Below are 72,089 nucleotides of genomic sequence, written 5' to 3'. Positions count from 1 at the left end.
ATGCAAACGTCAGAAATATCTTGTTTTCTTCTGCTCAGAAAGGAGAGGTTTGCTTTGTCCACAGTGAGGTTCATCCTCTCTCCCTGCCACTCTCTTATATCCCCTGCTCATTTCAGGCTGACTGTGGGCTATAGACTCTTTTTTGTTGTGGCAGCCTGACTTACTTTGCCACAAGCTCAACAAACTACCCAGCAAACCAAATGGGGTAGATTTAATTTGGTTAATGCCTTCAACTGGCTCAAAGTGGGTCTGAGGACCACCAGAGCTAGCACAGGAGATCACCACAGACCTCAGTGGTTTCTACCCAGAAAACTACACACTGTATTTCCCACTTTTCCCTGTGTTGAGCTGGCTGGGGAAGGAAAATCCAATTTTATTTCCATTTCCAGGTTTCTGTCCTTTTGAAGGCACAGCTGTGACTCACCTGCCCAAGCTGTCCTCACTCACTCTGTGCCACTGCCACAAAGCTGCCAAGCCCAGCTCTGTCCCTTCAGCCACTCCCAAAGCTCACAGAGCTCTCTCTGTGCCTTCACAGGCTGGGTTTGTTTTTTCCCATGCCTTCACCAAGATGATGAATAAAACTGCAGTGGGTGCTGCCCCTCTGGTTGGGCATGCAGAGCTCAGTCACAGCCTGTGCTCTGACTGTAGATCACACTGAACACGTGCTGTGGAAGTGATAAGCATCAAAGAAATTATTTTTCAAAATGCTGTTTATTGGCATACCCTTTCAGGACAAAGGGGTTTTTTTCTTCCTCCACATTATCGCAGATATCACTAGAGGAACAGAGCAATTAGGGCCATTCCCTGAGCCATTCCCCCAAGGGTTTTGTGCAGGGCAATGTATTACAGGAAAGCAGCACCCTTTGTACTCTAAATAATTTGTACCTGTGTTGAAATGTTTCTGAATTAATTCCTTGTGCTGGGAACAGTCCCTACATGATCCATCTGGGATACAGGGGCATGTGGATGGATCCTGAGTATCAGGCTCCTGGTCCTTGCCATGGCCTGATGTTTCTCTCCTGCCATCACAACATCCTCTCTGCAGCATCATGATAAAACAAACACATTATTCTGATCACATTCCTCCACCAAAGACACCTGGGGGAATTTGTCTGTGGCAATCAGAGAGGGACACCATGATTTTACTGTAAAACAGAGCCAAAATAGCTACAGAAAGTAGAATCCATTGGGGCAGAAAGAAGGGGGAGTGCTCAGGTATGTTATTAGGAAAGACTGGTTTTGCTCATCCCTAAAAAGCCAGCTGCATGTGATGCTTCACCCAGGTGGCCATGAGGTCCCTCTGGGGTTTGCCCAATGCTGAGGGGTTTCATTTGGGGTGTGCTGGGCCATGGCCAGGTCTCTGGACCAAGAGAAGATGAGTTCAAAATGTTGCATCCTAAAGCAGGGCTTGGTCCATGCAGGGCTCAGCAGTTCCTTGAGGAACCTCCTCTGCTCCAGCAGGCAAACACCATCAGCTAATGTCTTGGGTTGCACTACAGGATGTGCCCAGCAATGTGTGTTCACTACAGGATGTGCCCAGCAATGTGTGTTCTGTCCCATCTGTTGCACTGGGTGGGGCAGTGCCCCTGATCTCCTGGCACATATTCTCTGCTAATGGGCCATCTTTAAACCAGCTGGGCAATCATCTTTATCTTCCCACAGCCCATCCTCCCTCCAGGAGATATCTCCTGTTCATGGCTACTGAGTCCCAGTGCATGACTGATAAAATTCCATCATCCCACTGGGAGATGCTCCAGCCAGGGCAGGAGCCAAGCCTTTCCTACCCAGAAAAAACCTGAGATTTTTGGACACCAAGGCACCTTCTTTCCACTGCATTCCAGAGGAAAGCCAGACCTTTCCACATCATCCCTGCACCTTCAGAGGAAACTGCACCTTCTCCAGGAGCACTGCTCCAGCTGAACCACATCTGCCCCTGCAGGAGGATGCAGCCACCATGGAATGGGACTGTGCCACCACCCTGACTGACTGACGGGTGTCAGCTTGGATTCTGACTCTGGCAGGGTTGGGATTGTTCTTTGTAATACTGCATTTCTATTTTAATTTTCCTAGTAAAGAACTGTTATTCCTAATTCTCATATCTTTGCTTGGGAGATCATTGATTTCAAAATTATAACAATAATTTGGAGGGAGGGAGTTTACATTCTGCATTTCAAAGAGAATCTCCTGCCTTTATTGGCAGACACCTGCCCTTCAAACACCAACAGCTGAACTGTGCATGGAACCCCTGAGCCTGTCCTGGAGGGCAACTCCAACCTCAACAGCACAAGAATTGCACGAGGAACTTATCTGCAGGGCACAAAAGGGCAGGATTAGGGTATTTATGGTTCTTCAGGGCTAATTTCACAAGAGAGCCAGCCAGGAAGAGCCTTTAGAGCATCACATAGCCCCAATAGCCCAGAGCAATTACAAGGCAGATGGAGGGCACACAGTTATTGTTTGGGTGGGGAAAGGAGACTGCCAGGTGTAAACAGAGTGCAGAGGAGCCAGGCCAGGCTGGAGGTGTCCCTCAGCCCAGCTCAGGGTGGCGTTGGGGATCTTGCTGGGTCCCTGCACAGACACAGGGTTGAGCAGGGAAATACACCAGGCATCACACCCCACTTATGTACCTCAGCAGGGCCAGAGGCACATTGGCCACACCACCTCCTCATCTCTTTGCACAAATAATTGCTCAGTTTGGGATGGTGCCACTGATCTCTGTCCTGCTCACCAGGCACCCACTCCATGGGGTCCCCCCAGCACTGGCCCCATTTCCCTTCCACAGGGACCAGGCTCTTGCAGGGGTTTGTGCTGTGTTTTTAATTACATCCTTTGATTTGAAATGCTCCTGAATATGTGCTAGAGCAGCTCTTTGCTCCCACTCCCTTCCAGCCTTTCTTGGTATCAGAGGCCAAACCACAATGAGGGAAATTTTTTGTTCCATATCTTTACGGTGCTTCTTCCAGTAGCACATAAAACAAATTAGCCACTTAGGCCATTATTAGGCACTTATGGCCTTTTGATGTTTATGATTTATAACAGCAATTTGCACTTATGTAGCACATTTCAGTGGAGGCTAATACAGCAATGATAGTGCTTTGCATTGCAGTCGTGTCCTCCCTCTCTGAGCTCTCTGGGCTCTGTCAGACCCTGCTGGGCACAGCAGCAGGGAGCTCCTCTGGGCATCTCTTCATCTCAGCCCCCAGACTGGGATCCAGCTCCTGGCTGGCCACTGTGGCCCTGGTAGAGGGAAATGCTGAATTAGGAGTTCTGCAGTCCATAAGAGCTGGTTCAGCTCTGTGGTAGGCACAGGAGAGTCTGGTTTTCCCTTAGCTGCTGTTTTTAGTTGCTCTTCCAGCAGCAATAACAAGCTTATTTCTGAGTGTGAGGCACCCTGGGCTGGGATGCAGAGCTCAGAGCAGGGACAGCAGGTCTGGGGCTCTGCTCTTCCCCTGCATGTGGCACCAGGGTCTGCTCCTGGTGCTTGGGCCCCCAGCCCCAGCACTGCTCAGCCCACACTCAAAGGGAGTCAAACTCTCCTGGCCTCTTCAGAGACAGAAACCCCAATCCTAGTGAAATATGGCAGGAATTCTTGGCTCTAGGCATGGTTTATATCCTCCAGCAGGCTGACTGCTCCCACACAGAACCCCAGCCCTCTGTCACCTACAGCTTTTCCTCTCTGTGGATTTACAGGTGACTTGGAAAGAGTTATCTGCCTGTCCTAGGATCTTATTTTCTCCCTCAGTTTTGGCACTTTGCTGCAGCTTAATTTAGCTCAGTGAGGAGACCCAGGAATGCTTGTTCCCAGCTGGGGCACAGGGAGGTGGGTCTGGGCTGTCTGCTCCAGCCTTGGATGCTTTCCCCTGCACAGGGAGTGATTTATCTGGGTCTTGGTTCCCCCAGCTGAGACATGAGAACATCCTTGTTCCTTCACAGGGATGCTCTCACAGGTCTTGTTACTTCTTGGTGAGGTGAGAACCTCACAAGGCTCTGTCTGAAGGGTAAAGCCAGCTGGGATTTGCTGCAGAGGATGGGAGGGTGGTGGAGGGTGGTGGAGCTGGGGCTGTTTCTGGCACTGCCTCCATGTGGTTTGGGAGTCACAGGTTCTCTCACAATCCATGGATAAATGTCTCAGTACTCTTCCCAGCTCCCAGCTGACCCTCTGATAGCTCCTGGGCACCCCATGGACTGCTTTCCCTCCTTGCACAGTCATGGGAAGATGCTCAGAGGCATCAGAAACAAAGATGTTCTGAGCCAGTTCACCAGGATACAGGTCTGACAAAAACTGCTAATGATGCAAACTCATTATCTATAAACATGCATTATATCTTGGAGATGTTTTAGAAAATTAAATATGCTGTTGACTCAAAACTTTACCTTTATGTAAATCAAAATGTCAACATCTGGCAGAAAGACTCATGGATTTTTTTTTTTTCAGCCTGTCTGTAGCAAGGGGCTGCCTTCTCTATTTTGCTTTTGCCCAGACACTCCTCATCATAATCATGCTAAGCACATCCTGAAGTGATTTTCCTGGTAAAGACAAGTGTAGAGAGCTGAGCATTAAATGCTCTTTCAAAGCCACCAGGAATATCAGTGTTTGCTTGTTTTCCAGGCCATAACAGATGCTGGCATTCAGCATTTGGAGTGCCTCTGGAAAAAAGGGAGAAACAAAGATTGCCATGACAAGGTTAGCAAATGACAGTTATTTGTCAGTAAATCTCTTCCTTTGCAGTGAGCTGCTGTTTGTGGCTGGGAGCTCCTGGCTCCCCGTGTGCCTGCCCTCAGAGGGGCTGTGGTGGCACAGGGTGACAGGCAGAGCTCACTCACAGCCACCAAACAGCTCCAGAGCACCTGGTGGGTGCCCAGCCTGATCCACACTGCCAGCCTTCCTCTGGCACACCTTGAGAGGTGCCTGGGAGGAATCAGGAGTGGCAGCTACTGCCTGCAGCAGGCCCTCTGCTCACTGGCACTGAAAAACCACTCAGGCAAAACAATTCTAAGATCAGCATAACTCTGATGAGTTTAAGGGAGCCTTAGGAGATATTTAAAAGTAAAGATATTTACCCACACTCACCTGTACATTCACATATGTAATGGTTTTGAAGTCAAAACCAGTGAGAGGCTCCAAGTCAGAAGTACAACTTAATAGGAAAAAAAGAGAAAATAGATGCAATAGTACAAAAAAACCACTGACAGAGTCAGAATACAACCTGACACCTCGTTGGTTAGGGTGGTGGTAGCAGTCCAGATGGTCTTGTTGAAGCAGTGCTCTGGTAGCTCTTGTCCTCTGGAATCCAGTGGAAAGAAGGTGTCTTGGTGTCCAAATCTCAGTTTTTATCTGGGTAGGAAAGGCTTGGCCCCTCCCCTGGCTGGAGCATCTCCCAGTGGGATGATGGAATTTTATCAGTCATGCACTGGGACTCAGTGGCCATGAACAGGAGATATCTGCTGGAGGGAGGATGGGCTGTGGGAAGATAAAGATGATTGCCCAGCTGGTTTAAAGATGGCCCATTAGCAGAGGATATCTCCACAGAGATCAGGGGCACTGCCCCACCTGGTTTCAGCAGATGGTGATAGAATACAGACTTTTGGGCACATCCTGACATTGTACCCTAGGACATCACAGAGGATCCAGTGCCAAGCCCTGCCTGTGTAAGGCCCTTCTGTCTGTGCCCAGCACAACCCTCTGGTGACCCATCCTGCACAGGAGTGATGCAGAAGTGCCCAAACATTCCCCACTGGCCTCACTTGCCCACTGTGGCCATTCTCCTTCCACCCCAGTCCTGTGCCATTCTCTCCTTTCATGCCCTCCTGGATTTCCTTCTCTCCCTCCTTTGCAGCCTGGGAATTAAAAATGCCAGCTTGTCATCAGCTTCCTTCCCCAAAGTGGGTCTCAACCATGGTAAAACTGCTTCCCTATTCCTTACTAAACACCAAACAGCTCTTGTCTCTGGATTCCCTCTTGGGACAGACCTGCTGCTGGCACACTGGGCTCAGTCTTGCCATGAGAACCAAGCCCTTCCCACAGGCTGTGCTCCACTCATATCCCAACCTATGGGAAATGCAGGAGAAAGCAGCTCTTCTGTGCTGCTTGGCAATGTGCAATTAGCTTGAAGCACTGACATATAAATAAAAAACAGTGGATGTGCACATAAACAAAATCTATTGCATCTTCTGCTTTCTGGAGTCAAGTGCTGTGCTGGGAAAACATTGCCTCTTCATCAGGTTTTATCTCTGGCAATCAATTCATTGGGCCAACTAGGAAGCTTTAGAGGAAAGACACAGATTTTCCTAGCTTTGTTTTCAGAGCTGGCCAGTCCTCTCCATCACTCTGAAAATGGGGCTCTGAGAAGATTGAGAAAATGCAAACCCAGTGGGGCCCAGCAGAGCTTTGGTGCTCCCTCCTTCCCCCAGCCCATCCCAAGCCTTAGCATGGAGTTCCAGTCACATTCCTGCCACCACTGCCAGGAGAGGACATTGCCAGCCCCAGCAGTGTCCCCAGGCTGTTTGCCAGCAGAGGGTTTACTGCAGAAGCACTGCAACTCCTGCAGAAGGAAAAATTGCTGTAAAGAGTTCACAGGCTGATGTTTAGGTAGTAAGAGTGTTATTATTTCCCCTCATGGCTATAAATCTATAGGTCACATTCCTCTCAGTGCCACAGGGAAAATGCTCTTTTATGAGAAAGGCAGAGTGGAGTTGAGCTGATGAGGGATTTTACCCTGGAAGGAGGCTGGGACACACTGGCACAGCCTTTGGGCCAGTTGCAGAATTGATTTTGCTTTTCTCAGACACAAAACATGCTCCAAACACTGGCTGGCTGCTGGCTGGGCACACACTGGTCTCACCAGGACAAGGGGGAGTTTGCACAGAGCAGAGGATGCAGAGATGTGCTGCAGCCTGGCCATGAGCCTCCTTCCCCTGGACTCCTCCAGGGGCTGGGTGTCAGCCCCAGGCATCACTGGCCTGAACAACCCCTCTGGGGACCTCTAACAGGGCCCTTGGGGTTGGTTTGGGCCAGAAAAAGGCTGAAATTGCCAAACATTCCTGTTGGCTTCACCAGAGTTTCTGTGGCTTTGACAGATCTGATTATTACTGATACTCAAAAGATCCAGGCAGGTGCTGGGCTGAGTTGTGCAGAGGGTTTCCCACCCACACAGCCACACCACACCTGCCAGTGTCCCCTGGGCTTGACTGAAATAGGAAATGACTCCCTAGTTTGGAGATCACCAAGTTGTGTCCCCAGCAGCTGGTGGCTTCCTCAACATCACAAATCACTTCCTCATCCTTTTCTTCCTTAAGCACCAAGGTTTGGGTGAGGCTGGTGAGATTTGGTCTTTTCCCCAAACCCTGAGGATGCAGTCCAGTGACAGGTTAAAACTTCTCTGCAATACAAGAGCTGGCAAAGAGCAACACCTCTCTGCATCTCTGCAACATCTCTGCAACACCTGGTACAGTCCCACAATAACATGGGCACAGGTGCTCAAACTGTGAGAAAAAGCATTAGAAGTGCAAATGAACTGCAAGGGAAGATGAGGCAGGAGCTGCAATAAGCAATATTTGAAGGACTTCCCTTCCCCAGCAATGTGTGTCCCAGCACTGTGCTGATCCTGATGGTGCTAATTCCCTGATGGATAATTTCTGTGGTGCTCAGAAGGCAAGCTCCAGACTAACCCACTGAACTTGCAGGCAGGCTTCAAGCTATCACCCACAGCAGCCTTGGCAGTGAAAGCTGACTCAGGGGGCCATGGAAGGAGCCAGAAAATGATGTTACCCATTGCCAAAGAAATACATCACAGCACACAAAGCCTGGCTGCCAGACACACCTTGGGCTGGCCACAGCCAGGAGCTGCAGAGCTGGCCCTGCCACAAGAGTTGCTGACAAATTACAGATCCAGACAGATGAGGAGGAGGATCAGCAGCCCAAGCCACAAGAGAGCCCATTGTGGGGCTGGCAGGGAGCGTGGGCATGTGTGCCAGGCTCCTTTGTCACCCTGCTGCCACTCAGGGCAGGGACAGGAGCTGACAAAGGCTCCTCAGTGAAAGAATCACCTCTCTATGCAATTTGCAGTTGTGTTGGGCTGATGGGATTTGGATGCAACTGGTTGTACCAGCACTCCAAGCAGAAAGCCTTGCAAGGAAGAATTCCTAAAATACTTCCTTGGAAATATTGTGGCTGTCTCACTCAAAGGGAGGTGGAAGGCGAGGGTGGCTCAGGAAGAGGGGTGGGGAAAACAGAGAAAAGCAAGCATAGAGGAGTTCTGTTTTGCAGAAATGATATCCTAGAAAAATCTGTGAACTAAGCTATACCCCGGAAAAGTAAGGGACTGGCAGCTGTCCTATGAAACCCCTCATTCTGCATTGTGTCAGGGTTAAAACTGGAACTCTAAAGGTTTGCCTGTCTTTTAGGAGCTGAGCTGGGACACAGCTGAGAACCTGTAATGCTCAGACTTGCTCTCTTTATGGCCTGGGTCTCCAAATCACTCAGAGCAAATACTTTTCCATCCATATATGATAACACACATAAACATAATCATAAATGTGGAAACCTTGGCTCTGTCTTGATCTCAAAAAGACTGTGATTTTTTTTTCTGTTTAGTTTCAAGCAAGGAGAGATTATGCACCATGGAGCTTAGTAGAGTTGGGCTACCTCTTAAATTTCTAATCCTTCCTTTGCTTTATGCTCAGGATGAACATGATTCTGCTCCCAGCCTCGTGGCAGCCCTGGTGCTCAAAGTTTCCAATTCTGCAAAGCACTTAAGCACATGCTTAGCACCAGGACCAGCACATCAAGCACATGCTCATGTTCCCTTGGTTTAACTGAGATTAGCACATGCCCTGGGAGCTGGGAGGGGCTCAGGGGGTTGTGCAGTGCCTGGCAGTGAGCTCTGAGAGCAGGAGGCACAATCGACCATCTCCTTCAAATTAAGCATGTGCTCAAGTTACCTGCTCAAATTAGCTCTTACTCTGTTACTGTGGGGCAGCAGCAGACACCATATTTCAGGCAAGGTCCTTGAATAGAAGGGAACCAGCCCCAAGACCAGCAGGAGGCTCAAGGGGAGCAGGGCAGGGTACAGGATCCATCCAGGGAATGCTGAATACAAAAGTTCTGTGGGAAGCTTTGTTACTTAACATGTTTGAAAAAACGTCCTGTTTCTGTAGAAGCTGATCCAGATCATCTTTTGCCCTTTCTGAAGCTTAAGCCTGGTTTACTTTGCATGTTCCTATCTAACATCTTAGGTAATTCACAGAGGTATGGAATGGTTTGGGTTGGAAGGATCTTCAAAATCATCTCACCCCACCCCTGCCATGGTAGGGACACCTCCCACTGTCCCAGCTGCTCCAGCCCTGCCCAGCCTGGCCTTGGGCACTGCCAGGGATCCAGGGGCAGCCACAGCTGCTCTGGGCACCCTGTGCCAGGGCTGCCCACCCTCACAGGAACAATTCCTGCCCAATATCCCATCCATCCCTGCCCTCTGGCACTGGGAGCCATTCCCTGTGTCCTGTCTCTCCATCCCGTGTCCCCAATCCTCCTCCAGCTGCTCTGGAATCTCCTCAGGCACTGGAAGAGGGTCTAAGGTCCTCTCCTCTCCTCTCCTCTCCTCTCCTCTCCTCTCCTCTCCTCTCCTCTCCTCTCCTCTCCTCTCCTCTCCTCTCCTCTCCTCTCCTCTCCTCTCCTCTCCTCTCCTCCTCTCCTCTCCTCTCCTCTCCTCTCCTCTCCTCTCCTCTCCTCTCCTCTCCTCTCCTCTCCTCTCCTCTCCTCTCCTCTTCCTCTCCTCTCCTCTCCTCTCCTCTCCTCTCCTCTCCTCTCTCTCTCCTCTCCTCTCCTCTCCTCTCTCCTCTCCTCTCCTCTCCTCTCTCCTCTCCTCTCCTCTCCTCTCCTCTCGTTTCACCTTGTAGGAACTTTCACCCCAGACATAAAATTCACATTTAACCATTTAACCAGTGCAATAAAGACATCAGCCTTCCTTGCCCAATTTTGCCAAGTGTGAGAGTTTGCTGTGGGCACCAGTATCCCTGGTGCACCTCCCTGAGCTACTTTTGTGTGTTTTATTTTTGTATTTATGGATGGCTTTGAGATACCAAATACCAGAGTAGCACTTTCTATCATTCTGCTCTGTTTGATTTAGAAATAAGCTGCTACATGACCCATAAAACACATGGTGAGCCTTCACCTTTTCCTGTGGACACTCTGTGAAATTTAACAGAAGTGGAAGTTGGGAGCCTTTCCCTTGCTGAGCAGATTATTGACTTCTTATTAAACACTTCTCTGTGTTTCTACCTTTTTGTGAGAAACCTAATACATGTGAGTGTCCCCATCTCTCTGTGAAACTCATCTGGAGCTGGCCAATGGTCCTTGAGGCACACACATAGTGTGTGGTGTCCTGAGGCTGGTTTTCCCAAGGAATTGTGTTAATAGGCAGCAGACAAGCAGAAGCAGCCCTGGTGGGGTGGTGGGAAGCTGTAGGGTCCTTGGGACACACCTGGAGCTGTCCCATAAAACAGCAGGGAAGCCAACTGGGAAGCTTAAAGCTCTGGTTTTGTCTGTGCAGTAAATGATGAAGACACAGGAACAGCAAGAGGTTGTGCTAATGAAGATGCTCCTTTCTCCTGATGCCTCCACCTGGTGTCTAGGGAGGAGCTGGAGGCCCAGGAATCCACCTCCAAGGTGGGAATCCCCCTTTGCAGCCACACTTGGCTGTACATGAGTATTTCTGCATCCAGCAGTGTGAAAATCCAATGGCATCGACTGGCTGAAGCAGGAAATACAGCCCAGCAAAGCCCAGATCAATCAGCTAATTACTCCAGAGGAGGTTTGCACCAGGCAGCCTGATGGTCCCTGGCAGACCCTCCCAGCTGCCAGGCTGAGCATTTTTGGCTTTCCTGGAAAAACTTTAGTGCAGGCTGAGGGGATGTGCAGGCTGGGAGAGCTGCTCCCTGTGTCACAGCCTGGCTGGGTTTGCTGCTTGCCCCTCTGTCTGCCTCAGTGGGCTCAAGCAATCTCACTGAATCTGCTCTTATCGATTTAGGAAAAGGCTTTGATTCTGAAAACTGCAAGCTCTTAATCACGAAACTATGACAACTTGGTATTAGCTGCAAATCAATGACCTTTTTAAATGCAGCCTAAGCAACAAAACTCACTTACTGCTAAACCCTGATAAGCCTGGTTCTGGGACAAGTCAAACCTTTATCTTAACTGCCATATGATCTTTTCCAGCTTGATAGTTCCATTTACTGTATCAATAAGGATTATAACCCATCTGCAGTGAGATTTTACCCTCCCTGGAAGCTCTTGTACAGCAGATGATATTGAAAAGGAAACATTTTTTAAACTTCTCTTTATACCAAGTACTTCCAAACATATTATTCTTATTCCCTGCTTTCTTTCCAGCTCCTTCTGTCTGCCTTCCTGATCTTGGCTGTTCTCAGGCCAAGCAGAAACTGTGAGCACACCAGAGATTATTCACAGAGCTGTGATGGGATGGGACTGGTGCTGCTACACGAGAGGTGACCACAGGCTGCAGCTGTCCACCTGCAAAACCATCCCAGGGACACCTGTGGCCTCCTTTCTCCTGGGCTTCCTTATCCATACTCCCCATAAGTGGGTGGGAATAATCCACCACCATCTATCATATATAATAATTCATCAGGATTATTGTATCAGCCACAGTCCATTGCTGGGCTTGGACTGTGACAGGAAGGTTGACATCATCAGTTTAAATTCAAAAGTTTTTTTGGTGGAGTGATCCATAACATAATGAATTTATGTTCCTCCTCTTGAATTTTGTTTTCCCCCTTCATGTGGGTGCTGAGTGTGTCTGTTCCTTCTACCTGGGCACCCTTTAGGTGGCATTTATCCCCCAGCTCCCTGTGAAGGCATTTGGAATGTGATACCCAAACACCTCCCCAGCACAGCAGCTTCAACTAAGGAATTTGGGATGCTGCTCCCAAATAAGAAGTCAGATGCCACCTCAAGCCAGCTGGGTGTCACCACAAAGCAGCAAGGCAGAGGACTGGAGGCACTGGAGCATCCCCACCCAGGCTCTGCAAATGCCAGGGAAGCTGGCAGAATAATGGGCCCATTTATTCCCCCAGGGGGGAAATGTCAGAAAACACTGAAATGAGAAAAAAATTGCCTCTTTGTTCTGCAAATGGTGATCATTGTGAGAAAGTTTATCCACCCTCTGGGAATTCATTCAGCATCAAAGAGAGGCTTTACAAAAGTGACTTCTTATTTACCCACAGTAATTTTACTAAATAGTCTCTGTACTGGAAGGAAGGTGGAGCACCCCAGACTGAGAGATGCTCTGTCTCTGCCCTGCAGAGGTGCAAAGGCACACCCTAGGGAAAGCCTGCACCTATTCAGGAGTGATTTAAACCACCCTGAAATGCTGCAGGAGCTCTCTCAGCCATGGCAATGCACTCACAAGGGTCAACACTCAATGGAGTGTTTCTGCAGATTTCCCCATCCTTCCCAAGAAAGGGTGGTTAATCAGATGTTTGTGTATACAGGATTTAACAACTTCAAAATGCACTGGCCAGCCTGTGGGAGGCCTTGGGGACAGCACAAAACAGCCACGTGTTTTTAGAAGGATTTTATTTATGGCATTCATGGCTGCTGCCATCACAGGCCCTGCTAAGATCAGACCTTGCTGTGAATATAAATTCACTGAGGAAAGAACTCTGGCCCCACCAACCTGACACTGAGCACCTCAAACAGACATGCTCTCATGGAAAGCATTTTCCTGCTCCAACAAAGTGTTGGTTACTGGTTTATGTAAAAAAAAGCCTCTTGTCTTTTTGCCAGATTCATGCATTCACACTTATAAAAAGTATTGCATTGAATCCAACCAAGTATTGCATTGAATCCAACCAAGTAAGAAAATAGATGTTTTTTTCCGCCTTCTTGGAGATTTTAATTTTTTTAAGCTTTGGGGCTGCATTGTAGCCAAGTTTTGGCCAAACCACAACCCCACTTCTTACAAAAGAGCTTCTGGGATTACCAAAGGCTGTAAAGTCAGCTTTTCTTGGCAGTAACCCCACTCTTCTCCAAGACAGCCATCAGTTCCTCATGCAGTCATCCCAGGAAGGCACAAGAATGAGCACCCATGGCACCTGGGGCACCCCAAGGCTGCCCAAGGCTGTGTTGGGACAGATAGGTGTGGGGCTCCTTACAAAAAAGCCAAGTTCACAACTGGGCTTCAGACAGAAATTAGCAAAAAAGTGACTTATTTTCCACACTGAAATCAAATGCAAAGGGGGAACCCCACCCCCTACACCCAGTTCTGAGTAATTTTGCAGCTTAGGAATATTTCACATTCTTCTCTCACCATAATGTGAAGGCCAGATATAACTTACTGATTAATGGGGGCCATGGAGTGCAATAAATGCAGCTTTAAAGGAAATTCATTTTGCAGCAAGCACAATCAGTCTTTCAGAACCCCACCTCCTGTATACACTGGTATTTTTTGCCTGCAAATTTAAGAGCCCCTGAGGGAATTAGGTACCCAGGTCCCATCCAGAGTCTGTGGGGTTTGGCTGTTTGGCTCCTAGAAATGCCCCTGTAACCCTCAGCCCCTGGGGGTGTGTCCCAGGCTGCCCTCTGTTTGCATTTGCAGGCTCTCTAAAATACCAATAAAAGATTTTCACTCACGTTTTGTTTTGTTTTTTACTATGCTTTACCAGTGGAGGAGTGAGGTGGGGTCCCACAAGCACAGTGTGAATGCTGTGACTGGTCTGAACTCCCCAGAGCATCTTCACAAAACAAACCAAAATTGGGAAGGGAAGCACTGCTGCTGAGGAGCACGAGCACACTTGTTAGTGAAAAGTGCTTTAGTGCTTGGGAATGTTGCTGATGAGATTTGTCTGGTGGTTCATGAGAGGAAAAAGTGACTTATGATATAAGGGATGAGAAATGTCAAAAGAGGAGTGGAAATTGTGCACTATAAATATTCACTGGGAATCACACTGCCAAAATTGTACCCCTAAGCTGCTTGGATAAATCAATCAATCAACACCCCCAAATTTAGAAAGATCTTGTGAGATTTTCAGGTGAGTATTGCATATATGGGGGAAACCAGAGCAGTACTGGTCACCCAATCCTGGTGCTCACAGCACTGGGGGGCATCTGAGCACTTCACTTGGTTTTATTTACCAGGGCATTCAATTGTTCTTACTACTTGTAGAATCACGGAATCATTTAAGCTGCTCTGAGAGCAGTTAGTTCACCTCAGCACTAAGCCATGTCCCCAGGTGCCACATCCACAGGGTTTTTAAATCCCTTCAGGGATGGTGACTGGTCCTGGTTTGGAGGATAGCTGTCTGCTAAGGAAGGCAAGAGACTCTTGAAATGGAGAATGTAAACCTCCTCCCTCCAAATTATTATAATTTTGAAATTAATGATCTCTCAGGCAAAGATATGGGAATTAGGAATAACAGTTCTTTACTAGGAAAATTAAAATAGAAATGCAGTATTACAAAGAACAATCCCAAACTCTGCCAGAGTCAGAATCCAAGCTGACACCCGTCAGTCAGTCAGGGTGGTGCTACAGTCCCATTCCATGGTGGCTGCATCCTCCTGCAGGGGCAGATGTGGTTCAGCTGGAGCAGTGCTCCTGGAGAAGGTGCAGTTTCCTCTGAAGGTGCAGGGATGATGTGCAAAGGTCTGGCTTTCCTCTGGAATCCAGTGGAAAGAAGGTGCCTTGGTGTCCAAAATGTCAGTTTTTCTCTGGGTAGAAAAGGCTTGGCTCCTGCCCTGGCTGGAGCATCTCCCAGTGGGATGATGGAATTTTATCAGTCATGAACTGGGACTCAATGGCCATGAACAGGAGATATCTCCCTGGAGAAAGTGGAAGATTGTCCCACCTGGTTTTAACAGCTGGCCCATTAACAGAGAATATCCCCCAGAGTTATGAGGGATGGCTCATGGAGCAGGTAAGGAACACTGCTCCAGCTGATTTTAACAGATGGTGGTAAAATACATAATGCTGGTTACATCTTGCATTGCAACCTAAGACATAACTCCACCACTGCCCTGGACAGTCTGTTCCAATGCTTCACAACCTTCCCATTGACAAAATTTTCCCTAATCTGATCAAACGTCCCCTGCCCAGCCTGAGGCCGTTCCCTCTCCTCCTGTCCCTGTTCCCTGGAGCAGAGCCCGACCCCCCCGTCTGTCCCCTCCTGGCAGGGAGTTGTGCAGAGCCACAAGGTCCCTCCTGAGCCTCCTTTTCTCCAGGCTCAGCCCCTTTCCAGCTCCCTCTGCTCCATTCCTTTCCCTGGACACACTCCAGCCCCTGTGGAGAAATGCCTTTTCTGTAGTGAGGGGCCCAAAACTGACCCCAGGGTTCAGGGTGCAGCCCAGGTAGGAGGTGTTAAAGAAGAGCTGGGGGATGAAAGAAGCCAGGACACCTACCTTCAAATCCTGCCCTGGAGCTGCTGGGCACTGAGAAGCCTGCTGCCTTTGAAAGGCCAGGGGCTGTGATGTGCAGTAAGCCTGTCCTTCCCTCAGCAGCAGAGGTGTGTGTGACACACTCAGGCCAAGCACTGAGACCACAGACCCATCCTGCCTTGGGATCTCCCTGCAGAGGCTGGGGCACTGAGCTACAGACCCCCTCAAGGCTGGGCTCACTCTGACACGTTTAATCACTGATAGCAGGAGAAACAGCTGCTATTCAGTGAGATGAATTCTGCTCCCTTCTGACAATCAGGAGTGCTTGGGTGGTGTTTGGAGCAGCAGTGTGCCCAGCAGGTGCCACAGAGCATCCTGGCCCTGCTCAGCCAGTGGGTCTGTGCTCCTCTGGGCTGCAGAACAGCACAACTAGTCCAGTCCTTCCGCAGCAAACTGGCACTTACTAAAACCTGGTTCCACACTGTATAATTTCTATGGCTTTTATTAATGCAGACAGTATAGGCTCCATAAAGAAGAAAAATTACCAGTGGAAGATAAAACTAAAATACTAGTTGCATTACAATCACATTCTAGTGCTGCAATAAATTGCATGAAGCCAATAAAGCAAAACTAACTGAAGATATTTGACACAAACCAAAAATGAAATGAGAGTCATTATGCAGTCTGCTACAGGGACCTGCCTTGATGTAGTTAAAGCAATAAACTACCTGGGAGTAATCTTTACTTATTTTAAATTGCATATTCCAATTGCAAAGCTGTTTCTGGCATTTCTGCCACACTTACTTTACTCTGCTCAGAAAAAGAATTACATGTCTGGATAAGTCATGTCCTATTAAATGTGCATCATATCTGCAGCACTCATAAGTCACTTGAGTCATAATATTGTTTATTCTAACATTAGTCATTATTTTCTGTCGTAAATTAGCTATTCTCCAGAAGAGTGGAAACGAGATGGAGCTGAGGTTGCAATTATTTCTTACATCCATGTTGGCACACAGAATAGATTAGGTGACTATCTCTACAGAGGAATTATCTTTGGGCCATGGGTCAATTATAACAAATGTATTCATGCCATTAGCCCCCAGGTATCTTCAATAATAAGAGTTTGCATTCCTTCCCCTCCCTAATTATTCTCCTCCATGGTCTGGCTGACCCCCACGTGTGTCAAAATAAGCAGCAGCAGTGCCTTTTGCAGCATTCAAGGTTAAACCCTCGCAGCCATCATTTCCTGGCAGCCCCTCTAATCCTCCCTGCCCACGGGATATTTGCATGCAAATACGGAGCACGGTGTGTCTTTGCCATGCAACCAGCCCTGCCGCTAATTAATTGTGTGTTGTGCTGCCTTTTGGAGCAGAGGGAGCAGCCCTCCCCTCTGCCAGGCAGGCAGGGGATGTGATTCCATCACCTTCCACCCACCCCAGCCCCATCTGGGCTGAGCTGCTGCTGGAATTTCCCTGTCCCGAGTCTTTGTGTCACAGCCCCAGGTCACATCCCCATCCTGGACCTGCCAGCCCCTGCCTGTGCTCCACCCTGGGCTCAGAGCCCTGAACACGCCCCATGGAGCACTTTGGGTTGGGATGCATTAAGCCCTGTTTGTATACAAACCCCTTTTAGTTAAAACGGAGTGTTTTGCCCCAAAGGGAGCAGGCCATTATTGCAGTGAATGGTGCTTTAGAAGACAGCCCATTCCCTCAGGGAAGAGGCAATCAGTTGCCCCAGCTGAAGACGCATTCATACTTGAATTAAAAACCTTCAATAGCTGTTTTTCTAAATTGCCTCTCATACAGAGTGAGATGCCAGGCTCAAAAAAAAAAAAAAAAAAAAAAAAAAGGAAAAAGAAAAAAGAAAAAAGAGAAAAACAGCCGACTTGCACATCAGTTTTGCTCCCTTAATAACACACATATCCCCTGGGAATCTGTGTCTGTGGAAAACTAGAGCTGTGCTTCATCAAGGTGCCCTTCACCCATGTGGGACCAGCTGTGCAGAGGAGAGGCTGGGCTCCCTCAGACCATGGGCATCCTGTGCCAGGATCAAGTGGAAGAGCTCTTTACAGAATCAGAGACAGGTTTGGGTTCAAAGGGACCTTAAAAACCAACTTGTCCCACCCCTGCCATGGGCAGGGACAGCTCCCTCTCCCCCAGGCTGCTCCCAGCCCTGTCCAGCCTGGCCTTGGGCACTGCCAGGGATCCAGGGGCAGCCACAGCTGCTCTGGGCACCCTGTGCCAGGGCTGGGACAGCCTCAGCCTCTGTGCCAGGGCCCCAGCACACTCTGCTCTGTCTGGGCTGCTCTTGCTCCATCACACCCAGGCTGCCTTTCCAAGGGGACAAGGACAGGTGACTGCTCCATGTGCTGTTCCCTCCTATTTTCAGCATGATGGGAAGGACCAGAAGTCTGTATAATCTCATTTTGGACACTGAGAGCAAGTATCTAAAAGAGACTGTAAATTCAGGGCAAGCCCATATGGACAGATTCCATGTGGGACTCTCTGCACAGTCTCTCCACATCTGGTGATCCACAACTTCCCTCCTCCAGAGACACAGATAATGCCATCACATTTAACAGCTGCCAGCAGATTTTTGTCCCACAGCTTCAGACTGTGTCTGGATAAAGCTGTGTCACTGTTTTGTGCCCAAGGTGTTGTGTGACAGCAGTTTCAGCTCAGCACCAAGCAGGGAAAAGCAACATCTCCACTGGGGCTTTGGCCCTGCTTTGGCTGGTGGCTCCATGTCCATGGAAAATACTGGGGAGAGGGACACAGACAACCCACAAAAATTTTAAAGATTTTTGTTCAGTCTTTTAAAAGTACAGCAGCTCTCAGGCACTGAAGTAACACCATGAGCCCATGTCCCAAGGACAAACTTTGCCCCTTTTTCCATGGAACCTGCTCTTGCCAGACTTGGTGCTCACTGCCTTCTCTTCCTTACCCCTCATTAAAATTAAAACATAATAAAAATTACAAGAAAAGCTTTATACACCTAGAAAATACTTTCTCTAGTGCCTTATAGAAAGGAATTAATTGTTTGGCTTGGTGGGAGTTCCCACTGAAGCCAGTGACAGGACACAAAGCAGCTCCTCAAGAAAGGCCCCGGCAGAGCTGGCTAACACAGCTCATGAGCTGATGGGAGCCAAAAGAAAAAGAAAGAGAAGAAACCCAAGCAAATTTAATAAGAGTAAAACACTGCCTTTCCTTTCACAACCACTCTACTTGCTTTTTCGTGGGTTTGCTGATTTACTTGTCATTGCCATCAAACATACACAGACATTGCATGGGGAGGAGGGGTTCTGGGCTTGGAAAGTGCCACATTTTCTGTGTTTACACAGTATTTCCAAACTTTCTGAACATGGGGTCTCTGTTTCAAGGCTGGGGTTTGTTTTACCTGGCCATCCCCAGCCCATGCTGTGCCAGGCCTGAAGGCTGCAGCTGCACTTGGAGCTGCTGGAGGCTGAAACCACCTCAGCTCCTGGTAAACCACTGACTGCTTGTGTTATGAAAACATCTGCAAGCACACAGCTACACCGTGCCTGAAGCTGCCTTCTAAGGTGGGTGAGAGCTGTGGGTGCACTGGCCAGCCTGCCAGGACACCCAAATCCTCTCCTTGCTGCAGCACATCCCAACAACAGCAGCTACTCTCCCTGGGAAGCAAGTGGGGCTGGAGGTTTTGCTTTCTGTTTGCAGAGTAAATAAGAGTCAGAAATGTGCAATTCCACTTCAGAGCAGACTCAAGAGGTCTCATCTTGTGACTGAAGCATTCACAGTGCTGAGCACAGATGCCCTCCTATTCACCTTTAAAGTCTGCATCCTTTCTGTGCTTCCCACGCGTCCTTTGCCTTCACCTCCAGGATGCCTGTCTGGCTTTTGAAATATCACTGCTCTCCTACTGCTAAAGTATGTGGAAGGATGAATCTTTTATCTCCCTTTTCTACTTGGGAGGTTGATTCTGGGTTCATTGGTTAGTTTTAAGATGCTACAAAAGCATCTGCCTGGTGGGATTTAAAGATGACAACCCTCCAGTGTTATTTCAATGCAGGTAATGGCAAGTAGATCCCCCTGCTTTCTTTACACACTGTTAGGAGGAAAAGCCTGTCTGGAATAAGGATGTAGAGATAAGAAGAGATTAGAGATCCAAGCTGAAGGCAGCTGCTTGCATGGGGAGCACAGGGAGCAGCACAGCTGAGCCCAGCTCTGCCCTTGTGGGCAGCTCTTCTGCAAATGATGCCCCAGAGCAGCTGTGGCTGCACCTCCTGGCTTTGGAGGATTTCCCTCTGGCAGGAACTCTGACTGAGCCCTGGCTGCAGATCTGGCCTGAGCTCCATAAGGACATGAGCAGAGCTGTGCTACTCATGCAGACAGGTCCAGCCCAGCCAGGCACAGTTTGGGCTGCAGGGAGGCTGCTCTAAACCATCCCATGGACCTTCCCTCTGAAAAACATGGGGCTGGATTGAACTGGAATTGCTCAAAGAAAGATGGAGAGATTTCTGTGGCATTAAAAAAAAAAAAAAAAAAAAACCAAAAAAAACCAACAACAACAAAAAAAAACCCCCTCAAAAACCAAAACAAACAAACAAACAAACAAAAACTTGTAAGAAAATAAATTATTTCTGAAATTGTAACAAAATCAACTATTTCTGAAAAGTGCTGATGTTGTTGCCAATGTGCACTGCTGTTTACAGGTAATTTGGGTGTAAATTTTTCAGTTTCACCAGGTTGCTTGGAACAACCCAAGAGCTTTGCAGGTCTGAAGCACTAGCCTGACTCAGGTCATTCCTGAGCCTGCCCACACCCACAGCTGAGAGCATCCCCTGCTTTATTCTCTTCTGCTTTGTTTCTCAAACGCTGAGGAGAGTTCCAGCTACATGCCAAGTTGAAGTCATACAATTTTCTCGATCAAAGTGTCTCCTGATTTTGTTGTAATGAAGCAATTTGACACTTTTGATAATACAAACACTCCCAACTCTAATTAGAGGGGCAGCTGTTCTCATTATTTCCAGAAAACTCTTCCAGATTAGCACAAGAACATGGCCAAAAATCACAGGACACCAAGGATGGGAATATTTCCTTCCAGCAAGGCTCTTCTGTCTGCTCCAGTTCCCCATCTCCCTGCTCCATACTGACAGAGGAGCTACAAAAATTCCTGTTTTTTGTGGTTGCCAAAGCCAGCAGCGAGGCCATTGGGGAGAGCTGGTGCAGGCTGGGGACCAGCACTGAACTGGTTCAGTCCCTGCAGCAGAAGATGAGCAGGGACCCAGTGCCAGGTGAGCTCTGTGCTGCTGCTCCAGGCTGGCATCCAGCAGGACAAGAAGCAGATGAAGAAGGGAAGGTGGGGCTGGCTGCCTTTGTGCCATGAGGTTTGGAAATGTTTGGGAGGTGTCCTTGATGGGCTGGGCCATGTGCCAGGACAGGTTTGGCTTTGGGTTAGTTCTTCTCACTCCAGAGCTGGGGGGGATGTCCTGGTTTGAAGGACAGGTGTCTGCCAAAAATAGCAGAAGCTTCTCTTTGAAATGGAGAATGTAAACCCCCTCCCTCCAAATTATTATTATTATAATTTTGAAATTAAGGGGCTCTCAGGCAAAGAGATGGGAAATAGGAATAACAATTCTTTACTAAGAAAATTAAAATAGAAATGCAGTATTACAAAGAACAATCCCAACCCTGCCAGAGTCAGAATCCAAGCTGACACCCGTCAGTCAGTCAGGGTGGTGGCACAGTCCCATTCAATGGTGGCTGCATCCTCCTGCAGGGGCAGATGTGGTTCAGCTGGAGCAGTGCTCCTGCAGAAGGTGCAGTTTCCTCTGAAGGTGCAGGGATGATGTGGAAAGGTCTGGCTTTCCTCTGGAATCCAGTGGAAAGAAGGTGCCTTGGTGTTCAAAATGTCAGTTTTTCTCTGGGTAGGAAAGGCTTGGCTCCTGCCCTGGCTGGAGCATCTCCCAGTGGGATGATGGAATTTTATCAGTCATGCACTGGGACTCAGTGGCCATGAACAGGAGATATCTCCTGGAGGGAGGATGGGCTGTGGGAAGATAAAGATGATTGCCCAGCTGGTTTAAAGATGGCCCATTAGCAGAGAATATGTGCCAGGAAATCAGGGGCACTGCCCCACCTGGCTGCAACAGATGGGACAGAATTCACATTGCTGGGCACACCAACCCAGCACACAGCTATGCCAGGACAGGGACCTGTAAACCCAAAATTAGAAACAGACAACTTTGGCTCCACTTTCCTTGTCTGGTCAGGGTTGCAAGCTGCACTCCTGTCTGAGTTCCTCATGGAAATCGGGGTGACAGCAGAGATTTCTGTCAGTGTTCAGGTTGTGTCCATCTTGCAGAGACTGGGGAGATGAGCAAAGCTCCCTCCTGACTGCAGGGTCAGCACAGTAAAAATGCTGATCCAGTAGCTGGCTAGGCAGGGTTGAACTGAGCCATGGGCACCGTGGACTCTCATCACACCCCCGGGGCCAAAAAGCAATTTATTCATTTTGTCTCCGTACAAGTATTAAGATGAATATCAAAATATAATTGTCTCAACAATCTTTGGGCTTTTACTTATCAGCTGACGATAAGGCTATAGAGGGATATGTTCATTTGTCTGCAGATCTCTGTAATCCTATTAAGTTCAGAGTGATAACTGTTAAACTGTACATATACACATTTGTTGAGGAAAGTATTTAACACACACAGGCACAGGCACACTCTCTCTCAGTACAATTCCCTGCTGCACAGCCAGGCTAAGTGCCTCTGTATGGACAACCTGCCTCAAATAACCATGGATCACTCAGGGTCAAAGACTCCTCCTAGCAAAACATCAGGAATGCTGCTGGAGCTAAACAGGGCAAAAATAAACATTTCCCCTTGCATTTTATTCTCAATTTCCTTCTGAGAAGAGGGAATTTTGCTGACTCTGTGTTTCATACCTGGAATCTGTAGGACCAGGATGGGGCAGAGCTGCCCTCACCTGAGGCTTAAATCTACCACTGGTGCCTGCATCAGCCCTGCCATGGGACTGCAGCAGCCAGGACAAATCCACAGGGAACAGGAGGTTTCTCCCCTCTTCTAGGCTGTATCTAAATCAGGAGAGCCCATATGGGGAAAAAACACAGAGATTTTCCAAAAGTAAACGTTCTGGGCTTCAAGAGCAAAGGAAGAGCAAAGCTGATGCTTTCAGCATCCCACCAGTATGGGATATGGGAGATTGGTTTGTAAAGATAGTGCAGGAGGCAATTTTTCCAATGAATTACAGCTGTGCTAATTACTGAGAAGTGGAGACATCCTTGCCTGCCCTGTGAGAATGGGGGTTATAAAAGGGTGGGTCAGGTGGTTGAGAGTGAGTTAGAGCTTGAGACCCAGGGTCTGCTGGTTGTGCTATGAGGAGGAAGGGATATGCAGTTGTGTGAGGGACAGACAGGGTCAGGTGGATGGGTAAAGGACAGGTTTGGGTTTAGCCTGTCATGCAAAAGGAAGAAGAGAACGTGCAGAGAGGAGAGAAGGAGTCAGTGCTGTGTGGAGCTGAGAGGAGTCCACAGACAGAAGGCATGAAAAGCTTTTAATTTATGACTGGTGATGATGCCAGTCGTGTCCATCTTGACATAATTTCTACAGTGGGACTGTGCCCAGAGCTGAGACATCACTGCCACCACTGTGGGACTGCCTGGTGTGTCCAGAGCTGAGACAGCCCTGCTGCCCTCCCTGCTGAGCTCTCCTGACACTGGAAACAGCCCCCAGCCCAAGGAACTGCTTCTGCTCAGTGCCTCTCTGTCCTGGGAATTCACATGGCACCAACCCCCTGCCCTGCCCTCCCAGGGAGGTGCAGCCACACCAGATCCCTCTTTACAGCCAGGTCCACCCCCTGCCCCTCTTTGTGCTTGTTCTGGAGTACCCTCACACTGTACAGCACCTGCAATACCCACCACAGACCACTTTCTGCACATCACCTCCCTAAATTACTCTGAATTCATTCTCAACAGCTTTTCCAGATACCTCCTAGCATTAAAAACCCAATTTTCAAAACAAAGGTATTGCAGACAATAAGCTGGGAATAGGGACTCACATCCTGAGTCTGTCCCTCCAAAGCCTTGGGAGCCCACCCAGCCAGCACTGAGCATCTCACATCCCACTCACAGAGCATCTCCAGGCTCAAAATTGGATTCCAGCTGGGCACTTTTCCTAGAATCACAGAATGGTGATGGGAAGGGATCTTTAAAGGCCAAGCCCCTGCAGTAACAGGGGCTGCTCAGAGCCCTGTCCAGCCTGGAATGTGCCAGGGATGGATGGGGCATCCAACACCCCTCTGGGCAACCTGTGCCCGTGTTTCACCACCCTCATGTGGCCATTACAGACCCAGGGAGAATCTGAAGGGATTTTTCCAGTTTAACTTTCTCAGGCTTAGCTAAGATTTTTCCCAAGCTAGAGGACTTTCTCTAATGTAAACATAAGATAAAGAACTATAACAAAAGATAAACTCCTGTTGGATCTGTGAGAAATCCTGGGACAAGAGGTGTCTCCTTCTCTGACCAGTGAACTGGCTGTATTTTGCTTTTCATGAACACTTTTATTTAAAACAATGGCTTTCTTCAATAAATTGTCCTTTCATGTTCTTCCTTGCTCCATGCAAGAGGGAATCGTGTTACTGTGTTTTTTCTCCACTCTCTAACTCTTGTACATGATATCAAATGCCAATGGTTTCCCATTTTTAACTCTTCTGCCCCCCCATGTGCACAAATACCTGCCGTGCTGTGGCATGGGGCCAGGAGCACCAGTAGCAGGTGCCATGGGACACTGAATTTTGGACAGTAGATCTGGTTGTGCTGTACTTACATCATTGTGAGCCTTCTCCCTGCCCTGAGGTGGGCAGGGGCATATTTCCATGTGAATCCAGGCTGAGAGGCACAAAGCAGACAGAAAGGAGCTGTGATTTATTGGGCTGGGGTCAGTGGGGCTGTCAGGAGGCACAGGAGGGGCTCATCCCCTCTTGGGTGCTGGCAGAGGAGCAGAGACTTCTCCCTGACTCTCGTTAAACACTGAGCTGAAATGCAAAGTGATGGGAAAATATAAGGAAAATAAGGCAGGAAGTAGCATTAGATATATTGATAATTTGGATAAATCACTCCTATGGACCTTCTTTGATTATGTTATCTGTTCAGTCTTCCTTACTCAGGGCTGCTATCACACAAGCATAATAAAACAAGAATATATAAATGGGAAGAATTAAGAGCCATCCTATTGGGACCAATTTAATCTTTGCTTCATTTAAAAGGAGAACATGGCTCCCTTATCTAATGTACATAAAATTGCTCTTTATTCCCCAGGTTTACATAGAGATGACAGACCTATATAAATTTGGATCTGCTCCTTTTCCCCATTCTGTTGTGAGAAGAGCCACTTTCCACATCCCTTCTGTGCTCTGGGCACTTGAAGGAGAGTCTCCCTCCTGCCCTGTGGTGTTTCTGTGGAAGGACAATGGGATATGGCAGCACCTTTGGAAGACACAGGCTCTAGCAGTGGATGTTTGGAGGTAAAAAGCAATGAGATCAATCCCAAAGGTGCTGCTGGGAATGGGCTGAAGCCAAAACAGCCCCTCCAAGGTCACTTCACTCCCATCCATCTTTGCCAGCTTTGCTTTTGGGGAGTTACAGAGAAAACACACAGAGGTTTCTGAGCTGTACAAGGCAGGCAGGAAACCATAAAATCTCCTGTGAACTGTCATGTTTAGGCCACTCAGAGTGAAGAGGAAACACATTTTTACTGGGGAATTACCAAAAGCAAATACACCCCTGCCAGGACAAAGATTTCTGTCTTCATGGATTCAGGTTTTTAAGTTAAAATTCATTTATCACCAGCAAACACACTTTCCCACACCCAAAGATATAAACTGAATATGAAATGTGGATCTCAGTCAAGCCCAGTGTCCCTCCCAAATTTCTCATTGGTCTGTTACCATCACTGAATAGGACCCAAGTCACTGTAGGTTCACATCCCTGCCCAGATGAAATTAATGTCCTTTTCTACATGACACATTCAGAAATGTGGAATACTTCCTCTCTTCTTCACCTCTGAGCTGGGATAAAAAGAGGTATTTGTGCTTTCTAACACGCTGAAAGCATGAGAGAACTCCCTGCTCTTCCAAACCAACTATCATAAGTGCAATTACAAAGTGTTTCTCTCTGCTAATATCCAGTGGCTTTTTAAAAAGCAGCTGACAGCAGTGCTGGAATGGCTAATGCCTAATTAGCTAATGGGTAATGATGCTCCTGTGAACGAGGCTGACATTTCACTCTGTAATTATCATCCAGGCTGATCCCACGTCCCACAGCGGGCAGTGGAGGTGCCGTGGGACAAGCCAGTGGAGAGGCAGCTCTGCAGTGATGCTCCCTGGGCCACGGGTCCCCTGTGCTGCCACCCTGGCTGGGCAGCAGGGACCATGCCTCTGGCACCTCCTTCCCTCATTCCCACCCCAGGTTTGTATATCTGAGCTGAAAAAGAAGAGTTCTGCTGGTGTTCCAGTGCCAGGCTGCCTGTGAGCAGCTCTGCCCTGTGTCTCCATCCAGGAGGAGCTGGAGAAATCCCTCCCTGCTTTGCATCAGAAAGGAGTAAGTTTGGTAAAACATTCTGAAGCTGAAGGCTTATATGCTGTATTAACCCTAAAAGCATCAAAGTCCTCTCTTTGAGCAGATCTGGGGTCTAGCACACTGCTAGGAAAGATCTGCTTACACCATGTTTTAGTCTCCAGATCACTTTGTCTTTTTTCTGTTACAGGAACAACTCAGTTTTATTCCTTGGGCCACCAAAGACTGAACACCAATTTATAGCTCTGTGTGTGTAGGAGGGTTAATTCCAGAGTGTTTAAATGCAAAATCAACTCTTTTGGGATTTTCTTTTCCTCCTTTCTGCTTTTCTTTTCCTCAGCCCCTTCCATACCCACCACACTGGGAAGGGCTCTCCAAAGACAAATCTACAGCTTTAGGGTCAATCTCAAAATCTCCATTGCAAACAGCAACTCTTAGGAAAAAAAAGTTACTAGAGGATCTGTTTGAACAAAGAGCCAGCACTGGGAGCTCTGACCCAGTTTCCTGAGGTTTTGGGGAGCTCCAGGCTCGTGCTCCCAGAGTGCAGGGAGGCTGCTGGGCATGGACACAGCACTGCAGGATCCCTGGGAGGTTTTTCTCCATCAATCTCCAAATCTATAGTTTCATGCACTGCCAGTCTGACTTTTAGACATGCTCCCAGGTAAAGGAGCTTGCTGAAGCTGAGCATTTCTAGGGAGGCACACATGAGCTCTGACACTGAAACAGAGATGCTCCTGCTCTGGGGAAACCTGACCCAGCCCTTCCTTCAACAACCCCCAGCAACAGGAGCAGACACACCCCCTGCACACCTTTGCTTTTCCCTTTCATGTTGCTGTGAAAGGTGGGGAGATGTGCCAGTGCTGGCAGAGGCAGTTGAGGGTATGTGTGAAAACTGGAGTTGCTGCAATACAGTGTTCAACTGGTAGATTAAACAACAATGGGAATGAAAATAATAATAAATATGGTTATTAATGAGCAGAAGGAGCCTATGGAGCCCTAGGAGACACATTAGCTGTTTGAACAAGCAGATATTTCTGTCCCTCCCTCCCTATGTAATCAATGTGTATTTATTTCTTTATTTAGCTCAATGCTCACCCTTTGAGGAGAAGATGAAAGTGTCAAGATGATCCTCTCCTTATCATGCCCTGCACAAGGGAAAGCTTTGAAGATACAATATGCAGAAGCACTAGGCTCTCTGGTGACTTCTCCAGATTTAATTAGCCCAACCTTCTGCATGGATCCTGCCTCCCCCTCCAGACAGCCCTTTTTTCCCCCCTCCCCAGCCTCAGACCAGCTTCTGGACACACTGGCAAAATAGCAGCTGCTCGAGCCCTCCATTTAATTCAGAGCCTGACTCTCCAAGATGAGCTAAAAAAAATGCCACCCCAAAGATGGAGCTGCTTTTAGCATTATACACGAGCTGCAACTGCCAAGGAAAGTTTATCTTGGAGCCAATGTGAGCTCTGTTGCTCCAAGTTAAATATTTCCATTTAAAAAGTAGAATGAACTATACTGTGGGACTTCCAATTGCTTCCTGAAATATTAAGAAGGAATATCTTTAAACATTAATATTTTGTTACAGTGCTGAAGTCTTTCTAAGGGAGGGTTATTTTTTAGAGCTGTGTATTTTTCTCTGCATAATTGAAGCCTCAGATCTGTGCCTGTACTCTGTGCTCCCAAAAGTCACTGTACAGCAGCAACCTTCCTTCCAAAGCAATCAATAAAAATCCTTTTTTCCCTCCCCTGCTGCTCCTGCTGGTGGGAGGCAGATGCCAAGGACACCTGTGTTTGAGCCTTGAGGTCAGTGCCCATCCTGTGCTGAACTCAGTGGCTCCCCTGGGCTGCCAAGAGCCTCATCCTGCTGGTTCTGCTGCACCCACAGCCCTGACACACCCATGGATCTGCTCCCACTGCCCATCCCACCAGCACTGGGAGCTTCCAGGCAGTCAGGCCTTCCCTGGATGGCCCATCCATCCTCCCTGGCTCCAGGGATGTCACCATGTCCTGGTTTGAAGGACAGGTGTCTGCCAATCAATGCAGGAGCTTCTCTTTGAAATGGAGAATGTAAACCCCCTCCCTACAAATTATTATAATTATGAAGTTAAGGGGCTCTCAGGCAAAGATATGGGAATTAGGAATAACAGTTCTTTACTAGGAAAATTAAAATAGAAATGCAGTATTACACAGAACAATCCCAAACCCTGCCAGAGTCAGAATCCAAGCTGACACCCGTCAGTCAGTCAGGGTGGTGGCACAGTCCCATTCCATGGTGGCTGCATCCTCCTGCAGTGGCAGATGTGGTTCAGCTGGAGCAGTGCTCCTGGAGAAGGTGCAGTTTCCTCTGAAGGTGCAGGGATGATGTGGAAAGGTCTGGCTTTCCTCTGGAATCCAGTGGAAAGAAGGTACCTTGCTGTCCAAATCTCAGTTTTTCTCTGGGTAGGAAAGGCTTGGCTCCTGCCCTGGCTGGAGCATCTCCCAGTGGGATGATGGAATTTTATCAGTCATGCACTGGGACTCAATGGCCATGAACAGGAGATATCTCCTGGAGGGAGGATGGGCTGTGGGAAGATAAAGATGATGCCCAGCTGGTTTAAAGATGGCCCATTAGCAGAGAATATGTGCCAGGAGATCAGGGGCACTGCCCCACCTGGCTGCAACAGATGGCACAGAACACACATTGCTTTTCACACCAACCCAACACACACCAGCAGCTATAGAAAGGGCAGATCAGGAGAGCAGCTTTAATGTTGCAGTCATGGTAAGGAAGGGAAAAAAAAATTAAAAAAGAAGAAGAAGAAAAAGAGAGAGAAAAATTATGTTGCTTCCGGGCCATTTACATGTTCATTTCTCAAGAGAATGTGACACTTTATCCTTTTTCTCAAATTAACTTCAGTGTCACAGGCAGAGTAAAAAGACTCGATGGAGGGGAACTGAAACATGGTGAAATGAAAGGCTGGGAGCAGCAGGCACAGGGTGTGTTTGTGATCTAGAGGAGCCAGGGGAGGGACAGCACTGCAGCCCTGCTCTCTCAGCCAGTGTGCACAGCTTGATAGGTTGGCTTAATGTTACAAGGTCTCCTACAGGTCCTTTTTTCCAGTTTTTTTTCCACCCCTCTTCAGAACAAAATGCTTTCCTGAGAGGGTGGTTGGAGCTGCTCAACCATTCACATTCCCAGTGGGAGAGTCCCCAGGGATGAAGGGCTGATCCTCAGCCGGCTGGTCAGCTCAGGGGGGACATCAGAGCCAGCAGGACAATCCTAACAGGGGGCAGGGATGGGTGGGATATTGGGCAGGAATTGTTCCTGTGAGGGTGGGCAGCCCTGGCACAGGGTGCCCAGAGCAGCTGTGGCTGCCCCTGGATCCCTGGCAGTGCCCAAGGCCAGGCTGGACAGGGCTGGGAGCAGCTGGGACAGTGGGAGGTGTCCCTGCCATGGCAGATGAGTTGGAATGAGATGAGATTTGAGTCCCTTCCAGCCCAAACCATGCTGTGATGGATTTTCCTCTCCTTGGCTGGCTATGTGCCCTTAGGTACTTTCCTGAAGCACCCTGTGGCCATCACCCTTGACCTGCTGGGACACCCTGGTCCCAAATCTGCTTTATGCAAAAGGAGCCAAGTCCTGCTCCCTCAGTATCCCTGCAAGGGGCAGCCAAACCCCAGCCTGGCCAGGAGAGTTCCTGCTGTAGAGAATATATATTCCTGTTAATTAGTGATGCAACTTTTGAAAATCAGAGGGGTTTTTTTGGGCATTGGAGGGGGACAGGGAAGAAAGAGCAGAATGAGAGCTCATTTCTCTGAGATGTGTCTCCCAGCTGCTGAAGCACTGACCTCCACAGCTGTGCCATGGGGAAGTACAGCTGGCTCCTCTGCATCACATATGGCTTGGGCTGGGGTTTTTTGGAGGGCTTGAGTTTTGTCTTATTATTTTGCAGGCTTTTGTGCCCTTAGAAAGCAAAACTCACCTCCCAGCCTTCACATATCCCTCCTGCAGCAGCAGGGAAAGGGTGTTAAATCCTCCAGCTTCACTGAAAACTTCATAAACTGTAACACCAGTTCAACTCCATTCCCATTCCTGGTGGAGATGGCTTTGGAAAAGCAGAAGTTCTGAGGCAGCAGCAGCCTGTCTGTCCCTCAGGCATTCCCATTCCTCGTGGAATGCAGACTCTGGCTGGGTTTAGGGCAGCATGTGCCAGTGTTTTAGGGACCTGCTGCACATCCAGCCCCTGCAGCCTGGTGTGAGCAGCCCAGCCCAATAAACCTGAGCAGGAGGTGAGCACCTCGAGCTGCTGAGGGCTGACAGAGAGCAGGACACCCTGAGGCACAGCAGCCAGCTGGGAATCATTTGTGTCTAGGACTGCAATTGAACCCCAAGGGACAGAAGTGTTTAAGTGCTATGGTTCAGGGCTTTGTGGTTTCTGGGTGTGCAGCTGAAGGGGATGTCAGTGTCCTTCAGAGAGATTCAGAACATGCACATCACTGCAGCAGTGGATTTATTTCACTTTGAGGGTCCACAGCACCTTTATCAGATTTTACCACTGATCACCCCTGGGGCAGTGTGGGTGCTCCCAGGACATGATTCCCCTCTATAATGTGGACAAGAGGACTCACATCCCACATTTCCTGCTCCTCCCCAGAACTTCTGAGGCTGCAGGACAGCCCTGGCTGAGGATCCCACTCCAGGATCCCTTTGTCAACCTCAGCCCCAGCCTTTGCTCCACCAGCATAAAAGGAAAGCAAAACTTTATTAATTGTAGTGTTCGAGCTAAAGAAATTTGAGAATTTCCATTATTCTAGTTTGACATTTCAACCTATTTTTTTTCTTTTAAAGCCTGAAAGAAAGAAGCTAGAGGAGAAGAAAAGCTCTTCTTCCCAGCACAATTCAGATGGAGGACCTTGCCTTTCCCACCAGCTGCAGTATGTAGGTCAAGTCCTGCCTGTGCAATAAGGGACAGGATTTACTATGTGGAAAATCAGGCAGTGAGAGCAGATGAAGCTCCCAGAGCCAGGCTGGGCCATGGATCAGGAGAGGGCTCAGGACAGGCTCTGTCCCTGTCCTGGCAGTGATGGTCCCCCCACACTCAGCCCGGGAAACAGCCCAAACCCTGCCCCAAGGAAATCACAGCTCTCCTGGCTGAAAGGAGCCACAAACCCTTTTCTCCAGATCAATTTCAACTCCTAATCAAAGACAGCTACAACAATGAGCTCTGAGTTTAAAGCAGACCTTGAATGCATGGAAGGCTGCTCAGCTGGACAGTGCTGTGGGAGGGGAGAGTGTTGGAGGAGCTGCTGGCTGGGGTTTGTGTCTGCCCCAAATTCCACCTCACCCAAATGGGCCAAAGGGCTTTCTGCATCTTCACCTGCTAAAAATACCCAAGGCTGGAAGTTAAAAGAAATTAAATATTGAGCAGTTGCATTAAGGCACCTTGGGATGAAAGTGTCTGGATACAAAGCTGTCATCCTATCCCTTCATCATCATAATTTTTATGCAGCAGACACGTGTCTTGTTGGCAAGGCAACTTTTGTGTTTTAAATCAGCCTCATAAATCTCATCAAGTTGCCTTTTCTAAACCATCCACACCAAAAAATCAGGAACAGGCACCCAGTGGGCATCACCCCAGGTCCCTTAGGGCTCTTCTCACCCAACTCTCAGCAGGAGCTCATGGACACTTCCCACTGGGATGGCTCATGATGCCCCTGAGATTCCTGCAGCAGGAACAGCACACACCTGGCTGCACTAGAAAGGCTCCTGCAGATTTTAAATGTGCTTTGGGTAACACACAGAATTTCTTTCCCTGCTATAAACAAAACAAACCCCCTTTTCAGCTTGTGGCCACAGACAGCTGTGACCTGGCAAATCCATCTGGGCTAAACTCCAGCGGGGAGTCTCTGGACAAACAGATGTGTTCTGCAAAACTACCCCAAGTTTAGGCCAGCCCTTAGACCTGCAGCCTCATCTCTGGGTGTGCAGAGCCTCCTCCTCCTCCTCTGGGACAGGAGGCTGGGCTGGGCACCCAGGGACAGGTTTGAGCCCAGATGCCTTGAGGAAGAATGAAGTCAAACATCACTGGTTTCCTGGAAACAGGGCAGGGTGGGAGACACACAGTTAGGACATATACATTTTTAAAATCCACAGTATTGTGTTTTTGGGGAATCTTTAATTCAAACTGATTAAATAATGATCCCCTGTAGTGATTTACCCTTTCAAATACCCACTCAAGGAGTAATTCAGTGTGCTGGCAGCACTGCAGGCTCACTGCACATCTCACAGGAGTTTGCAGGACTGACACACTCTCACAGGGGCAATGTCTCCCTCTCCAATACCACAATCAATGTAATTTAGTGATGGCTTTGCTGTCCCATGGACACTCTCCTTTTCCAAGGCATTTCCTCCATGGTATTTGGTGGCATCTTGCCCACAGCTGCTTCTCAGGGGGTCCCATCAACCTCTGGAGCTGAGATATCCCCCTTTTATTGGCAGCAGAGTCCTTGGGAGCTGCTATCGGCCTGGTCCAGTGTGTGTGACACAGAAATGTGACATAGGAATGCTCAAATCAAGGTGTGTGTGCAGCCCCCAGAACTCAGAGCTGTCCTGCTGAACCCTTCACATGCAGCTCCCTAAACTGCCTCTCCTCCAGTTTTCCTGTGCTTCAGCCCAAGAGCATCCCTTGCAGCTTTATTTACCCTGGCCATAACCACTCCTGGCAGCACTCATCAGTGGATAGACAGCCTCCCTCAGCTCCCTCCCAATTAGTGCCACTCTGCAGAAGGAGCAGCAGCCCCTGGCCACAGAAGGCAGCTCAGCATTGCCTGTGGCTACAGACTGCATCACACCTGCCTGCCTCTCACTGCCTTGGGTGAGCTGAACCCAATGAATATTTCAATAGGCTCTGCTTGCCCAGGATACTATTAATTTTGGAGTCCCTGTAATCCAATTCCTTTTCCTCCAAGTGGGTGGTGATTATTAATTTCACAAGCTATGCTTCCACTAGCTCCTTCCCAGTCCCTTGTGGCTAAGGAATATTAATCCACATTCATCCTGTCATTCAGCTGCCCAGGAGACTCTGGTGTGAATAGTATTATTATTAATACCACTGCTCCCCACGTGGTTATAGCAACTTAAAGGCAAACAGGTGGGTAGCAAAGGTCATTTGCAGAATAGCACCTCAATCCTGATGTTCAGAAAAATAAAACAGGGTCCAGGCAGTGCTTTTTGAAGCTGTTTCTCCAGGTCCTGGCCCTGTCTTTCCATGGCACAGGTGACCAATAATCACAGAAAATCTTGGATCTGTGAAGGTCCAAGAGCTGGAGATGAGCTGCAGCCTTGTCCCAGCCTTATCTAGCAGGCAGCAAGGAGCAAATGCTTTTGTCCTTCTTCTGGGGAAACTGAGGAAAAAAATTAATTATCAAATCCAAACATGATCTTTCTATTTAAATAAAATGCCATAATAACCTGGAATGTAATCACTTTTGACACCCCAACCTTATTATCAAATTTGCTAGAAATTAGACAATTCATTTGTGTTCTGCTGGAAAGGCAGAGAGTGGAAGAAAGCAGCTGCTACATTTCTCTGCAGAGCAAAAAATCCTTTGCAAGGCAGCCAGGTTTATCCAGGCAGGTGAGACACTTTTCAATCAAATACCTCATGGAGGGGTTTGACAACCCATCCAGGTTCCCTTGAATGTGGGCAGGGCTGGGCTGAGCAGGGATGGGCAGAGCATCCCCACAGCTGCCAACCCTCCTGAATCACCCTGCTCCTCTCTCAGCTTCCACCCCAAAATAAACTCAGTGCAGGTGAGAGCCAGCCTCACAGCTGAGCTTGTCTCTGCCCAGGGGCTGTGGCACAAGCCATGGTGCAAATAGGACCAGCAGCATCTGAAACCAGAACTTGTTTCAGTTTTGTTACTGAGCACTTTTGGCAGCTGAGATGGGCTGGAGGCTTCACAGATGTAACTGCTTTTGCAGTTTTTTCTCCTAGAAGAATGCAGCTTTCCCAGATTGTCAGCACTTCAGCCAGCACAGCCCCAGCAAATGCACCAACACAATTGCAAAAGCAAAGGAGGGAGAGATTGCTGCCTCCCAGCCCTCCTCCAAAAAGGACAAGGAGTCAGTCCCAGGCCTGCTGAGTCCCACTTTGGGTGGCAAACTCCTGTTCTTCCAGATGTTGCACAGCCCAGGCTGCCAGATGTCCTGAAGCCACAGCCCCTGCAGAGGACACAGCTGGGATGCAGGCAGCCCTCACTGCAGGAGGGAAGATCTCATCCCCTCATTTACAAAGAATCACAGGAAGGTTTGGGCTGGAAGAGAACTTTAGATTTCATCTATTCCCACCCACACTGCAATAAACAGGGACTTGACCAAATTGTTGTCCAGAGCCCCATCCAGCCTGACCTTGAATGTGCCCAGGAATGGGGAATCCAACACCTCCCTGAGGAACCTGTTCCATAAATAATAAACAAGCAAATGCTCACTGTTACCAGTAACCTCCTGCTCACTGAAAGCCATTCCCTTGCTATCTTTTCCTACCAACAGGGTGAACTCACAGCTCCTCCTCTCAGCTTTTCCTCCACCCCTGCCTGCAGAGCCCAGACAATCAACCAGTAATGAGCTGCACATGGTTTGAAGCCTTGCCTTGGTTTCTGTTTAAGGCCCCACCAGCTGAACACAGCAGGGCTGGGACTAAAGAGCTCCTCTGCACCAGAAGAGCCCTGCAGGGTGTTGGACTCAGCACAGAGGTTTGGCACCCACTCTCTGGAGGTGTCACCTGCAGGGTGAGCTCCAGCTCTGTAGCCACCAGACAGAGCCCAGGTAACCTGGACCCTCCCAAGAATTCCCAGAGCATTCTAGAACCATTGAAACATGGAATCCCAGAATGGGTTGGGTTGGAAAGGACTTTAAAGCCCATCCAGTGTCACCCCTGCCATGACAGGGACACCTCCCACTGTCCCAGCTGCTCCCAGCCCTGTCCAGCCTGGCCTTGGGCACTGCCAGGGATCCAGGGGCAGCCACAGCTGCTCTGGGCACCCTGTGCCAGCCCTGCCCACCCTCACAGGAACAATCCCTGCCCAATATCCCTTCCCAATATTCCTTCCCACCTGTCCCTGCCTCTGGCAGTGGGGAGCCATTCCCCCTTGTCCTGCCCCTCCACCTGTATTCCAAAGTCCCCCTGCAGCTCTCCTGGATCCCTTTAGGCACTGGGATGGGTTCTGAGCTTTCCCCAGGGTGTTTTCTCCTCCAGGTTGGACACCCCCAACTCTCCCAGCCCATCCCCATGGCAGAGCTGCTCCATCCCTCTGCTCACCCCCATGGGCTCCTCTGGACCCTCTGGGACAGGTCCAGCTCCCTCCTGTGCTGGGGACTCCAGAGCTGGGTGCAAAGCTCTCACTCATCTTGTTACTCACAGGGAGGTTCTGTAGGGGCTCCAGGGAAGATGTGCTTCATTGGAGCCACTACAAGGTTTCCAGTCCTTTCCCAGAGGTCTGGAGAAAAGCTGTCACAGGAGCATCTGAACTCTGCCCTGCTCACTCACTGCCTGAGCTATGTGAGCTTTCCCCCAAACCATTATTTTGACAAACAAATCTAATCTGGATGACTCTACTGCTGATATTGGTGCTTTCCATAAAATGTCTTGCTGTAAATGACTTTGACTACAATTCCCACAGGTTGCAGATTGATGGTAGGTGGGGAAGGGCGCCCTGACAATGGCTGTGAGTGCTGTGCTGCAGAGCAGTGCCAGCCCTGAGCAGCTGGATGGGCTTGGGGCAGCCTGGTCCTGTGTCTGCCATGGCAGGGGATTGGAACAAGATGAGCCTTGAGGCCCCTTCCAACCCAAACCATCCTGGGATCTGTGACTTCCACTTCAGCCCTACCAGTGATGCTTCATGACTAATACCTGAGGGACAGGGATGGGTTTGAGAAGTGATTTAGAGACTAAAATTATTTTTTTTTTAAGTAACAGAGGCCTTTGGGAATTAGAATCACATTGAAGATCATTTGCATTTAGGTCCTTGTAGTCATAATTCATGTTTCAATAACATTTGAGACTGATTCTGATGCTCATTTTAGGATGGAGTGGATCAGTGGAGACACCACAGTGTCTAGAAATCCTTCTGAGGAACAAATGGAAACAAAACCTTTGGTCCCTGACCTGATGACTTCTCTTGAAAGATTTTTATGATGTCCAAGAATCTCTCAAGCTGTGTGTGGGACTCTGTGAAGGTTCTATTTTAACATGGGCTGCACAGACAGCTAGGGAGACTTTTGCCTTTTCCTTCAACCCTGCCTGTGCTCTCTGGCCTGACCTGCACCCAGCCACAGGTCTGGTGCATCTCCCTGTTTTAATGGGACTTCACTGGCTTCAGGAGTCTTGAAGGGTGGGGATGCCAGTCCTACAAGGAACTTCTCCTTTTGGCCCAGGAATGTGCTAAAACTCCCTCTGAAATGACACTGCCATCCATCAGGAGAGTGAGAGATTTGAACATGTCCTTAAGTGTTGGCTTTAGAGATATTTCAGCAGCTGATCATTACTTCTACATGTAAAAGGCAATAAAAAGGAAAAATTAAGCCAAGAGTGATGATCTCACTTGCTTTTATTAAGACAGCCATTAAGTCTGGCATGATGTGGGTTGATAAAACCTGCTCTCACATGAGCACTGCTATTGTCTGAAGCAGTCCCAGGGAACTGCTGGTCTGGCTCCAGCCTGGAAATGCAGGGTGCAGGGAGAGATCAGAGCTCCTCATCCTCTGTAGGGCAAGAACCAGACTCTGATGGGGTCTGTACTCCTAAGAGAGGAAGGGAGCAGAGCTTGGAGAGATAAAGTGGGGCTTGGAATTATTTTACAGGCAGGAAAGAGGAGGTCAGAGGTTATGAGGATGTTTGGGAAAAGCCTGAATCCAATCCTCTTTCCCCACAAAGTGAAAGTTCCTTTGCAGGTGAGTTAATTCAGCTTTAACTCACCATGGGGTCCCAGGTTCCTTAAACCTGTCTGTGTCCCATTACCAAACAGAGATTATAATCCTAGCCTAACTCAGCATTAATCCTTGCCAGATTGCAAAGCACTTTTTTGTTTTCTGTCTAAAATACTAACACCTCCTCCCCTGATGCTATTACAACAGAAACAGAATGCAGACTGCAAAATGCAAGAAATAACACCAGTTTCAAGAGCAGCTCATTTTCTGCACCAGCACACCCTGGTTTTGGCACAGAAACAATACTTTCATGGCCTTCCAGGTATTAATAGGCTGAGCAAACACCGGTTTTCCCTGGCCTGCCTCCCTTCACTCTGGGTGGAAATGCCCTAGCCCATGCAGTGCCCTGCAGCTCCTGCTCCCTGCCCTGAGCTGAATTAGGTGTACAAACAGCTGTATGTTGTCTCCCTGCCTTCCCAGTGCCAGAGGAAAACCAGGATGTTTTATTAAGCATATTACAGGACTGTTTTGTTGGGATATTTCCTGGCAGTTAGCATCTTGCTGGATCAAATACCTCTGGCTTTGCCTGGGGCACTCAGATCATCCAGGCATTTAACTGCCAGGAAAAATACCCTCTCTGCTGGCAACTACAATTTAATTAGTGCAGCTTTTCTGAGGCAGGGAATCAGGAGACTGGCTTTTGAAGGGACACCTTTGCCCCTGCCAAATCATCCCAAAGAGCTTCACAAAGCAGAAGGATGTAGCAGCAGCACAGTGCGCAGGTGAGCCAGCCCAGCAAGGACCATGAACTGCTCTCACTCACCCAGCAGGAGCTGATGGGATTCCTGAGGAGCAGGATTGTCCTAAAGATTTCATGTTTTGCACTCTAAAATGAACTTTTGGTGCTCCTGCCAGATGGGTTTTGCTGCATCAGCCTTGTACTTATCATGGGCTCAGCCACAAAGAAATTGTTTCATGTCCTAAGGGACCCAGATTTCCTCTCAGGCCCTTTCTCTGCAGTGGGGAAGCAGGGCTGGGAATGTCCCTGAGCACTCAGGGGCTCAGCCCTGGCTGTGGTGTGCCCAGTGTGCTCTCCCTGCCTTGGCACACCTGGAGCTTCTTCCCACCAGGAATGCTGCAGACACACACATGGACCTTGCATATCAGCTTTTGTGCCCTGAAATGGCCCAGGACATGTCTAATTTGTTAATTATGGTGCAGTACACCTTCCTCCAGCCATCAGCAGTGGTACCCTACAGTAATGTCATGGAAATATCGATTTTTCCTTATATCCCTCGGGTGAACTCCTGCTCACATTGTTTCACCCTAAAGGATATTTGAGGCAAGGAAAAGCCAAACATTGACCACAAAACCCCATATTCTGCTAGTGTCCCAAAACCTCATGGCATTTGTGGCCACAAAGAAGAGTAGGTTTGATTTAGATATTGGGAAAAAATCCTTCCCTGTGAGGGTGGGCAGGGCTGACACAGGGTGCCCAGAGCAGCTGTGGCTGCCCCTGGATCCCTGGCAGTGCCCAAGGCCAGTTTGGATGGGGCTTGGAACAGCCTGGGACAGTGGAATTTGTCCCTGCCCATGGCAGGGAGTGGGTTGGGATGATCTCTAAGGTCCTTTCCAACCCCAGCCATTCTGGGATTCTGTAAAATACAATTCTCCAGTGTGCTTTTCTGGTGTTAGAATTAGGGTTCCTCTAGGAGAAGAAGGCAGCCAAAGATTGCTGATTGTAAAACTCTTGTTAAAATGGAGTTTAGAGAGTGGGGCTGCAGCTATATTTCCCCAGAAATGGAGAATGTCATGGTATGGAAATGCCAAGCCCCTGCTCTGCCATGCAGCAAACTGCAGCTTCTCCCAGCAGCTCTCCCAGATTTGATGCATGTAGACAGAGACCATGAGCCTCCCAGCACACAGAGCAGAAATTACAGAGTGTATGGGGCTAAAGATTGTCATTTAATAGAGCTGAGCCAATCTGTCCATTATTTAATGATTTCATTGATAACCACAGCAGAAAGCTGATAAATGAATAGCCCTGGCCTATAAACCAGCTTGTGCTCTGCTTATTGAGTGCAGTGACACAACATATTGAACTGAATATATTGGAATGTAAATAGGGCATACTTTAGCATACAGGTAATTATTGCATTTAGAACCTATTGCTGTCATAGGTGTCTCTAATTTAGCACCACTCAGGAGCAGAGGCAAAACAGGGTGTAAACACATGGTGGTGTGAGCAGCTGCTCCTCCTAATGCACAGGAATCCCTTCACCCTGGCAGAGAGGAAGGGAGCACAGCAGCTACTTCATTCCTCTCCATCATTATATCTGCCTTTTCTAACCCAGACCAGTCCCTGCTGCTCCTAAAGCATCCCAGGGCCACAGCTCAGCCTGTCCTGTGCCAGGGCTGTCCCACCACAGCCAGCCCAGCAGGCAGAACCACAAAACACTTTGCTGACAGCAAATATGCTCTGTATTTGTTTAGAAAATGCAGTGGAGGGTGATGTGTTGAGAAAGCCGTGGTTCTGTTTCCCCCCACTCTGGTTTTGGTGGTCCCACCTCAGTCAGTGGCCAGGGCTCAGGGACACCAGTCTGTCCACCCTGGGGCATCTCCCTGAACCACTCCCAGAGAAATCCTCTGCTCTGCCACCCCAGTTCATCACTCCTCTCTCTATCCCACTGTGAGTGATTCTTACTTTTCCACTGCCTGAGCAAACAGCCAGTTTTTATTTTTGGAACAGCCCCATGGGGCTGTAAGCTGGACATTGTCCAGTGGAGCAGGGAGGGCTGGAGGCACTGAGAGCCCACACAAGCCTGGGGTAATGCAAATAGCAGTGCAACTGCTGAGCTCCCTCCTACCCAGCCTGGCCTTCCTAGGATGTGTTAAGACACAAGGGAATTTAAAGGCTTGTAGAACATCCTGTTGTTAAACAGGTGATGCTGCACCAGCACAATATTTTGGGAGCATTGATGCTGCTCACAACTGTGTCCAGAAGAGAGTTATTCTGCTCTGGTTGTACCTTTAATGTCTCTTGTAATCTGAGTTGATGCTGTGCTGATGCAGGTGCTGATAAATCTCTTCCCTCTTCCTTCCCCACCCCTGATCCTCTTCCTGCTCTCAGCCCTAATGCTGAATAAATTGCAAGACCAGGGTTCTCATCCTAGAGAAATTGGTAGGGAAATGTATTTTTTAGGTAGCACTGAGATTGTGTGAGACATCCAGATTATGGGTACAGTTTGAATGGAAATACATTTTGACAAGATGCTATTATGTATTTATTTGCACATGGTATAGTAAAGATGACAATCAACAGATTGTGTCAGAAGTGGGGAGGTTCAGAAAGGATTTCGATTTAGCAGAAGGGCCAGTGCCTTGTTAACTTCTGACATCTGGAAACAGCTCCCAGATGCTCACAGACCACCTTGGCTAGCCTGACATACCATTCTCATTTATCTCATCCCAGTCCAGTGGTCAGAATTACCCACTGACTGCCTAATGCTTCAGAGGAGAGATAAAGGTTCATAGAGAGGAAAAGGTTCAAAATAACCCCATTTCAGTTGCCCTCTGCTTCTCCCTGCCTTGAGAGGTACAGATCTCCAAAGCAGAGGTGACCCTGTGACAATGCTGTGGCTGGAGGAATCTGCACATCTTGCAAGCAAATATTCCCACTAGAATTCCAATGTTACCTGAAAAGTCCAGCCAGGGGAGCAGCCAAGCCTTTCCTACCCAGATAAAAACTGAGATTTTGGACACCAAGGCACCTTCTTTCCACTGGATTCCAGAGGAAAGCCAGACCTTTGCACATCATCCCTGCACCTTCAGAGGAAACTGCACCTTCTCCAGGAGCACTGCTCCAGCTGAACCACATCTGCCCCTGCAGGAGGATGCAGCCACCATTGAATGGGACTGTGCCACCACCCTGACTGACTGACGGGTGTCAGCTTGGATTCTGACTCTGGCAGGGTTGGGATTGTTCTTTGTAATACTGCATTTCTATTTTAATTTTCCTAGTAAAGAACTGTTATTCCTTATTCCCATATCTTTGCCTGAGAGCCCCTTAATTTCAAAATAATAATTTGTAAGGAGGGGGTTTACATTCTCCATTTCAAAGAGAAGCTCCTGCCTTGATTGGCAGACACCTGTCCTTTAAACCAGGACTATTGGGGAACCTGAGGCACTGAGCCTGGGTTTTGTTCTTCAAATTATGCACAGAGGAACTTTTGGTCTTTAGGCACAGCCCAAGGCAAATGGGTGGGAGTTCCTGCCACCCTCTGCACAGCCCTGGCAGTGGTGGCACCCTGGCCAGCCCAGCCTTCCTGCACACACTCCATGGCTGCAGCACTCCTGGGAAAACCTGCCTGCCAGACTCAGTGTCTACATGATTTTCCAAACTTTGGGCTTGCCTTGCATGGCTGTGAAGCCCTCACTATTCCCACAGTGATCCAGGGAGGTGAAGCAGCATCTGATCTTCAGCCAGACAGTTTCTGTAACTAAAAGGAGAGAACATAACCCACCAGCCTACAGTACATTTCATTTATCATCCTCCTAATGAATAAAGGCTAATTAGAAATTTCTAATTTCCACTGTTTATACAAAGCACTTTTGCTTTATTTCCTTTTGACTCTGTTTCTAGAACCCGTAGGTGTTCACATAGCCCCTGGTGCCTCTATGCACAGGAAATACAATCAAATAAGGAAATTTGTGTAAACCTTGGGTTTGCAGGAGGAAGATGTGCTCCTGTGTGTGAGCTGGCAATGAATAGGCTCTCATAATGTATTCCTCATTGCTTTCCTCTTCCTTTGCAGACAGCCAATACCCTTGAGAAAAGTTAATTAGATCCGCTCCACTCTGGTCCTGAACGCTGAGTACAGGGGAGAGGGAAATCCCAGCAAAGCAAATTGACACTGTTAGAGTAAGAGACCACTGAACAATTGTTGCCATTGTCTGTGATCACAGAGAATGATCTACTTCAAAAGCAAGTGTGAAAATGTTAAAACAATGACTTAAAAATATTTGTGCAAAGAAGCAGAATGCGAGTGGCAGCTTAAAAGGAGTTGTTTCCAAAGGTGCTGGCATGCATCATGTGTTTGCAGAGCTCTGTGTGGAGGGGTTTGAAATCACTCACTGAAGATATTAAGTACCTCTAAGTAACCATTTGCATATCAAACTAATGAAGGTGATTGTGTGTACGAGCTGTGTGTACTTCTGGCTGTACTGGAGGAATGGATTGAAAATATACAATAAAATCACTCTACACGTAGGGTTTTCCTGAAGGCTGCTTGGAAAGCTGAGAGCTGGGAATGCCCACCTCTGGTTTAGCCTGCCTTGCAGCAGGCAGTGATTTTGTCAGCCCACAATCACAGAACACATCTGTATTTAACTACTCACCCTGTACATACAGACTGGCCAGCTTGGGGATCAGCTTTGAGCTTTGATTAGGACTTACAGAACAGCTGTCTGTATCAAAACTCCCAGGTGCATTTTTATTTAGCCAGCAAATTTCATGTTAAGCCCCAAATCAGGACCTCACAGGACCTGTGCAAACACCTTGTCAAATCCCAGCTGGCTGTTGTTGACCTGGCTCCACTTAAGGTGAAGAAACATCAAAATGAGGGAAACATGTCTCAAGTCATTGCAGAAACCAGTGGAAAAACCTCAGATCCTGAATTCCACCAGCCCCACTCAGCTGCCTTTCCTCCTTGGGCTAGGTTATTATCAGTGCAAGCCCAAAATACACTTTATAGGGCAGAAGAGCCTTTCTCTACAAGTACAAACTTCATCTGGGGCTTTGGTGTGATCAGGTCAAAGACAATTTTAAAAATATTTTTTCACACCTTAAAAGCCAAATGCATGGACACCAGGGAGGTTCTAAAGGAGCTGCCTACAGGTGCCAGTACTCATCAGGAGAGATGAGCTGTGAGCAGTTTTAACCAGATTTGACACAGGGCCAGAAGTCTCAAGGCATTTAACTCCAACCAGTGCTGTAACTTGGGGCATGACTCGTAGAAAAATGTCAGCTAAAGCCCAGGGACTGTGTCACTGTGGATGCAAGCTTGCTGGGAAAATCCAGGGGAGGAACTCAGCCTCTGGGAGTACAATCCCATTAGAGACAATGAAATAAAACATTGTCTGAGAGGCACAAAGTGCTCACTGGTATTAAGAGGAAGTCATCTCTTATGAGGTACTCAGAATATTTTACTGAAGCTCAGCACTGGGAAACTTTGTTGTTTCTAGTCAGCTCTGCCGAGGGGTAATGGAAATGGCCTTTGGGAATAATTGGAAATGATGGATGTTTGCCTGTTATAAAACACCTGGTGCAGACAGAGCAAGAAGAATTGTGTGTCCAGCAGCTAAAGCTGAAGGGAGACGTTTTACAGGAGACTCCACCCCATCTCCTGCCCTGGACCCATCATTTTGGGTAAACACCATAAATTAACTCTTTGGAGGAGATGAGCTGGATGGCTCAAGAGAAAACAAATCACCTGAAAATACAATTCCTTGGATGCACAATGTACATGCTCTGGTCTCCCTTGGTGTCACTGCTCATCCATCACTGGCCTCCATCTGCTGCCTGGGGCCAGCAGAGCTGCAGCACCAGCCCTGGCTGGGGCAGCCCCTCCCTCCTGCAGGTCCCAGCAGAACCACACTGGCTTCTCCAGACACATGGGTTACCTTTGCCTCTGGTTTTGAGCAAAATTCAAGCACCTGTAATTCATGATTGGTGAGACAAGTGTCCAAAGGAGGTACTGGGTGACTCCAGTCCCACTGGGTATGCAACTTGTTCTACTCCTTTCCCTCACTTCCAGGAATGGAGATTCTCAGTACCTTCTTTATGTTTTACAGAATGCCAAAATGATTTGGTTTGAACAGAACATTAAAGCCCATCCAGTGCCACCCCTGCCATGGCAGGGACACCTCCCACTGTCCCAGCTGCTCCCAGCCCTGCCCAGCCTGGCCTTGGGCACTGCCAGGGATCCAGGGGCAGCCACAGCTGCTCTGGGCACCCTGTGCCAGCCCTGCCCACCCTCACAGGGAACAATTCCTGCCCAATATCCCACCCATCCCTGCCCTCTGGCAGTGGGAAGCCATTCCCTGTGTCCTGGCACTCCAGGTCTTTGACCTAAGTCCCTCTCCTGCTTTCTTGGATCCCCTTTAGACACTGAAAGGGACTCTAAGGTCTTCCCACAGCCTTCTCTAGGCTGAACTCAGCCAGCTCTCACAGCCAGTATTTTCTATCCTATATATATATATATAACTTATTTTTCACACACCTGCACACACACTATATATATATATTTATAGTATTTTTCTATACTTACTTCCCATCAAAGCTTTGTACCCCCTCTGTATCAAAGCAGCCACCACCCCTGGGCAGTAGAATTAGATCTGTATTTGTCTGAGTCCTTATTAGCAGAAGTTTTTTCTTGGAGGGCTGGAACCTTAGCTCAGTAGTACCTTCCCCCCTCAGCAGACCCTGAAGATGCTGCTCCCTGTAAGCCAGCACAGCCATTAGAAGAGCTGGCTGCTTGCTTTTGCTGTTGTTTTCCACAGCCAAGCACAAATACTCATTTCAAAAGGAATGCTGGAGGGCAGTCCTTAAGAAAATAAATAACCCACTCCAAAGCTGAAAGGAAAGGCTGGGTCCTCTGGAATAAACTCAGTCCTGGAGAACAGGGTGAAAAAGTAGCATCACCCTCAGGCTCAGCTTTGCTTTTATCAAAGCTTTATGTTGTAGAGGATTATTTTAGAGTTTCTGAGTTCTCTCTCTCTCTTTTTTTTTTTTTTTTACTAGTAAGCTATCAGTCTCTTTTCTCATGCCTGCAGATCCTACCTTGGAGAAGCACTGTTTCTGGGCAGAGTGCAGTAAAGAGTGAAACAGTTAGGATTATATTTGCACTTTCCATCTTGGCCTTTTATATTTGTGCTCTCTCATCAGGAACACATCCAATTCCCAAAGCTCATTTCCTCTAGAAACAGGCTCATGCCCTCTCAGGGGTGCTGGCACCATAGACACCTCTGTGCTGGCACTCCAGCCTTCCCAGAGCCCTGCTCTGGACGTGGCTCCAGCATCCCTGAAGATCCCTTTCCTCTCCTGACAACACACCAGGTCTGTTTCTGGCATGGGAGATGTCACAAATACCATTTTTAAATTTCCATGTGTTCCCCAGCCCCTGGATCAGCAGGATGCTCTTGTGGTTTGCCCTTTTCAGCATTATGAGCTGTTATAGGCTCGTTCACCTCCTCCTCTAGCCCCAAAGTCCCCCTAACCTCTGGGGAAAGGGATGCAACAGCCAACAAAACCAGGAAATACTGAAAAGGTCAAACCATGCTATTACAATAAATTACCATAATTCAGAGTCTAAATCAGGCATTACAGTGATGATATGTTGCACGACAGAGATTGGCATTGGACCTAAAAATGGCACAGCATTAATGCAGTCTGAGGTCAAAGGTCTGACTGGGAAATGGTGAACATTTTATAAGTAGACCCTTATCCTGTAATCCTGTGATCTGCTGAGACTGCCACGTCAGGTGTCACTGAGTGATGCAGCAGCACACTGATTCATTTTCCATACTAAAGACCTTAAAGCCAACAAGTGGGGTAATTGGAAATGGAGGTTCCAGCACACCAGGTAACCTTGAAATGCTGACCTACAGCTGGCTGTGGGGAGGTGACACCTCTGCTGAGTCTCTGCTGGGGCAGGGGACACTTGATGCACTAATAACAGCACTCACAGGGGTGGCAGGAAGGTCCAGCTGTGCAGGGGCTGGGGTCTGTGCTGGTGCCTCCTTCCCCCCTCCTTGGGGCACATCCCATAAATGCTCATTAGGCTTTGTTCTTGATGAACAGCCCTTGGGCTCAGCTCCTCTTGAGCTGATCAGAAACTGTCAGCTCCTGCCCTCCAACAAGCTCCTGCTTTTTAACCAAGTCTTGGAAACTCACTCTTCCTTCCTGAGTAACAGCCCTGGAATAAACAGTGCTGCTCTACTTACCAAGGGACAGCAACTGCTGCTGGCAAAAAATCTTCCACCCCTCTTCTTTCTGGTTAGAACAGGGTAGTGGGAAAAGGTGAAAAATTAAGTGGCTAATTGTCCATAGCAGCTGCAGCCAACAAGTATTTTAATCCACAAGTCACTCAGCTGCAGAAACCTCCTGTTCTGAAAGGATTTTCCATCTTTTAAAATTTTCTATATCCCAGTAAAGCTCTCTCATTTCACACAGATTAAGAGTTAATTCAGGTCAAATAAGGATTAATTAGTCTGTGTAAACCAGCCCCAGACACTGATGCGCTGGAGATCTTTTTTAAATTAGTTGCTGTTACTGTAAGTCTGTATCTTCTGATGGCAAGACCTCTGGTGTATTATAAATTTGCAATCAGGTACCCCACGGGATGTGAGATGAGGGAAAATGTCAGTCTGAACAGTGTTTAAATCCCTCCTGCCGCTGAACTGCAGCCTCTTTCAAATTAGGTCCTGTTGGCAAAATCAGATAAAGAGATGGAAATAAATGATGTGAACAAAGGTCATCAAAGAGTATCATTTAAATTGTTATTGACTGTGGGCACAAAAAAAAAAAAGAAAGCACAGCATGAAAACATACTTAATAAGAGGAGATAATAGGACCATGGAGACAGGTCTTTTTGATTCAGAGGAGAAACATCAAACAGTGTGTTTGTGTATGCTTTTTCATCTGGTTTACAGGTGAGGGGGAGATTAATACAGAATATATTTCACAGACCAGGCCCCAGCCCTTTGATATGCCATATGCACTGACACCAGAGATCATTTGTTCAGACATTATTGCAGGAGAAGGGCCCAAACCTGTTGCTGCTGTAGGGACATCCAGCATCTCATGGTAATCTAAAAATATTGCCAAAAAAGCCCAAGTGAGAAAATCTTTCACTTTCAAACAAAGGTTTCTCCACTGCTACATCGTGATCTCCAAGTCATGGAGGGCTGACAGATAAGGACGAAATACCTCTGGCCAAGTCAACACTCCTAAAGATTTGTGCTGCAACTTTAGGGATCAAAAACCTGGAAGTTGGACTTGATGATCCTTGAGAGTCCCTTGTAACTCAGGATATTCTATGATTACATGAACAGTGCTTTCTTTCTCTCTCCTCCTTCCTCTCACTATTCATAAATCATTTTCTACACTTCTAAACTCTTTGGAGAAAAACTATTGCTTCAGGTTCCTCTTTGCAGCCTTCCAGTACCTTAATGGGACTTACAAATTGAGCAACAGGGCTTCTTAAATGGGCAGATAGTGACAGGACAAGAGGGAATGGCTTTAAACTAACAGAGGGCAGGGTTAGATGGGATATTAGGAAAAAATTCTTGGCTGTGAGGGTGGGCAGGGCTGGCACAGCTGTGGCTGCCCCTGGATCCCTGGCAGTGCCCAAGGCCAGGCTGGACAGGGCTGGGAGCAGCTGGGACAGTGGGAGGTGTCCCTGCCATGGCAGGGGGTGGAATGGGATGAGCTTTAATATTCCTTCCAACCCAACCCATTCTGTGACTCTGTGACATCTTGGGAGAGCCTGTGGGATTTTTCCCCTCCTGTACTGAAAGTGAAGCCCAGATCCAGGTGATAAAAGGGATGGGGGTACCTTGGTGGCTGTGCTAATGGAGAATAGATTATAACTGCACCTTTCCTGGGATTCTTCATCCTCACTCTGAGTCATTATGAGAGCCCTGCTGTCATAATACAGAGCAAACTGTTCTTCCCCACTGTTAAGCAGGGGCAGGTCAGGTGTGCAAATTTTCTTTTCACTACACTGCTGTGATGCCTTAAGATATTAGCATTTATATTTTGCAGATGCTGTACTGCATTAGTGAATAACTCTGAACTCTATATGGAATGCTAGTTATCTTTCTTCACATTTTGATCAGACTAAACAATCCTTCTGGGCCTGGGAACCAAGGCTCATCATCACAGCCTCAGGCCCAAAAATATAAACAAAAGTGAATCAGGGGGAGAAGCAAACCAGGGGAATGTGACTTCATAACCTGAAGCAATAATTGAGCAATTAACCTCTGATATGCAAATAGACCAAACTGATATCTGCCTTAAAAACTCGTGGCCATTGTCCATCTTGGGTGTAGCCTCTGCCAGGCTTTTGCACTGCCCAAGGTGTGTCCTTTGAAGGCCTTTTAATAAATGCCTGCTTTATTCTCTAGCTCTATCTACTCTCTCTTCTAGGTAGCCTCTCCAGGCATCAAGTGGAGACAGAATGGCCCAGAGTTTCCCACAGTCCACTTCTCACTCTGGAAGATGTCACCAGAAAGGGAAAGGCAGCAATTAAAAGAAAAGATCCTTAAGAAAAAAGTCCTGCTGGGGAGAATAGTCTGGCTGTTAATGCACCACTGGAATCACTCAGTGCTGTCCTGCTGGGGGTACAGCCCCTGGAAAAGACAGGAAGAACCATTCAAGGAATTTCCAACATTTCTCCAGACCTCTCTCCTCTTCCCCAGAGTGGGTAAGGCATTAACTTCCACAGCTTGTCTGCAAATACTTGCATTTACCTTGGAAACAAGCCCAGTCTAGGAGAGAGACCAAGAGGCTTTGTGCTTTGGAGAGTTTCTGATCTGGTCAGGACAGGAGTCCAGATGCAAATGCCTTTGTAACAGGATGCACACCCAGCCCTGATGGACCAGAGGAGCTGGGGCCCATTTCTCCTGCTCAGAGGGGACTGGATCTGAACAGTCCATTTTAAAATGACACATAAAATGCAAAAATGCCCCCCTGAGGCAGGTCCACTCGTGTGTGGTGGTGCAGCCAGCTGGAGCAGCTCACTCTGCCATCACTGCATGGACCTGAGGCTGCAGGGGCTCCACCAGTGCTCATCTCCTCAGACACCACTCAGCCAGGCCTGCAGGTGCCTGAGGTGCCACTTGAGCAGCACCTCAGCAGCTCACAGAGGCTTTTTTCCACAGGTTGTAGGAAGATGCCACTTCCCTTTGTTTTACCTGCAAAAACAATGGGCAAAGCATTTGGCTTTTCAAAGCTAGCCTGGGTGATGACAGGAGTTTGTGACACAGGAACTTGTTATTCAGAAAGATCACATAAAAGCCTTTTCATCTTGAAAATAAAGAGTACTGCTGCTCTGCAGAAGGCTGAGACCAACCTGCCAGGCAGTGCCTGTGGATGCCTCTCCCTGAACAGATTGCAGCAAAGATGGATGCACCGGATTGGAAAAGCTTTTTCCTGAGATTTTTTGTGGCTGAACACCAGATTTTACTTCAGTAGAGGGAAGTTCATATTCTGATAGCACAGGCAAGTTTTCCTTTCAGCCCTGTGATGCCATTGCAGACTCAGGGGTGGATTAGGCTAGACATTTTATAGCCAGGTATGCTGAAGTAAGCCAGCTCTGGCAGGGAGGTTGGTGCATGCCTTGGTCTCATATTGTGATTTAGGAACCACTTCTCCTGCAGTGAGTCCTGCCAGCAAACAGAGCTCCACAGAGAGGAGCACCAGGGATCACAGCCACTGGAATTTAACCCCCTGCAAACCTTTGCTTTGCAAAATGAGGGAATGCTTCATTTTCCTGTTGTGCTTACAGAGATTTAAAGCCCTTCCTCGTGGGTGTCCCTCCCAACATGCAGCTGCACTTGAGCACCTCCAGGCTACAGCAAAACCCAAACAGCCCTAAAGACACTACACCAAAGTAGGAAAAAGGGTTGACTTAGAAAGAGAGACATGTTACAAAGGAGATGGGAAGCTGTTTTCTTGCCCTTCAGGACCATGTCTACATGAGCCAATTAAATATCTATTACCACAAGTATTAGCTCAACAAGGCTTAGGTATTTCTGTGGAGCCAAATTACATCCCTGAGCTGGCATTTCTTTCCCTTGCTCCAGCTGCAATGCCTCAACCATTCCCTCATCGAGGGGATACAGCCTTTATCATCATCCCAGCCTCCTGAGGGGTTTAAAGCACAACTGCCAGCCAAAACAAACTGCCTGTGGTTGCCATATAGCAAAGTGTCAGGAAATGTTGATTCATCCCCTGCAGTAGGGCCATGCTGGTAACGCTGTGGGTGGCAGGGACAGAGCAGCCAGGTGTGAGTCTGAGCCCTTCCACAGGGAGAGAGGGAGCCCCAGCTGAGCCCCTGCTGGGTGCCACAGTGCTCACAGTGTGGGGCAGAGGAGTTTTTAAAGCCTCTCTGTTGGTTTTACTGCCAGCATAACTCCATGGCAAGGGACCAGGCCAAGTGTCCTTGGGTGTGCCTTGACCACACCAGTGCACAGAGCACTCAGATGGCACAGGAGGTGAGGGAGGACAGCCCACATGTCCCCAGCCTGTCCCCAGCCTTTCCTCAGTGTGCTGGGTTGGTGTGTCCAGCAATGTGAATTCTGTCCCATCTGCTGCACTGGGTGGGGCAGTGCCCCTGATCTCCTGGCACATATTCTCTGCTAATGGGCCATCTTTAAACCAGCTGGGCAATCATCTTTATCTTCCCACAGCCCATTCTCCCTCCAGGAGATATCTCCTGTTCATGGCCAGTGAGTCCCAGTGCATGACTGATAAAATTCCATCATCCCACTGGGAGATGCTCCAGCCAGGGCAGGAGCCAAGCCTTTCCTACCCAGATAAAAACTGACATTTTGGACACCAAGGCACCTTCTTTCCACTGGATTCCAGAGGAAAGCCAGACCTTTCCACATCATCCCTGCACCTTCAGAGGAAACTGCACCTCCTCCAGGAGCACTGCTCCAGCTGAACCACATCTGCCCCTGCAGGAGGATGCAGCCGCCATTGAATGGGACTGTGCCACCACCCTGACTGACTGACGGGTGTCAGCTTGGATTCTGACTCTGGCAGGGCTTGGGATTGTTCTGTGTAATACTGCATTTCTATTTTAATTTTCCTAGTAAAGAACTGCTATTCCTATTTCCCATCTCTTTCCCTGAGAGCCCCTTAATTTCAAAATTATAATAATAATTTGGAGGAAGGGTGTTTACATTCTCCATTTCAAAGAGAAGCTTCTGCCTTGATTGGCAGACACCTGTCCTTTAAACCAGGACACCCAGCTACTCTGCAGATCAGGGCCTTGCTGCAGACAGCTGAGACTTTTTTTTCTGCAGATAAAATATCAGAGTAGAGAGTTCAGCACTCCTGAAACGTGGGGCAAAGAGCTTAAAGTGCTGCTTGAGCAGCCATCAGGAAGCTCTTAGCTCAGGGTCTGCACTGAATTCAGTCTGTCTGAGCCATGGCTGTCCCTGTAGCTCACTGTCCATCAGCTCCTGGGGAGGTCCTGGCACAGCTCAGGATTAGCCCAGTCCTCTCCCCAGAGGAAGAACTGCTGTGCCAAGAGCTGTCAAGGTGCTGCTGGAGGTGGAAGGCACAAACTGGCTGCTTGCTGCTACAGGAGTAGTAGGAGTCAGTCTCCTGGAGCCCCATAGGTCATCTCCAGTATAAATTGTTTTTAGTGACTCATATCATGTCCTTCAGATGAGGCATTAAGCCAGGCTTCCTGGAGGGTATCAAAGTGGAATTTTATGGCTGCACAAGAGTTTTTCAGAAGCAGAAAAGATGCAGCAGCACTGGAGCAGAGTCAGAGGCAGCAGCTGACTCTCTCCATCAAGCAAGATGAAGCAAGGCACTCTGTGCCTGAAGTGCTGCTGACACCATGGGAGGCACATCTCCCCACGGTCCCTGAGCACAGACAGCCCATGCAATGGTAAATTGTGTCATATTCAGGAGAGGCTTCCTCAGGAGGCACAGCCCCCATCTGATTCCCAGCTTATTTTATCTTCAGTAGCATTGTGCAGGCACGGGGACATTTGAGAAATACAACAGGTCTCCCTTAGCTGAACAACGCTGTTTGGGTAAAGGCTATCTGAATAAACCAGGAATTTCCACTGCAGGAGACACGATTTCATTTCTGAGGAGAGAAGCTGAATCTGTGAACACTGGGTATTATGGAGCACTTAAACCAGATCCCCCAAAGCAAAAGGAAGACTGTAGGTGCCATTCATCCAGCAGGCAGCACCAGCACCTTCCCCTCCTCCACTCCCCGGCAGCATGGAGCCAGAGCAAATAACAGCAATAACACCAGGCTGTAAACTCTGGAAGAAAGCAGACATCTGTTGCCCATCAGATATTACACCTTGGTGACCATGCAGCTCAGTAAGTATGAAAGTGATTACTTATACTTTGACAGCAGGACCACAGCACATAAATTGGGAGCTTTGTGCTGCAGCCTGCAAGGACAGGGCTGTGAGCAGCAGCAGAAGTCACCCCTCCAGCTGGGAGCTGTGCCCATGCTGCTCCCCTGGCTGCTGGGGCTGCTCAGCAGCAGATGGACCCTCTCAGGTAGCCCTGATGTCACCTGGGGCCATTAATCAGCAGCATCTGCTGCAGTGCTGGGGCTGCACACACAGCCCTGGGCAGATTCCATCTCCAGCATCAAACCCCTGACACCAAGGCAAACATTTTGCTGACCTGCCCAGCTATCTACTAATCCTACTTATGTTCAGCAGTACAGATAACCTTTTATTTCCCCTTGTTCCCCAAAGACTGCAGATAGGCACTTCTGGATTACAGCTAGTAATGTTGAAATACCTGCTCTTGAAGCATTAGACACAAGCCCCCAACTCATTTGCTGCAGTGGCAGCAGAAGGGGCTCACAGAAATGTGAGCAAAACCAGGCATGGAGAAAGCCCAGAAGATGGGAAACATTTTAGGACTGACAGTTCATGGAGATGAAGAATATGAGGCAGTGAAAATTGTGGCAGCTGGAAGGCTTTCTCATTTTTGATACAAAAATAAAAAAAGTTTTCACTGGAGCTGGGATGAAGGTTTTAAAACCCAGTAATTCATGGCATTCATTTTTGTTTTCTTCTGAAGTAGCTGGAGATTACAATTCTTCAAGGGAAAAACATGGATCAGAATCTCCATCCAGCAACACCTATGTTTTTATGCAAAGAAACCTGGTCTAGTTTAAACAGAGCCCCCAAGGCTGAAAGTTTCATCCCACTGTCCAAACCCTCTGAAATAAGTTTTGAATGATGCACAAGCAAGACAAGTTTCACATCTCATTTTTCTTCCCTCAGTCTCCTCTCAGGAGCAGACAGATGTGAACCAGCCCCTGTGATTCCAGCCAAGCCCTTGCTCTTTTGCAGGGATTCAGACCCACCCTCTGTGCTGTGCAAAGGGGACATGGGGACAGCCCCTCCTGGCAGCTGGGGTCACACTCACAGCTGCTTCTGCCTTTGCTGAAACTGGACCACCAGGGCAGGGCTTGGAGAGGAGTTTCAAGACCATGGGTCCCTTTCCTTGGCATCAGCTCTGTCAGATCCAGCAGATGCAATGCAGAGATCACAAATCTGGCTTCTGGTCCCACCCCATCTGAATTAGGGGTGTCTGACATGACCCTGGATCATGCAACATTGATGCTGGAGCACCCATCTTTAAAGGAATGGGATAGTGGAGGTTTTATCCACCCTGTCTTGCAGCAGAGCTGCTCAATCTGTAGGTTTTCTCTTTCCCCACATCCCTGCCCCAAGTTTTGCAAATCTATACCTGTGCTTCTCAAGGTCTTTCCCCAGACAATTGTCTACAAAGATTCAAACTGTGACCTGCAACTCGAACCTTTTCACAGGCATTAGGGGAGTATTAAATGGGAAATTCTAAAACTAAATTATAGTTTCCCACTGCAAATGTTTTAAAAAAATAAAAAATGTCTGCTTTTAATTAGAAAGAAAAATAAAAAGCCATGCAGTTGACAATAGTCTCTTTTCTATCCACCACACACTCTGGCCAAATCCTCACTGTGAGTAGAGCAACAGAACTCCACAGAACTGCTGCATTTACATGATGGGCTCTGGCTGAGGATCCAGCCCAGACAAGCTGGACAAGCTTGGAAAATCCCTGCAGAAGATCCCCCTTCCCCATCTTCCTCTTTCCAGGCACTGGGGTTGCTGCAGAACAGCTCACACCTCTCTGCTGGGAATGTGTGATTTATTTGGCAGCTGGGCTTTCCCTCCCAGGGAGCTTCCTAATAGCAAAGGTTGTGTGGAGGCAGCTCCAAGGATGAAGTCATTGGCTTTGCTCTGAGCCCAGAGATTTCAGCCAAGCCTGATGGTTTCAATAAAGAGCAGCTCATGGTTTGCTGTTTGCCCAAACAGGATCAGAGTTCTCTGCAGTGCCAGGAGAGGCTGAGGAGGGGCAGAGCAGCCCCTGCACAGCCTGGAGTGACAAGCAGGACACTTCCCTAAGCTGTCTGTAATTGTGTGTCAGGGCTGATTCCCTGGCTGAAGGCTCCAAAGCCATCTCCAAGCCCTGCTGTGGGCAGGCAGCCCAGTCCCTCTGCCCAGAGCTGCAGCATCACCAGGGGCTGCACTGCTCACCTGCACTGGGCACCCTCCTCTGCCTCACAGCAGCACCCAAACCTGCCTGCTCAGCTTTACAGTATGCTGCCTTTGCTGAAATATTCCCAAATAATCACTGTCAGTCCATGTTACTGATTATCTGTACTTACAGCTGCCCACAGAGACTGAACAGAGGTGAGTACTAGATCTGGTGTTAGATGAATTTCTTTACTGTGGGGATGGACAGCCCTGGCACAGGGTGTCCACAGCCCCTGGATCCCTGGCAGTGCCCAAGGCCAGGCTGGACAGGGCTGGGAGCAGCTGGGACAGTGGGAGGTGTCCCTGCCATGGCAGGGGTAGCACTGCAAAATCCTGGTGGTCCCTTCCAACCCAACACATTCTATTCTGTGAGTACAATCACACAAGAGAAGGGTTTTCCTAGAGCAGCAATGCATGCATCTGTAGTACTCTGGTGTGCAATAGATACACATGTGCAGATGCACAGCTGAGAGGGGCAGTGGGCACAGAGCAATGAAATAAGTTGTCTTTTTGACTTCACCAGCCCCCTTCCTGCTAATCCATCTCCCTCAGGTCATATTTCCAAGTCCAAATCCTGTGAACAATTTCCAGCAGATCCTATTGGATATGAGGGGGAAAGAACTAACATAAAATGTTCCTCTGTCTCAGGAAAAGGTACATCTATAGCCACGACTGCATTGGCTAGAGGGTCTCACAGGCAAGTTTCAGGCCAGGTCTTTTTTCATCTTAATTGAGCATTTGCTTTTCATTTTGGAAGGTTCTGAGTTAATGCCCTCTGCAATTCTTTTGGTATTTGTATATAATTACATGCTGTTAGAGTAATTTAGGCCAGATCCACATCCCAGTGAAATGAGTGTGAATATCTCCAGTAACTCCAGTCTGAAAACAGCATTCCAGCCCTCACAGAACTGATTAAATAGTTAAAAACCCAATCTTGTAAATATTTTTGTGAATGAAAGTGGTTGGCTGTCACTCACAAGCATTTGGAAAACCACAGTGCATTAGGGAAATGTCTGCAATTCATAAAAGCTTCACACAAGTCAGCCTACATTAGAATTCACCCCAAATTTCACAGTCTGTTATTCATTGCTCCCTGATTTAAAACAACGTGGAAATAGGGGTGATGCTGTGGGATTTGAGGGACCAGTCACAGTGCAGTAAAGCTGAATTGCAAACACCAAGCACTTGCACAGGATGCCATGAACTGCCCTCTGACTGCAGCTTTCCAGTCACTGTGCCTGAAGAACTGTTACAGCTAAAACCTCTCAGTCAAAAATGTTTCCTGAGCAGTTCACTGAGACAAAAACTGCACATGAGCTCATTCCACCAGCAAGACTCAAAACCCTGTGGTCCAGAAATTGCTGCCCTCCCTATAAAGCCCCCATGCCAAAGCCATAAGGATACCCTTTACCTTCCCATTTCTCTTGAAAACGAGTTTTTCAGAGAAGGAGAAAATGCCCCTGATCTTCTTCACTACAGAGGGCAGGAATAGCTTTAACATGGTGTGTGTATGCCATGAAAAGGGGCATTAATATCTACATGATCCTTGATTGGCTCCCAGCCAGTCAAAAAAATTAGTATTTATGTGAGCCATGATTAAATTTCACCCTGAGACCTGCAGAACAAAGCAGTCCTTCAAAGGAAAGACAGGAAGACTGTGAAAAATGCCAGGTCAAATTTTTTCCACCAGAGAAATCTAAATTTTGATCATATTCGGTGTGACTGGTCCTTTTGATGACCCCAGAGCACAGGTGATGGGTTTGTGCTGTTCTCTCCTCTGAGGAGCTTGCCACGCCATCTCAGCCCTGCTCCAGCACTCAGGGTGATGAGGCCTGAACTGTGCTCCAGCTTTTGACAACAATCCTTGGGAGACACGTGGAGATCACTCCCTCATTCCTGGAAGCACTCACTGAGCTCCAAGAGGCATTATGAGGAACGTTAATTAATAACAAACCTGGAGAACAGCATCCAGTTATTTCTGTAAAGCTCACCCTCTCTGACACCTGGCTGTGAAACACAATTGTTGTTCTGTAACACAAACAAGAAATATTTGCAATAATTACCTTGCCTGGAGTGGTTTTTCACCCATTACACTCAGAGACAGAGCACAGCCATCAAATCCAATTAATTCCCCAGGGGAACAGGTCCGTGTCTGATATCCAAGCACAGGCTCCTGGAAACTCCCACAATCTGAGCAGGGCACTGCTCCTCTGCAAGGGCAGAGCACCCCAGAGAATGAAGGGACCCCTTCAGAAACATAACTGTTTGAAAATCTTAATAAAATATCCCGTTGAAGCACAAACTGAGGGGAATTCTCTCTTTCCTGGATGTGCTACAGCAGCAAGAAGCAAGCTTGGTGAGCCTTCCAGAACAGAAACCTACCCAGGTTAACCTCAGCTTGTTCCTGCTGTTTTAAGAGTCCCTGTCTTCTGTCAGCCCCAGAAGCTGCTGTGCCCCCCCTCCCAATCCAAGGGGCTCCTGCTCAGGGCTCTGTCCCACATCCAGCTGTGCTGCACAAGGCTGTGGGGACAGCACAGCTGGCTCCAGGCATTGCTGGTGCTGCTCCAGGGGAATCACAGCTCTGACACCCAGCAGGCAACAGGACAGGAAAAATGGGGAGTGGGAGACTGGAAGTTTCAGTGACACCAAGTCAATGGAGTTTCACACAAGTTTAGGGCTGATGTGGATTAACCCCTGGCCAGCAGCTGTTCCTGCTGGGCTTCATGGGGAAACTGGACTTGGCTTGGCTTATACAGGGAGTCAGGACCTTTATTAAATGTATTAATAGGTATTTAGTCTTAATTTAATCAAAACAAGTAATTTCAAATAAAAGTAAGAGCATGGAACTTCAAGTTGAACTAATTGGTTTAAAATATCACAACCTCAGTTAAACAAGTGCAGCTTCTTTTAGAAAATGCCATAATGCCCATCAGAAAGGCAGGCTCTCTTTTTTTAATGACCACTAAGTGGAACTGGACAAGAAATAGGGACAAAAGCTCTTCTGTTGTGCCCCAAATCTGAAATTAAAACATTTTCCATATTCTTCACTCCTGGGTCCAGGCTGACAACACCAACAAGCACTGCACAAAAATTAGAAGGAAAGGTGTGATTAATATTTAATACGCCACATACTTCTATAAAGTGGATAGGGCTTTGTTTAGACTGAGAGGGTTCATTAAGAAAATTAAATTATCAACATAATACAAGAATTCCTTGACTTTTAAAATATTCTCCATGAATGTTTTAAAATACTTTGAAATCCTTCCTGGCACTTGTAGCAATTTTGCTTCTTCCAGAACAGAGGAATCTGTCATTCAGAAAGCTCAATGACTACGCTTTCTTGTTTTAATGACAGTAATTTTTAACAATGAAGAATTCCAATTTTGAGCTGCTGAGGACGCTGAATCCTGAGGAGCACTTGCCCAGCCATTCCACCCCAGTTTGGATGAGCTCTAAACTAAGCAGAAATAAACTCAGAGCCCAGTCCAGCCTGACTGTGGTGTGACAGGGCATGGGGCATTTGCCACCTCCTGCAACCTGTGCCAGGGCTCATCCCACCCCATGTTGAAACTGTCACTAGTGCTGTGTTTAAATCTGCAGCTTGGAGGTGAAAAGGAGCCTTGGTTTCAGGAGGAATCCTGTCCCCTCAGCATCTCCTCAGCCCACACCAGGAGTGCAGCTCAATTTGGGAAGCACCTGCCCCACACCAGCTAATGCCTTTTTTATGTCTGGTACTCCTCCAGTCACCAGAGACAGGATTAGGGCCTGAACCTCAATGTGGCACCTTAATGCAGCTAAAATGTCTGTTCTACAAACTCCCCTCAATAAAAAAGTAGATTGTAAAGCAATGATGGGTGCTCAACTCATTATAATCTCTTCAAAATGCAGTGTGAGAGTAAGAAAAAAAAGAGGAGAGACAATAATTCAGTGGATTGTTGTTGTCTGACCAGGAACAGTGAATAATACAGCACACACACAACTTCAAGGCAGAAGAAAAAGTGGTTTATTGAAAGGACACCACACTTATACAGGATAGATCGTGCAATACAGAATAGAAAAGGCTCACTGGTCCAAATCCAAATCCTGCTGGAAATAACCTGTGTGTCCCACTCCCCCTCTCTCTCAGGCTGCACTTTATTGCAGGGCTGTGATGTGGAGACAGGGCAGGCACAGGGTCTGTACTTGGACAGGGAAGCAGAATATCTGCTGTGGAGGAGCTGTGTGCACCAACACATTCATTTGTCATTATAAAGTGCAGCAGAGCAGATAAAACCATTAGATATTTAAAAATTAGTTAATGCTAGGATGCAATGATTTGGGCATTCCTAATGCAGCTTTAAATTGGATCAATGTTTTCCAGTTCATTTTACTGTAGATTTTTAACCCTGCTCTTGCACTCGTGCTCTGTGCTCTGAGCAGCAGACAGAGGGAACATTTCCACTGGGATGTGACCAGTTGTGTTTCAGGAAGTGCCTCAGCTCCTGGAAACTTGCTAGGCACCATCTCTTTTATTCAAGAGAGCTTAATTGTCATCCAGAACATCTGGGACGATCTCTCAGGGGTTTGTGTTGACAGAACATTAACTAACACACGAAAGCTCTGGGATCCCATGACATGATCCATCACTGAGCAAAGACAAGTTGCCTGTTTCACATAGGATGAATTCATTGAAGAGCCAAATCATTAGCATAGAAAGGTCATCTACTTGTCTGTCATTATTGTGTGAGGCAGATAGTCTATAATGTGTGCAGCAGTTCCCCATGGAGCAGCAATCAGCCCCTTGCTACACTATTTGATTGTTCTTTTTAAAGCTGGTGAAGAGGTTTCTCACTGAGATCTGCAGCTGTAAACACCTGAAAGAAAATGTATAAATATTGCCTGCTCCTGACTTCTCTATACAAGCATGGACACCCTGAGATAAAAAAGTTCATTATTATTACTGCTCTCCTCTAGACAGTCAGACTTAAAGATCTGAAATGAATTCTATATTGCTTATAGGAAAATAAGATTTCAGTTTTAACTTGCAGAAGTTTGCACCTGAAACAAAAACTCCATCATATTTTTCTCCCTGGTTATAGCCAAAGCTGTAATAGTTCAACCAGACAGTTCAACCATGTGGCTTTAGATGTCCACCAAAACACTGGGATTCCTCTGCCTCTATCTCCCAAAAGGTCAGGTAAATCTTGCCAAGCCAGCACTAGCTGGACAATTTTTACCTCATCAGCCAACCTGCTGAATCTGCAAATAATATCAAGAAAATGCCCCCAAAGCAACATATTTTGGAACAGGACCAAAAAAAAAAAAAAAAAAAAAAAAATCAATCATTTTGTTCTGTCAGTGGCGAGCGTATGGTTTATGTCCTTTCATTACTAACTTGGATATCACCCATTTGGCACTTGAAAAGTAAAAATCCATCCCAGCTATGGATATTATTTTATTGTGACTCGGGCTTTGGAGGTTTGCAGGTTCTCCACTCTTTTCCACTTGGATTCCAGTGCTGCTGGACACATGAGCTGCTCTATGTCACCTCCTTTGCCTTGTGCATTTCCCAGGGATGGCACCTGATTTCTGGACAAAACACCTCTGCCCTCTCCTGCACCGATTCCATAGCTGATGCTCTGCTGCTGGGAGCAGAAAATCCTTGGTAAATTGGGTAGGTAAATCTTTAGTGTGTCTTTGAAATGTCATTTTAAGCAGCTCCTGTTGCCCTGCACATGGGTCTGTGGGCATTTCCCCACTGCTGGCAGGAAAGACAGTGAGCACACCATGATAAAGTTGCACATTTCAGCTGGTCTGAGGGCCAAGATGAAAACTGGCCCCTAATCACCAGTGACACATCTCTGGAGTGTCAGTATTTCATGGACCCTGGAGCTTTTCAGTGCATCCTCTCAGAGGCAGAACCATCCTGCCTGCCTTTGTGATAACCTTGCAAACAGATCTATAGCACTTCATAGTATTTCATTTCAGAGGTTCCCATTCAGAAAAGAGGCACTGAAAATCCATAACAATTGAAATATAGTGGAATTTGAACCAAGGTCATGCTAGCTTGAGAGATGACCTGCCGTGCTCAAAATTGGCCTTACCTAATGCATGTGCTGCTCAGTTTACAAGTGATGCTCTGACCCCCTGAAATTCAGAGTGACAAAAAGAAAAATGTTTGCAGGAAGAGCTGGACTGGGCAGAAGGAAGCTGTCTGATCATTTCACGTATCCTCATGCATAAAACAGGCCAGCAAACATTACTCTGAAATTCCTGTAGTGTGATCCTAGATCCTTCTCTGTGCTCCCTTTACCTCTGTGAAGAGTCAGGAAAATATCCAGAAAAATCCCCCCAATCTTATTGACCTCTATAGGGCCAAATTTCCAAGGTCCCTCGGGGCAGAAGAAAAAAATCTATGTTTGTCTGTGTTATAAGCATGAGTGCATCCCTGCCCAGCGAGCAGGGCTGATTGCCTGTCTGAGCTCCATTAATATGCCTTTGGCATTTTATGCATGGAAAAGGTGACCTATTGCTTTGCCTGTTAATAGATCTCCCACCCAGGAGTGTCTCTATAAACCAGCTTTCTCTGTCTGGAGTCACACTGGTTGACCTTAGAGGGTTGTTTTTCAAAGGATTTTGCAAAGCTCTTGCAGAACAGCTGCGTGATGCACTTCTACCTGTTCTGTCCTAATTGACATCGACTACAAACAGGCTTAACCTAAGCCAGAAGTAAGAGCTCCTGAGCTGGGGGAGGCTCTGCACAAGGCTGGCAGTGAGCAGGGAAACTGTTTTGCTTTTGGGTAAAAGCCAGAGGGTTTTGTAAAATGAACAAAGGCAGCATGGGAGTAATCAGCTGGAGACACCCCCATCTGAAGGAAATCAGGGTGATTTGGTTTCTTAAAGCTGTATTCAAAGGACACACCTAATGCTGCTCCAAAGTTTTATAAAAAATGCAAGTTCATCAAAATGGAAATTGCAGGAATGTGTCCACTCCAACAAGGGCTGCTCTGAAAACACCCTGAAATACTGACCTCGGGGAGGTGGCAGCAAACCCTGTTTGACATCCCTGGGTTGGAGCAAAGTTAGTTTACAAAGGATTTTTTAGCATCACAACCAGAATGTATTTTTTTCAAGTTGAAGACAGCATGCAGCCATCCCCTCCCCTTGAAACAGGAGCTCTGACAGACCTAATCCAGCAGCCAAAAGGTGCCAGAACCCCCTCAAGCTCTGCCTGTCTCAAGCAGGGCTGGCAAACAAGTGCACCACAGCTCTGGCTTGCATTTGTCCAGTGTCTACTATATTAACAAAAGCAAGGAAGAAGCCCAAGTAATGGATTTTTTTCTGCTTCATTTTACTCCCACCTTCTCTGCCCCCTGTAATCTGATTTTTTACACCTCATTTATGTGTTTTTATTCAGCTCATCTTTGTGTTTTCTTTTTTTTTTCACACCTTTGGATCAGCTCTCTCCCCATGTCTGGCACCTGTGATTATATCCTTCAGCTTCACAATGCAGACTTGCAGAGCAGCATTTAATAACAGGGAGGATTTGACTGACTGGAGCTTTGATAATGGTGGTGGGAAAAGCACAATCGCTGCCTTTTTGACAATATACTTTGCAGAGAAAGCCTTCGAGAGTGTCACAATCTGATAAAAAAATTCCCAGATTCCACCCATAATTATACCTTCTCTCCTTTACCTATCCACCTTCTTTTCAAAACTAAGCTATTGTGGGTGACACCAGTCTCCAGGAAGGTGGGGGTGGTGGGAGACAAACCTAGAGAGAGAGAGAGGAGGAAAAGAGTTTAATTCACCACGATTCTGCTCAGCCTCTCTACCTGCCCACTCTCCCACCTGTCTCTTTTCAGCTGATACCTTTTCCTCAGCCATGGGCAGGCCAGCACCACCTGGGATGGGGTGAGGTTTTAGGATGAAAAAACATCACCTGATTGGTGACATTTCTAACAAAAAAGAAGACATTTTCAGGAATTTAGAAAGCCAGGTGAACCAGGAGGTTTCACAGTGTTTGATCACTCAGAGTCCTTGTTGGGAGGAGGAGGGACTGTGGATGTTCAGCTGCTGCTAAAAATAAGGTGCCTGTGTGCTCTGCTGCCTTGGGGCTTCTCAGGGTGATGGATCCCACAGCAGCTCTGAAAACCTACAAGCATCAAGAGAATGCCCCAAAAGCAATGAGAGGGGCAGGCCATGGCCCTAAGGCACATGTGGTGCTTCCCAGCTTTGGCTGGACCTTGAGTCACGTGGACTCCACTGCTCCAAAACCATTTATAGGCAGAGGATGGACTGACCAAAGTTTTTCAAGAGGTGTCTGGCAGCCAGAGATTAAGCACATTCAGTGTCCCCACACCACTGAGGCTCAGGACATACAGCTGCTTTTGGGGTGCCAGAAGGGGACAGGACTGTGGCCTCCCTCCCCAGGTACCCATCCAAACACTGCAAAGCCAGAAGCTGAGACTCCCCAGCATTTGCCTTCCAATTTAAGCCAGTTTTTTAAAAAAATAAGCCAGGAGTTGGGGGGCTGCTGTGGCTAAGGAGGGTTTGAGGCACTCTCAGTGCTGCTGCAGGCAGTGACAGGCACTGAGTCCCTGCTCTGCCATTCTCCACACTTTGTCTCACTGAGTTTCCAGTAAACCAGGATGCTGCATCCATCAATGCTGGCAAGGGACCAGCACTGTGCAACAGTTTTTAAGAAGCATCCCTGGGAAGGGAATCAAGTGCAGGCTGTCCCAGCTGGTGTGGACATGGCACACCTGATGTTAAATGGCTGGGGAATCAAGAAGCTGAGCAAACATCCAGGAAGGTTGTGAGGATGAGGGTTACTGGCATCAGCTTCAGGCTTAATACAGTAATGTGGAAAAAAGCTGCTGTTGTGATGGGCCCAGGGCTTGGCCTTTGGCAGGAGGGGCTGCCCTGGGGCTGTGATCAATACAGGACTGACTGTGCACAGGAGCTGCTGCAGGCAGGGAGGCAGAGCTGTCCCCAGTGCCCAGACAGAGCCAGAAACCAAATCCAGAGTTACAGAATCACAGAATGGTCTGGGTTGGAAAAGACCTTAAAGATACCTCATGCTCACCCCTTGCTTTGAATGTTCAGGCACACCTCCCACTGTCCCAGCTGCTCCCAGCCCTGTCCAACTGGCCTTGGGCACTGCCAGGGATCCAGGGGCAGCCACAGCTGCTCTGGGCACCCTGTGCCAGCCCTGCCCCAATCACAGGGAAGAATTTCTTCCTCACATCTAATCTAAATATCTCATCTCTTAGTTTAAAAGTATTCCCTCGCCTCCTATTGCTATCTACCCTTGTAAAAGGTCACTCCCTTGCTCTTTCATGAGTCTGTTTAAATACTGGAAGGCTGCTGTGAGCTCTTCCCAGAGTCTTCTTCTCTCCAGGTGAGTATCCCCAGCCCTCCCAATCCAGCTCCAGAGCAGAGGGGCTCCAGCCCTGGAGCATCTCCTTGGCTCCTCTGGACCCTACAGATCCATGTCTTTCATGAGCTGAGGACTCCAGAGCTGGAGCAGCACTGCAGTCACAGGTATTCACCACACCTGCCCAAGGATGGAACCCTTCCTCCTTGCCAGAGCAAACACAGACTTGGCCCACCAGTGGATGGTATAAAACCCTCTGGGATTTTGTAATGGCAGGTGCAGCTCTGAGGCCAATGCAATGATGTAAAATGGGGATTTCTAAGGTGTGAGCACAGCACAACCAGCACAGTACAAGGGGCTCACACCATGGCATTCCCACAGCACCAGGGCTCCTGCACCTCAGGGTGCCCTGAGTGCATTGCCTTTGGAACACAGCTGTGGGAAGACAGGCTGTAAGGATAGTGCAGAAGGCAATTTTCCCAATGAATTACAGCTGGACTGATGGCTGAGGCGTAGAAACAGCCTCCCCTGGCCTATGAGGATGGGGTTATAAAAGATTGGGTCAGCTGGTAAAGAGTGAGGTGAGTTTGAGGGTTTGCTGGTTGTAAGGAGGAAGGGACATGTGGTTGTGCAAGGAACAGACAAGGTAAGCAGTTGCTGTGTGAGGGACAGACAGGGTCAGGTGGCTGGGTAAGGGACATTACCCAGGTTTGGGTTTAGCCAGTTATAGAGGATGAAGAAGATAACTTGCAGAGAGGAGAGAAGGAGTCAGTGCTGTGGGGAGTTGTCTGAGACAAATCCATTAAAAGAAGTGTAATACAGGATTGTGACCAAAGTATATATTCTATCACCATCTATTGAGACCAGGTGGGGCAGTGATCCTTGTCTCTGTGGAATGTATTATCTGCTAATGGGCCATCTTTAAACAAGCTGGGCAGTCATCTTTATCTTCCCACAGCCCATCCTCCCTCCAGGAGATATCTCCTGTTCATGGCCACTGAGTCCCAGTGCATGACTGATAAAATTCCATCATCCCACTGGGAGATGCTCCAGCCAGGGCAGGAGCCAAGCCTTTCCTACCCAGATAAAAACTGACATTTTGAACACCAAGGCACCTACTTTCCACTGGATTCCAGAGGAAAGCCAGACCTTTCCACATCATCCCTGCACCTTCAGAGGAAACTGCACCTTCTCCAGGAGCACTGCTCCAGCTGAACCACATCTGCCCCTGCAGGAGGATGCAGCCACCATGGAATGGGACTGTGCCACCACCCTGACTGACTGACGGGTGTCAGCTTGGATTCTGACTCTGGCAGGGTTGGGATTGTTCTTTGTAATACTGTATTTCTATTTTAATTTTCTTAGTAAAGAATTGTTATTCCTATTTCCCATCTCTTTGCCTGAGAGCCCCTTAATTTCAAAATTATAATAATTTGTAGTGAGGGGGTTTTACATTCTCAATTGCAAAGAGAAGCTCCTGCCTTGATTGGCGGACACCTGTCCTCCAAACCAGGACAAGAAGGCATGAAAAGTTTTTAATAAAGGTCTGGTGATGATGCCAGTCATGTCCATCTTGACATAATTACCACATGCAGGTGATCCCAGAGCCCTATGGCATTTAATGGTATCTGGGGCTGTGCTATGGGAACCACTGCCTTAGAACAATATTTTTTTTTTAATCTCTGCTGCTGCATTAGGCTGAGCTAGGCTTTGTTCTGTTCCAATTCACTTTGAAATAACATGTCCAAAAAAAGAGCCCCACAACGACCATTGAAAACAACTCATATGGTCTATATGTATAATAGATTTTACTTTTTAAAAGTGACCTTGGTTTTCAAAATTATATTTTAATATTTGCTATATTATGGCTAAGACCATGCAAATTCTCTTGAGTAAAGGATCTTTTTGCAAAAGAGAAAACTAAGTTCAGTAACGTTAAAATCTAAAAATTTATGGCAACATCATCCCTAGACCCAGTGCTCAGTTCAAATGTTTTCTAGGTGCAATGTGTTTAGTTGTTCTTATTTTATATTTACCTAAATGCAACTTTAAAGCAGAGCTGTTCTCACTGCTGTTCTCTTCCATTCCCCAAACCAAAATACCTAATTTCTTATTGAATGAGACATTTTTGGTAACTCTAACTTTTTAGCATTCACCCAGGGAAAAAGAAATTGCTCAGCCATAGTATTAGGTTTTGTTTAGGCAGTAAATCCAAAGGATATCTGTATTTCACACAGCTTTAACAGGAGCTCTTACTTTAAATAACAGAGTGAAAAAGGAAATAGCTGCTCTTAAACTGTGAATAGCTGAAATAGTAGAATATCAGAGTAATGAAACAAACATTCATTGACTTATCTTTTCTCTCTGGGTGGTGATCAACCCACCCTGCAGTGTGGGGTTTTTGCTTATAGCCCTAAATTAGCCCTGCAGACATGCAATGGGATGGGGACGTCAAGGAGCCAGCCAGACACTCCTTGTGCAAAGGAATATGAAACAATTCCATGCTAGTCACCACTTTTGTCATCCCATTGTGCTATTCCTTTTGGGGGAATCGTGTTTTTGCACTTTATTACCCGGTGCCGTGTCCTGCTCCAATAAAATCGATGTCAGCCGAGCTGGCAGGCGTTTGGCTGTGGCTTTCCAGGCAGCCCCAGCACTTCTGGGAATCAGGAGCACAAGAATAATGCCTTTCAATAAGCAGCTTATCGACCAAGCAGGAGTTAAGTGAACCTGTGGTGTACTTCTCAAGTTTCGCTCCTCACACATGATTATTGCACTTTACTCCTGCTTTGCTTTTGTTCTCTGGACAATCAATCCCTTGAAAGGATCACCCCAGCCTGGCAGGAGGGGTGTGCTGGAGTAAAGGGGTAGTGGCTTCCTCCCTTTGGTCACACCAGCTCCTTGCTCTCTAAATTCTGGGATCATTGCTGCACCAGTAACCAACCCACTGGAGATGGATTTCCAGCTTTCCAACAAAAGGAGACATTGTCCATGCTTCCTCTTGACTCCTTTAAACAATTGCAATAGAGGCACTGCAAAGAAATCCAGGGAGGAAAAAAGCAAAGTGCAAAAGCAAAGACACAGTTTTGGTTTTTTTCAGGGTTGGAATGGAGAAGCCCGGCAAGAAGCAGTATGGCAAGTCACAGTAAAGCCAAAAGTGGGACATGACAGACTTTGTGTTTTCTCTTTGGGGATGAACTGGTCACCTCCCAGCTCTGGCTGGGCTGGGATGTCCCACATCCATGACAAACAAGGCCAGCTGGACCCTCTCAGGGGATGGACTCGGGAGCAGCTCTGCTCACACAGCTCTGGCCTCAGTGCCTCTCATCACGGGCTTCCCACACACATCCCAAAGCAGGGGAAGGAAATCTTAACACAATTTATGCTCCAGTATCACAGGAGAGACCCAACACTGAGGCTGAAAGTCTGCAGGAGCTAGGAGTTGACATGTTAAACACCTACTCAGGCAATCGAGGCAGAACCAACAGCTCCTGACCTCTGCTTGGCACCAGGCAAGGCACACAGCCACCCTCAGAGGTTTTATTTCTTTAATGCTATTATCTGGTACATTTTACAACAGTTACAGCAGCATTTGACACTCTCAAAGACAGTAAGCATCCGTGGATTACAACCTGTACCCTGCAGCTCCTCTGTGTTGTGCAAAGCAGCATTAAAAGCATTATTTAAGCTCCAGCCAGGGACCATTTCATTGACCAAGGCAAGTAGAGGTGAAAGCAGGTTGTGGGTTTCTCCTGTGCTCAAAAGCTGCTCCCGTGCCTGTGGTGTGCACAACATCTGCTGTGCAGGGCACCTGCTGTGGTGCAGGAGCAGGACGTGTGGGAAGATTTTAATTACTCACCATGGCAACCTACATTAATAGCTGTAATCCCCCACAATAAACCAGGCTGGTCCTTCTTACACATCTGCACTAATAGCTCCAGGAAGGACATTCATACTCTAGGTCTGCTCCTGGGCCCCCAAAGCCAGCTGTGGAGCCTCCTGTAAAACAGGAACACATCCCTGGAAATATTCAAGAACGGATTGGGTGAAACTTGGAGCAAGCAGCTCTAGTGGAAGGTGTCCCTGCTCATGACAGGTGGGGTGAAACAGTTTTTAAAGTCCTTTCCAATCCAAACTTTTCTATGGCTGTAAAAAACAGCCTGCCCCATCTGTGAGAGCTCTTTGGTCCAACTGTCCAGGCCAGATCTAGAGGGCTCCCATCCTGTCCATCCCCAAATCCACAGAGCATCCCATATTCTCACACCTCTGGCAGCTGAAACAAGCTCATCTTGTGCAATGAACCAGCTTGTAGCTGCTGCAGGTTGGCTTATCCTGAACTCATTGATGTTACCCCATTGATCCAAAGCTCAGATTAATTTGAAGCTAAACCTCTCCCATGAGTGTCTGGGAGATGGCCCTGCAGGAATCAATGCTGATGAGATATGGAGTCCCTCCTCCCAGCAGGTACCCCTGAGCCACCCTCCTGCATCCTGCCTTCCTGCTCACCCAGCTCTGTCCAGAACAGCTGTGAGAGCTGAGATGTGTGTTGTGCTAGCAAGACACCAGCTGCCCTGCATTCCTGCAAGCAAGGACAGACCTTGGGAAGCCCCAAGACAAAGTGCAAATCCCCAAAGGAAAACAGAACACAAGTTGCCAAACTGCCTGACTGACCCTGCAGGGGTGGATGAGGAAAGCTCAGCCAAATTCACTGTAGAGCTGCTAAAAACTATGACCAAACCACAGAGAGGAGACAGGGATGCACCTTGCAATCACAGCTTATGTGTTTTCACCTCTCAGTCCATAAAGGTCATCTGGGCCACTGCCAGAACCACCACAGCCCCGTTTGGCTCTTGAGTTTCCCTTCTAAACACAGCACAGTCAGCCCCAGATCTCACAAGCCTCCTTGGGAACAGGCCATGAGCTCTGCAGCCTCTCCTGCCATGAGCAGCTCACCACCACAGCACTGTTCCTTGGCCAGGGCCAGCAGCACCAGCTCAGGTTTCCCATATCTCTGGTACCAACATGTCATATCTGTGTAATGAGCCCATCCTGCTCTTTTACACAAAATCACAAAAAGGCTCTGGAGGTGATTGCAGCTACAGCACAGCCAATGCAAGGTGATCCCAGTCTCTCCTCATCCTCACTGAGATGGACTTTCTGAGTATTTCTCTTGGAGCAGTGTCTGCATTCATCTCCCTCCATGAACTATTAATCACCTCTGGGGGACTCCTATGAAAGACAACATCTTGAGTATCCCCCACAAACCCCAAAAGCAGGGGAAGGGAGCCCCCCTCATTTCCTTATTCCTTTGGCAGTCACAGCTTCCCCAGGCAGTGACTGAGCCCCTTCCCCTGCAGAGCACGGGCAGAGGGTGACATTAATTACATCAGAGGCAGATGTCTGATAAATAAACAGCCTTGGGGAAATGATGTGGCACTTCAGCTGCAGCGTCCTCTGCCTCACCTTGCAGGCTCCTGGCAGTGTGTGGCTCACCCCCAGGCTTGGGCACTGGGAAGGAGCAAGGAGGGGAACAGCATCTTCTCCTGCAATTTCCCTGCTTATTGCAAGAGCTTCTCATCTCCTCATGCTCACCTCAGACTTGGCTCTTTTCTGTGCTGTTTTCTTTTTTTTTTTTTTTCTTTTCATTTTTTCATTTTTTTGGGGTGTGTTTTTTTTGTTTTTGTTTGTTTGTTTGTTTGTGTTTTTGTTTGTTTGGGTTTTTGTTTGGTTGGTTGGTTGGTTTTGGTTTTGTTTGTTTGTTTTTATTTGGTTTTGGTTTTGTTTTTGTTTTCTTTTCTTTTTTAAGCAGTAAATCCCCTGACTCCAACAAAGAAAAATAACTTTTTGGGCAGGCAAGGACTGATTCTTCCTGCATTCACAGAAACACTTTGCACAAGTCTCATGATTTTTGTGTGAATATTTTAATCAGCCTTCCACACTACAATCTCATGAGATGGGCTATTGCACCTATTTAATGACAGAGAGAATGGAAACATAAAGGTTAAGGAAACTATTTAACAATATGCATTTGAGACATGGTGTTTACTACAGATCAGCTTGAGGGCTGGCAATACTGGGAAATAGCAAAATTCACCTAGCCCAGATTCCTAAAAATGTGTGGATATAATCCCACTCATTTTTTAATGGGACTGTCCTGGTTTGAAAGGACAGGTGTCTGCCAGTAAGGGCAGAAGTTTCCCTTTGGAATAGAGACTTTGGTTCTACTCCCCCCCCCAAGTATTATAATTGTTTGAATCAAGGACTCTGAGGCAGAGATAAGGGGGTGGGAATAACAGCTCTTTTACTAATGTATCTAACTATACAAACAGAAAACAATAACAGTTAAAATTGCTAACAGAACGAAATAGATAACTCGGTGTCAGTCCCTTTAGATGCAAGCACGCTGTCTCTGTGCTTAGTCCACAGCCCGGATTTGCTGAAGGGCAGGCGGGAACGGAGGCAGGAAGGAGGGAGGGGGGGGCGGCAGCGGCCACGCCGGTCTCGGGCGGGAACGGGCTGGAGCGGCGGCTCCTCGCTCACCGTGTGTGTCCGGGGGATCAGCTGTGTCCGCAGAGGCAGGAGGCTGGAACGGGGCAGATGCAGGGCAGGTGATCACAGAGGGTCTGGCTCTGCTGTGCTCGGCCGCGTGGCTGAACGATCCCAGGCGTCCTCCTCCGAGCTCGCCGGAAACCCGAGTGCCCTCCCGGAAGCCTCAGAGGCCCCTCCGGGAGCCGTTCCCACCCACCCCCTTTGTCTGGATTCATCAGGGACCCTGGGTGTAGCCCGGCCAGCTCCATTGGCATGATAATGGGAAAAATTCTTTCAATTGACACAGTAATAGAAAAAACACTCAACCCCCAACAGGGACCTTGAACTCATTTTGCAGGACCCTGCCCATCTGAAACCTGGATGTTCAAATAACCCCAAGCCCTCCCAGTGATACCCACTGATGATGGCCTCAATAACCTCTTTCCAAACAAAAAAGCTCTCATTGGCAGCACAGGCAGGAGCAGAGTGCTTTTAGAGACTGCCTGGATTTTGGGTATTGTCCTTAGGGACAGATGAGGAGGGCAGGAATGACACCAATGTGGTGAGGGTCACTCCTACCATAAAAAAAGGCTGTGGCCAGCAGCCAGCTTCAGAGACTCTCCTTTTCCCCACAGAATTCTCCTTTCCCACTGTCCTTCCCTGGGGATGTGCATCACTCTCCTGTGGGTGTGTACTGTTTTGAAAGCAGAACTAGGGAGAGATTCCAAGTCAGAAATACAATTTAATAGGAGAAAAAGAGAAAAATAAAATACATGCAATAGTACAAAAGAAAAACTATTGACAGAGTCAGAATACAACCTGATACCAGCTAGTCAGGGTGGTGGTAGCAGTCCAGATGAAGTGGTCTGATTGAAGTAGGGATCCTGTAGAAAGGTCTGGTAGCTTTTATTATCTGGAAACCAGTGGGTAAGGGTTGCCTTGGGGTTCCAAATCTCAATTTTTATCTAGGTAGGGAATGCTTGGCTCCTTCCCCTGGCTGGAGCATCTCCCAGTGGGATGATGTAATTTTATCAGTCATGCACTGGGACTCAATGGCCCATTAACAGGAGATATTTCCTGGAGGCAGGATGGGCTGTGGAAGAGATAAAGAACACTGCCCCACCTAGTTTTTAAGGGATGGTGACAGAACACTGACTTTTGGTCACATCTTCACATTGTAACTGAGGACAGGATAGGATCCACGAGTGCCTGGCCCTCTCTCATCAGTTCTGCACATCCTAAGAGATTTGGGCTGTCTGAAGCCACAGGTGATCAAATTTCACATAAATCTGGTAAAAGCAGTCCTGAATGGTTGCCTGGTCCTATGGAAGATAGGATTAGGCTCAGTTGGTTCTTTTGCAGGGAGGAGGGGAGAAGGAAAAATAAAGAAAGAAAAGAAAAAAAAGAAAGAAAAAAAAGAAAAATAACAATGTTACATTGTTTATAGATTACTTATTCTTTTCTTTAATTAAAATTTAAAACAGAGCACTGAAACCTGAGAAGGGACACTTTAGCAGAGGGCAGTCACATGGAACCAAACCTTAAAAGCCATGAAAGACCTGATTTAAACCAGAGGGCAATAAAACATCAGTGGAAAAAGAGCAGCAGCGTCAGCAGGAGCAGACTGTCATCTCACCTTTGACCCTGTTTTATACTGGTGTGTTTCTGCTGGTTTTCATCTGGAATTACTGGTGTAATTGGAACAAATGAGTCCCAAGACTTTGACTGTGGGAAGAAGATCATGCTTGGACACTGCTGAGCACCAGCCCCAGTAAATAACCAGGTTTTGCTGTGGGCCAGGGACTTTTAACCCCTTCCACAGGCATTTGAGCCAAACCCCAGCAGGTAACCAGTTTGAGATGGACATTAGGGGCATCCAAAGGGGGATAAAAACCTTCCAGCAACTAAGCAACTAAGTTTTGCTGATTTTGTACTGAATCACACCAGACAGAGCTTCACCCCACTGTGAATTAATT

Source organism: Erithacus rubecula, assembly GCF_903797595.1.
Source record: "Erithacus rubecula genome assembly, chromosome: 22".
Taxonomy (NCBI): Eukaryota; Metazoa; Chordata; class Aves; order Passeriformes; family Muscicapidae; genus Erithacus; species Erithacus rubecula.
Note: the sequence above shows the minus strand (reverse complement) of the source record.